This window comes from Manihot esculenta, chromosome 1 (assembly GCF_001659605.2).
Source record: "Manihot esculenta cultivar AM560-2 chromosome 1, M.esculenta_v8, whole genome shotgun sequence".
In the NCBI taxonomy this organism is placed as follows: domain Eukaryota; kingdom Viridiplantae; phylum Streptophyta; class Magnoliopsida; order Malpighiales; family Euphorbiaceae; genus Manihot; species Manihot esculenta.
In genome coordinates, this window is record NC_035161.2 from 12,856,703 (window position 1) to 12,928,791 (window position 72,089).

The 72,089-nt window shown below is 36.3% G+C and overlaps 4 protein-coding genes across 6 annotated transcripts; 2 read left to right on the plus strand and 2 right to left on the minus strand.

Moving 5' to 3' along the window:
• Window positions 1-10,556: 10,556 nt before the first annotated feature.
• Window positions 10,557-13,941, minus strand: LOC110608138 (uncharacterized mitochondrial protein AtMg00810-like). Its single transcript, XM_043955000.1, has 4 exons — window positions 13,867-13,941; window positions 13,691-13,783; window positions 13,004-13,575; window positions 10,557-10,656 (listed from the first exon to the last, which is right to left on the minus strand). The coding sequence occupies exons 1-4, from the start codon at window positions 13,939-13,941 to the stop codon at window positions 10,557-10,559; spliced, it is 840 nt and encodes a 279-aa protein (XP_043810935.1).
• Window positions 13,942-24,852: 10,911 nt separating this feature from the next.
• LOC122723316 (ABC transporter D family member 1-like) lies at window positions 24,853-29,341 on the plus strand. Its single transcript, XM_043955113.1, has 7 exons — window positions 24,853-25,094; window positions 25,575-25,733; window positions 25,879-26,334; window positions 27,136-27,271; window positions 27,361-27,439; window positions 28,520-28,624; window positions 29,131-29,341. Exons 3-6 carry the CDS (start codon window positions 26,237-26,239, stop codon window positions 28,573-28,575), a joined length of 369 nt encoding a protein of 122 aa, XP_043811048.1. The 5' UTR covers window positions 24,853-25,094; window positions 25,575-25,733; window positions 25,879-26,236; the 3' UTR covers window positions 28,576-28,624; window positions 29,131-29,341.
• A 14,863-nt stretch (window positions 29,342-44,204) lies between these two features.
• On the plus strand, window positions 44,205-47,406 carry LOC110626099 (mitogen-activated protein kinase kinase kinase 7). Of its 3 annotated transcripts, XM_021771844.2 has the most exons (4): window positions 44,205-44,556; window positions 44,652-44,760; window positions 44,832-46,951; window positions 47,057-47,406. In XM_021771844.2, exons 3-4 carry the CDS (start codon window positions 44,956-44,958, stop codon window positions 47,209-47,211), a joined length of 2,151 nt encoding a protein of 716 aa, XP_021627536.1. In that variant the 5' UTR covers window positions 44,205-44,556; window positions 44,652-44,760; window positions 44,832-44,955; the 3' UTR covers window positions 47,212-47,406. The 3 variants fall into 3 exon arrangements, with proteins under 3 accessions (XP_021627536.1, XP_043810962.1, XP_043810956.1); XM_043955027.1 differs by having other exon boundaries at window positions 44,652-46,951; XM_043955021.1 differs by having other exon boundaries at window positions 44,205-46,951.
• Window positions 47,407-47,475: 69 nt separating this feature from the next.
• LOC110626089 (protein SPA1-RELATED 2) lies at window positions 47,476-59,311 on the minus strand. The gene is made up of 9 exons (XM_043955019.1): window positions 59,289-59,311; window positions 58,986-59,085; window positions 56,761-58,282; window positions 51,271-51,428; window positions 50,348-51,101; window positions 49,092-49,238; window positions 48,486-48,803; window positions 48,264-48,323; window positions 47,476-48,120 (listed from the first exon to the last, which is right to left on the minus strand). The coding sequence occupies exons 3-9, from the start codon at window positions 58,246-58,248 to the stop codon at window positions 47,929-47,931; spliced, it is 3,117 nt and encodes a 1,038-aa protein (XP_043810954.1). The 5' UTR covers window positions 58,249-58,282; window positions 58,986-59,085; window positions 59,289-59,311; the 3' UTR covers window positions 47,476-47,928.
• Between the last annotated feature and the right edge of the window lie 12,778 nt (window positions 59,312-72,089).

Here is a 72,089-nt window from a genome sequence, read left to right on the forward strand (position 1 = left end):
CATCCGAGATTCCACCGGACGGTAGGAATTTCGATACTGGAGTCTAGCCGGGTATTACAATGACAAACTGAGAAAAACTGCTGGGTAAATAATGTAGGATCAGATCCGTAGAGAGTTCTAAACTTAGAGGATAGCCAAGCCTAGCAAGGTGATCAATGTAGCCTTTCATCTTCAAAACATGAGCACTAACTGATTCACCTTCAGCCATTTTACAATCATGTAATGTAATGGTGGTTTCATACCTATCCTACCTAGCTTGCTGTTGGAAAGCCTGTTTGAGATGGACACTCATCTCATAAGTCTCAAGGTGCTCCAGATCCTTCTAAAGTTCTGGGCACATAGTTGCCAACATAAGACATCTAATGTCATTAGAATCATCCATATGATTCTTATGCTTGTTCTTAACAACATTAGTAGCATCAGCAGGAGGTGGTTCTGGGATAGTTTCATCAAGCACATAGGACTTTTTCTCTTGCTTGAGAAAAATTCTCAAGTTTCTAAACCAGTCAACAAAATTAGTCTCATTTTCTTTCAGTTTATCCTTCTCAAGGATGGATCGCAGTGATAAGGTGGAATTGTTATTAGCAGCCATAATTATCTACAAAATATGCAAATATAATTAATTTAGTAAATTAATATTGAGGTGATAATAATCTCCCACTAAAATATAACCCTCAAAAATAATAATATTTTAGTGGCCTAAGATCCATATTTCACCTAATTCTAAGTCAGCTTTGGCATGACGCTTAGAATTAAGTTATTTAGGTAGGTAACTCCTTATCAATTACATCTAATGTAACTCTTAAAATTATGAGATGTTGACATCATATGTCAAATGCATGTTATACCCCATCTAATGCCTTAGGCCCAAAACCATTTTGATAGCCTAATTAAACTCAACCAAAATTAAATAAATGAGTAACTATTACTCATCCTATCTTACTAAGATAATCTAAGCACTTTGCTTTGGAAAAACCTGCATTTTAGTGATCTTAGTCTTGATAGGTATTTAATATATGGGTGGCATTAAAACTTAAAATTTTAGAGTGAGGGTTCAACTTTTAATTTTAATTATTTTTTCTTGCATATATATATTATAGCATCCTATATGCATACATATATATATAGACTATCATGTATAGTATCTCATACTAATATATGACAAAATAATAAAATTATTTTACATAGTCATTTAAATCTTATTTAAAGACTAAAAGAAAATAATTTAAAATTTATTTTCTTATTAATATATTTTTTATTTTATTTCCAGGGGCAGAATTGTAATTCGGGCATTATCTTCTTCCTCAAGAAGCCCTATCCGCCGCCATCTGCTGCTTCACCATCTACCATCGCACGCTCATGTGCACAAGGTAGTTGTGTTGTGGCCATCACGTGTGATGGTTGGCAGTAGCTGGTCCTTTCCAAATTTTGGGTTCACGATGACCGTTCATCGTGAATCTATTTTTATTTTTTATTATTTTTTTATTATTTTTTTTATTAATTTAATTTTTCTAATAAAAATTAAAATTATCTAAATGATCTAATCATTCATCCATAATTATCATGCCATTTTAATAAACATATATTGCATATATAATATCAATCATGGCATAATTAATTTAAACGAAAAGCACAGGTTGACTCTGATACCACTGTTGGGAAATCCATAGATTATTGCAACTCAAAGGCGCAGCGAAAAAATAAAATTTCTCTGATTTTCTTTTCTCAGAATCCGAGTGCTTCGTTTATTTCATAAGAAGGATATGAGACTAACCTGTTAATTTCGTCAAGAAAATACAATGCCGGACTGATGGTGCTACTTTTTCAAACGAACACCCTTTATGGTATTCACATGAACGTCTTCTATCCTTCTAGAGTGCTAGCTCACTCAAAGATGGATAGATTATGTGCTCCACAATCTGCAATAGTTAGACTGAATTTTTCTCAAAAATTAACATCCCCACTTCCACAATTCATAGAAGGAGTATTTATATGTTTCAGTCTTTTATTTTTCCCACAACTCCTTTTTCCTAAAATGAGTTGTGTTTATAACCCACTATCACAATCTCACAGATACTCAAATATCTTATGTGATAGAGTCCTTTATCTGTAACAGTTACTGATAGACTGCAAATCTTTTAAATATTATTATCTCATAATAATAAATAATTAATAATAATAACACTTTATTATTATTAATTAATAGTAATGATTAATAATAATAACATTTTATTATTATTAATTATATTAATGATTAATAATAATAACACTTTATTATTATTAATTATATTAATGGGCTTTGGGCTTTTAGCCCATTAATATGTCATAGCATATCAACAACGTTCTTTTGTGATCCAATAGGCTCACATTAATTGGCAATAGGTTCAGTCCCACAAGGCCCATAAGTCATAAGTGGCCTCTAGCAAAACATTATGACTACCCAACTAATATGAGGATCAATAATCCGATAAAGCCTAATAAATAGAATATGTATTAATCCCTTTGTCATACGATATCTAGTTTGAACATAAGTCATGGTCAATGTCAAATTTATAATGTTCAAACTTATGATTTCTCAATCTCTAAGTAGACTGATAAAAATTAAATGATATTGATCACACCATCAATTCATTTGAGCACGGCCATGCATTTCTCAGTCTCACTTATCGAGGGGCCCAGAAGATATATCTCTCGGAGAGAGGGAAAAATCCTATCTTGATTGTTCATTATCCTCTACATAATTTCTATTATGCTCAATCATAACCTTTATGATTGTCCGATTAAAGACAATATTTGGTTATGTCAAAATATAATAGTCCTCATGTTGGAAACTATGTCAATCTCAAGTCAAAGGATTAAGACATAACTATTTTGAGATTCACTTATGACAATAACCCATGTAGTGATCTCAGTGCGAGTCCATCCAATACTTTGTTCTCTAACAAGTATCTATGATTATTGAATTATATCAACATATACATAATCATCTCATAATTATCAATCAATAATCATACTAGCTATATTTTATTATTATCAAGATAATAATAAGTAATCAGGGATGATAATCATTATTATGTAACATGAAAACAAATAATAATGATAAAAACCTCTTTTATTAATAACCAAAACGACATACAAAAAGGTCCAAGATAATGGCCTAGGGCATATACACTAACACTCCGGACAATTGCCTCCGCACTCTCCCTAGCATCCACAATCTTATTTTCATAGTCCTTACACCGAGCAGAAAAATTATGGACGTCGCTTTCAAGTTGTCTCCTCACGGCTTCAGAAGCACTTAAGTCCCCTCAAACCTTGCTCAGCTCCAATTTGTCTTCCCCCAGCTCCTTGGACAACTTCACCATCTCCTCCTCCAGCTGAAAGTCCTTTTTTTCCTTTAGTCTGCAGAAGCTTTCTCTTGAGCAAGCTTAGCCTCTTCAACAGACCTCTCCTCAATAATCTATGCCTCTAGAAGAGCAATTTTCTCACCTTAGGCTTGATTTTCTTGGAGGAGCTCTTCTAACCGGCTCATCTCCTTCTTGTACTAAGTCCTCAGTACAGCAATTACACGAGCAGCCTCCTCCTCTTTGGCCTTTTCAATGTTAGGGAGGACGGTCTCCCGAGCATCGACTGATACGAGTAAGGAAATGACACGATGCTTCAAAAATTTAAAATGAAAAACTCCAAATCATGACAAATTAAGCTACCATCGTTTAATTCAAGACTTAAAGATGAGAACTATATTTGAAAAGCATGAAAGAATAAGGAAATAAGCAACACACTCTTCAACATATGTGGACCTGCAACACAATTTCAGATTGTGTAATGCATGTATGGCCAAATTGCATTTAGGCCGATTTGTTATTTTATTATTTTAGTATTTTTTGGGATTTATTTTAAATTAATTTGGTCAATATTAGAAACTAAATTCGTACAGCCCATTTAGGAAGGAGATTTTTCTAAGACAATTTAGGAAAATGATCTTTAATATAATCTAAGTTTGACTATTTGACTAGATACCCTTCCTATATTGTACTTACACCTTTCTATAATAGAATTAGGATTTGGAGGCTATAAAAACACCCTTAAGGTAGTAGCCACAATTAGCTAAAGAATAAAAAATGATGTTATGAACAATATTTGGTTCTTCTCTACTATTTAGCAACTTATTAAGATTTAACCTTATGGCATCCTAATATGGATCTCCTCCATACTTAGTTAACTTATCAAGAATTTCTTGCGGCATTCTCGAAACTGGAATCACTTGATTATCTATGTTTCTAATCACATTGGTTTGGTTAGGGGTATAGTAGAGCAATCTTTGCTTGATTATCTATATTTCTAATCACATTGGTTGTTAGGGGTGTAGTAGAGCAACCTTTTGGAAGATATCTTTACTTTGTTTTATATCAAGTTGTGTGATGGGGTTTTTTATCACATGTTGATCCTGAGTTCCACATTAAAACTTGTGAATAATATCTTTAAATAATTTCTCAATTCTCTGAAATCACTATAGGGCATTTAGAGTCATGAATATATTCTGTTCAACATCACTACTCTTTTCATCTTTTTCACTCCCTTTACCATACTTAGATATAGACATGATGTAAAGCTGCAAAACACTTTAGAAAAGTACTTGACACACTCAAGTTTTTCTCTCAAAATTAGAATGTAAGCACTCATATTTCACTCAATAAGATGGGTTTTACCCTCTAATGAGTTCACAGACTCTTGCCTTTTACCATTCTAGATTCAAACATAGTTTTACTTGTCCAGATCAATCACTACCAACCAAAATAAGCAAAATAACAACTTAATTCAATAGAATAAGCAAAGAGAAACCTATAAAAATTATTATCAGACTATACTAGATGCAAATTAATGTAAAGAAAGAAAGACAAATTTATTCACATACAAGATGAAGAAAGCATATGTGATTGATTTTTGTATATATTTGAGCAATATGAATCAAGATTACTCAAATTAAATATAATAGAAGCAAATAGGATCACAAATAATAAAAAGAAAATAAAGAATGCATGAAAAGACACAACTAGGAATTTAAACTCAATTGATCCGAGACAATAATTTCCAACAATTATCACTCAATTAATGAATTTTTGGGTTGTTCAAAAAGACTTTGATGCTAATAAACAAGAATAAAATCAATGGAACCAAAATATCAACTTTGTGCACTTCTTGAGATTTGCACATATAAGGAATTTTATATATATATATATATATATATATATATATATATATATATATATAATATCAGAATTGATATTTTGTGGATTTCAAAGACACAAAAATCGCATGAAATAGATAAGAATTGAAGGAGATATGCCAATTTCAAATTTCAGCTAAAAAAGAAAATAAGAACAAGAACTTTATTTTTTGTTTTTTGGGTTGTGATTTGTGAAATAGAGTGATAATTAATGAAAATACTTAAAATCAAACAGAAAATTAAAGATAAAATTGAATTTAAACCTAGGCTATGATACTAAAAAAAATGATATGACAACGATTCAAAAATAAAGCAAAAATCGTCTTTGTTTCATCAATTTAATAAAACCCTTCACCCTCAAATTAGCAAGGAATTGGTAACAAAGAGTATGAACAAAGTAACAAGAATTGAATTAATACCACAAGTTTATACTTACTTTATAAGTTGAATCAATCTCTAAAGTAAAACAAGCAAGAATTTATATTTTTGAGTGAAGAACTCTCAATAATATTAATCAAAATAAATCTATCGTTTATAAAGATAAAAAGAAAGTATTTATACCTTGACCACATCCTAATAGGAATATTTAATCCTAACACGTAAAGAAAAACAAATAAAAACCAGCCCTTAATGTTTGGGGCAAATTGGGCTTAAATATAGGCCTACACGCTTGGCTATAAGTTAGAATAAACAAGTACATGACAAACTAATGAGAAACATGCATACCTAATATATATCAGCCTATAACAAATGTTAAAACATAATTAAAAGAGGTTTACGCACCTATCAAAGATAAATAAGCCCAAGTCCACTTGACTTAAACTTGTACTCGTGAATTTGGCTAAGTACCAACCCTCTTGACTTGAAAGGTCCAATAAACATAAACATCTTGGCGTCTTCTTAATCTCTTCCCCAAGCTTGATCAACATGTCTTCTTGAAATTTTGTGAAATCTAAACTTATACATAAATATGAAGTTATTCCTGAAGCTTATCGGAGTGTGCCCCTATAATTAGCACTATTGGCATCCTCAAGTCTCTATCTTCATGGCTGCCTTTGTGAGTTGTATCAAGATCGGTGAGGGAGCTTTATTTTAGCAATGGCTACCTCCTAAAGTTGATAATCATATTTGCATGCCTCCATGGTGACCCTGAATATGAATCTGTAAAAGGAGTTTCGAGTACCCCGTCATGTGGCTGTTAAATCTCATTATTTTTTACTCTTAGCCATTCTCAACACTTGATGACTTAAGTTGGATTTTGTTACCTTTTGTTTGACCCAACCTCTCCACCCTTGGATCTATATTCCTAAAGATAGCTCCTCTATTTCTAGGCTTCAAATAAATGATATGCAGGTTGTAGGAGAGCTTTCTGGGTGAGACTTTCATGGTTGATTTATGAAGCTTTGTTTAGTTTAAGGGAATAGATGAGTTTCGATGTTGTTGTCTTATCTTCCTATCTTGCTCTCTTGAAGTTGTTCAATAGTTTTTCTTTTCTATGTTGGATTCAGGAGATGATCTTACCTGCATAGCAAAGGCAATAAAGGACGGTGACGATGACACATTTAGCACCTTCTCCTTTAACTCTAGGGTTTGCCTATTAGGCCTTGGACTTTTGATGTTTTAGAAGCATTTTTTGGGCTTCAGAAGCCTGTATTCTCTTATGCTTGTACTTTTAGGCTGTAATTTTAAGTTTTAGGCTTTAATTTAATGAAATATTTCTTTCTTCCAAAATAAAATATTTTATATTAGTTGTAATTTTAAAATCAAAAAATTATTATTTTTTTATTATAAACAATACTATATAGAAACATTCTAAATGATCTCAATTTTGTAAATAGGCTCATATGGTAAACCATTATAGAAGTTAGAAAATAGCTATAACTAGGCCTTCTCAACTCATATCGGAGCAAGCAAACTACTGAGACTATAAGTGAAACCGAGGTGCTATAATTATAATAATAATCCAACTAACTAGAAAGTGGTTCTTGTTCTGGTTTCAGGGTATCAATCCCTAAAAAAAAAAAAAAGAAAAAAAAGAAAAAAAAGCCCAGGTCAAAGACTAGGAGTAGGTGTGTAAACAGCTAATCCAATAGAGCGTCTTACACACCTAGAATAAATAGCCTTTAGGAACTCACATAGACCCATTTCCACCAGTAGCGAAGTTGAACTCAGTACGGGTGATCCTATCTGTTGCGTGGCCTATTCATCATCCTGTTTTAGAATTCGTTTTGTGAAAAGTGAATCAAATCAGTTGTGAACCGCTCACGTACTGTCCACAGTGCCGGTCAATGTCTGATTATGTGCCCTGAATGATTCTTAGGAGTTTCAGTAAACCTCCGACCCCTACATGCATAGCATTTTCTCAGTAGCAGTGTAGGTTTACCTGCTGCTGAATTGAACTTTATTTATTGTATATTAAATTAACTAATTAAAAATGCCTTAAGCTTCGGATATTTATAAGTTAAATATATACTCTTTAAAAGAAAAGGTTTACCATATCCAACTCTTTAACTTTAATCAAAGATTATAAGACTCATGCAGTCACCCCTTATCTTACTTCATTTCTTCCTAAGTTCATGAAGAATGACCTTAGATAGCGTTTATCTTTAATAATACCTTAAGCTCGCTATATTAACCTATAAAAGACTTCAGCTTTCAAACGTTAGTTTTCGCATTCGCATGCCTTCGAAAATCCAACTAACTAGAAATCGATAGTTAGTCATTTTGAGCTCAAGGAAAGCCCTAAAAAGCACCACAAAAGAAACATATTAATAGATCATTATCCAATAGAAAGAGATCCTTGCACTCCATAGCACAGGTGCTTCACCTGAATGTCAACCCATGATGCAATTCCCATGTTAGCGAGCTCATAGGCTAACTCTATTAGCTTGTCTTTACCCATTTTGAGTGCTTATTTAATTTAAGTGTTATATATAATTGATAGTCGTTATCAATAATTGATTATAATTAATTAATTAATTATTAATAACTGATTTTATTAAATATATACCGATGAACAATTCGAACTCGGTTGATATGTAATATGGTTAATGAATATATATATATCAACTTTATCTTTTAATAAAATGTACGTAAAGTTATTAATTTATTATATAATATATAATAATTTAAAATATATATGTTTGAAATATACTTTTATGAATACAAAATCCTATGAGGGTGCATATTATAATTAGTTTAATTATTGTTTATAATGTCTTTATATTTATCCAATATGTTTTATAAGTTTAAATAATTTATTAATATAAAAAATAATTTAAAAAATAAAAATCTTTAATATTATTAAATTTTTTAAACAGTAACATAATTTAAATAAAAAATAAAACTAAATCAGTTAAAGTTATCATCTAATAAACAATAACTCTAATTATAAAACTGACAACAGTTATTGTGTCAATTGCATAGTAATTATCAACTACCCTTTTAAAAAATTTGCTATAGACTTAAATTCAAACACCACTTGAATCAAAATCTGGCAAGGGGCATAGCATAATCAGAGAGTGATGTTTTTTGTTTTACATGTTGATGTCATACATCAGCCTGACTGAGACGTGCAAGTCCAACTCCACTGTCAGCGGACGAAGGCCCACATCCCAACTTAGCTTGAGGCCTTCAGCTCAGGTATTAGTCATACAAGGTATCATTCTTCTTTTATTATTCTTTGTGGTAATGTAAGCCATAAGTTTTCACATATCTTTGTGTTGTTTTTCATACTACTCATTCCGCCTCATGATTATAGTTATTTCACTTCAGGAAATTAGTTAAAATATTATAAACTTTTTTCTTGTCAAACTTATTTAATAACTAAAATTTATTAACTTAAATCATTTAAATTTAAGTCGAATTCATTAAAAGGAGACCAAAACTTATCTTTTAAATTTTAAAAATATTTTAAAACCAATATATTAAATTCAAAATCATTAGTTAAAAGGGAAATAATTGGTGTATCACATCCTACCTTTTGAGAGTTAATTATATAACTAAAATAATAATTTTTATATAAGTGATATCTAATTATATTATTTTATTATTAAATTATTCTTAAAAATAATAATTTTTTAATTTTATTACATATTGAATAGAGGTGAATTAAGAAGTTAATAAATCAATTATCAACTTTACAAAGAAAGCAGTCTATAATTTTAGACAAAAAAAAAAAGTAAGCTTATATTTTCATGATGGTGAGAATTTTTTTTTCTCTTATTTTTTTATTAATTTTATATAATTTTGAATGGTAAATATTTATATTCAAAGATAATTGATGACCTGAATCACTGATATTTGAATTGCAGTCGAGTCTTTTCAAGAGAGTTAAATTCAAAATCTATCAAAATTTACTATACAAATTAGCTCATTAGCACGTAACCTAACCCACAATCAAGCAACTTATTCACTCATATCAAAATTCTATCATTTTTTGAATTTCAGATCATCGATTCATATCTTTTTATTTTTTTTTTTTAATTTTATTTTCTAAAACAAAACAAGGATACTATTCTATACTTGACTCTGAGAATAATTATAACTTTATACTACAAGGTAAGATTGAATCACTTACTTTTTTCCATTTATTCACTTACTTTTTTCCATTTATTATTACATATTTAATATATCATCATTTTTATTTATTTATTTATTTATACATATACTGTAATATAATACAAACTTGAGATTTATTTTCATTTTAACTATTTTAACATTACTATATATATTTCGATTTTAAGTAATAAAAAATTTAGTCTTTTAACTTTTAACATATATTTCACTTCAAGTAGTTTTTTATACATTTAAAGCTATAAACTTATTTGCTAATTTTTGAAATTGTTATCTTAAAATTCTTAATTCTCATCCGATTTTTATTGTTGGAGTGGCTTTGAGTTGTGAAAAGTCTCAGTTATATAACATATAAATAATATAAGAACCATTGTTCAAACAGGAGCGTACAGAGAGAAGAAAAACATTTAAATCTTTATTTCTGTAGAAAAATGAGAATCGTTACAATGTCTGGAAGTTTCGCTTCCTTATATATTCCGACAAGAGCATGTGACCTACACGTGATCACATCTCCCATTGTATATCAATAAAACGCTGCGTACAAGCTAAAATGCAGCAGTGCAGCAGTTCTTTAAACTCAACACCCCCTCCTCAAGTTGAAGCCGGGAGGGGCAAAAGATTCAACTTGTGTGCCAGATAGTTATGACGGCTTGCTGGGAGTCCCTTAGTGAAGATATATGCCAATTGCTCTTGAGTAGGAAGATATATAGGAGAAATAAAGCCCTGTTGAAGTTGGTTTCGCACAAGATGGCAGTCAATGTGCGCTCATGGAATACTGGATTGGCAGCAATGTACATGGCTGCTTTACTGTCACAATGTAGAGGTATGGGCAGTTTAATGAGTACCTGCAAGTCCTGCAAAATGTAACTAGTCCAAAGAAGTTCACACACAGTGTTAGCCATGGCACGGTATTCAGCTTCAGCAGAAGACTTGGAAACAGTAGTGTAACGACCCGGAAATGGACCGTCACCGGCGCTAGGATTCAGGTCGGCATAAGGCCGCCAGAACCCGTAGCAAGCCTGCTATACTCTCTGTGTACCTGTAAAAACTCATACATGATCATATATTTTCTGTGAAAATAAAAACTTTTCTTTCTCTGAATTATGGCTTAACCTGTGCATGCACAATCTCTATACTTTGTACTCTGTACCCCTGACTAGAGCTTGCTCTAGATGGGTTAAATCATACCTGTTAAGCCTGGTTTTTCACCTGTTTGTAAAACAGTTATATAACTTGATCATGTATACAAAAGACTTATAAAACAGAATAACTAAGTCAAGCACACTTTAACTATTTACACAACTAATACATCTCTTTAATATTACATATCCACTCTAACTATTACAATCTCTCTTTTTTTTTATGCACCTCTGACTTGCCCTTGTACAACCTGTATACTGAAACCTGCAAAACTGGGAATAAGGGAGAAGGATGAGCTCTATAGCCCAGTGAGTAGAACAATAAAACCTGTCATTAAAACATGCTCTTATGGAATGCATCATTTCACAGACAATTCACATCTAGGGTAAACCTGTCACCACATAGTCCCAGTATCTAATCCGTGCCAGGCCGTCGACTGGGGTCCTGGTCTTCCTGTAATGCATACATACATCCATACATACATACATACATATTTTAAATTTCCAGGCCAGTGATGAGGTCCTGGATTTTTCCTGTATAAATACTAAATCTGCCAGGCCATCGCATGGGGTCCTGGACTTCCTGTTCAAAAACAAACCTGTCAGGCCGTAGAATGGGGTCCTGAACTCTCTATACCTGCCAGGCCGTAGAATGGGGTCCTGGACTTCCTGTCTGGGACTATTGGATCATTCAGCATTCACCCACATCAACAATTAACTATGCAATGCAACATATTCGTGATTTCTAATGCAATCATCCTATGCATACTCATGATGAATGAAATATGCTAAAAGCATTACATTTCATAATTAAAAGAATTAAGTGTAGTTCCACTCACCTCTGACTGACTCTGACTGACTCTGCAGGCTCCTGAAGCGGTACTCACTGCTGAACTCTCTGGTTCCTCTGGTCTGTGCCTACACAGATAGACTTAAATGAGGGACCAAACATACTCTAATATATCTCTAAACATCTCCCCAAAAACCCCTTAAAACACCTTAGAACAACCATGGAAAACATGCAAAGGAAAGCTGGACAGGGCATTTTCGGGGGCACCTTCGGCGGCCGAATGTGCATGACAGATCCGAAAGTCCAAATGTTCGGGGGCAACCTTAGGCAGCCAAAACTGCCTTCAGAAGAGGTTCGGCGGCCGAACTCCCACATTCGGCGGCCGAACCTGAGTTCATCCAGAACTCAGCTTCGTGCACAACCATGCCATCCAAACACTAACCCTCCAAACATGCATCCCACCTCTCCAAACATGCTCTACCACTTAATCATGCATATAGGAGTCTTAAACCACATTAAAACTCCAACCAACAACGCACATCAAGCATACATATAGCATAAACGATTTATGCACCCTACTATGCACAACTTATGCATACACATGCATAACTCCCCTTCTCCTTCATCAAGCTTATGTAAAACATGATAAAAACTAAGGATTCACACTTACCTCTTGAAGAACAAAGGCTGGTGTGACTCCAAACTTGAAGAGATGGAGATTCAAGCTTCACAAGTTCTTAAACTCCACAACTTCTCAAAACTATCTTAAACTCACTTTAAACTTGTTTTTCTATGAAAGATTTGATGAGAAACTAGGTAAGTCACTAAGGGGAAGCATGAACATGTCTCTGACCCAAAGGAAAGCTTAAGCACCTCCTTTCTCGGCCAAAAACACCTTTAACAAAGAACCACCGCTTCACATTTGGTGGCTAAAGCTACATGCAACACCTCACCACCTTCGGAGGCCGAACATTAGAGTTTAGGGGGCCGAACATGGGGTACTTTCGGCGGCCGAACTTCAACTTTCGGGGGCCGAAAGTGGCAAAGACTTCCTTAGCCCTTTCTCTTCAAAACTCATTTCTTTTCTAAAACAAAAGCTTAAAACATGTAAAAACATTTTAGAAAACCTTCACTCTACCCTTCAGGGATGCTCTGACATCTTAGATTCCATCGGACGGTAGGAATTTCGATGTCTGAACATGCCGGGTATTACAAGTAGTCTGTTTCTTTGTTTTCCAGGAGATGAGACAAGGTCCCAGATATATACAATACCCAGATAGAGACTTGCAAGAGTAAGTGCAAGCTGCCCAGTCAGAATCACAATAGGCACTAAGAGACAGATCATCAGTCACAGGGAAATAAAGACCCTGGTGTAAGGATCCCTTAAGGTAGCGAAGGACATGAAGAGCAGCCTCCCAATGGGGCTTTCGAGGCTTATTCATAAATTGACTTAGATGTTGGACAGCATAGCAAATGTCTGGCCTTGTTAAGTTAATGTAAAGAAGTCTACCAAGTAACCTTCTGTACATGTCAGGCTCAGAAAGAGGCTCCCCTGAGTCAGGGGTCAGATGTAACCCTTGAGGCAAGGGGGAAGATGCAGGTTTGCATTGAAGCATGCCTACATCTTTGAGTACATCACAAATGAACTTTGTTTGGCTAATAATTGTTGCATGTGAAGATCTTGCAACTTCCAGCCCTAGGAAGTATTTCATAGGTCCCAAATCTTTAATGGTAAATTTTGAATGTAAGGCCATCTTGCATTTATTAATAGCATCTACAGAATTCCCAGTTAATATAACATCATCAACATATACCAGCAAGATCACAAACACAATGTCAGTATGCTGTATGAAAAGACAGTGGTCATGAGAAGACTGCACAAAACCCAAAGTCTTAAGGAAGGCAGTAAATTCAATGTTCATGTTTAAGGCCATATAAAGACCTTTTAAGCTGACAGACTTGACCAGGTTGGGCCTTATAATAGCCCTGAGGAGGTACCATGTATACCTCTTCATTCAAATGCCCATGTAAGAAGGCATTATTGATGTCCAGCTGAAAAATGGGCCATTTTTTAACGATTGCCAAGGCAATAAAAATTCTCACTGTGGTGAGTTTTGCCACGGGTGAGAATCTACCTTTGTAATCCAGCCCCTCAATTTGGTTATATCCTTTAGCAACCAACCGGGCTTTATATCTGTCCACTTCCCCATTAGACTTGAACTTCACTTTATATACCCATTTACAGCCTATAGCCCTTTTGTATTTAGGCAAGCTGGTAAGAGTCCAAGTATTGTTATTTTCTAAGGCTTGAAGCTCTTACTCCATGGCCTCAACCCATTGAGGATCCTTGGAAGCCTGTGAGTAGGTGCAAGGCTCATAAGCCTTGTTAACATTACAGATGTAAGACCTGTATGAAGGGCAGAAGGACAGAGATGCTGTTTGTAAAGGATCTACATAATCCTGCATCCAAATGGGTGGTTGTCTAGTCCTTTGAGTCCTTCTAGGTGAAAAACAGACTTGAAGTTCAGTGTTACTATGGCTTTGGTCATTAGCCCGGGTTCTTGGGCAATCAGGCTCTATTATAGGTAAAGGAAGCACAGGGCCCTCACTGCTATCATTATTATGTTTGAAGGGGAAAATGTCTTCATGGAAGACAACATCTCTACTGATCAAAAAGCAATTATCAACAATACTGTATAGTTTATAAGCTTTATGAGTGTTGGCATATCCTACCATAACAGCCTTAATGGCCCTTTCTTGGAATTTGTCCTTTCTATTGCCCACTGTGGTGGCATAGCATAGGCATCCAAATTTTCTGAGATGGTGATAATGGGGTAAGGTTCCATAGAGCCTTTCATAAGGTGTGGTCCAATTGAATTGCTCCATTGGCATTCTATTGATGAGGTAAGTGGCTGTCAGAATGCATTCTGACCAGAATTGCATAGGGATATGAGATTGAATTTTTAGGGCTCTAGCAACTTCTAAGATGTGTCTGTGTTTTCTTTCCACAACCCCGTTTTGTTGGGGTGTGTACGGACAGGCCCTTTGGTGTATGATACCTTTATTTGTGAGCAAATCAATGTAATCATGACTCAAAAACTCTTTTCCATTATCTGTTCTGATAATCTTGATGGTTGTGTTGAATGGAGTCTCAACCATACTAATGAAATGTTTAGTTATGCTAAGGGATTGACCCTTCAAATGCATCATGAAGGTCCAAACAGCCCTACTATAATCATCAACAATTGTAAGAAAGAATCTAGCTCCAATAATGGAGCTAGTCCTATATGGTCCCCATATGTCAATATGGATCAAATCAAAGGGTTTGGAAGCCAAAGTCTGGCTTTTGGGAAAGGGAAGTCTGGCTTGTTTGGCTAAAGGGCAAACAGGACAGCAAATCATAGTGCTATTACTAATATTTATGCCTTTGATATGTAAAATTTTATTAGCAGAGGCATGTCCTAATCTATCATGCATATCAATCATGGTCAAAGCACATTTTTCAAGGTTATTGCACTGCACATAATCACCTTTATTAGAATCAATCATAGTATTTACAAGAGTATGAAGATTGACATTCTGTTCTATGATTTGATTTAAGCAATATCTAATATCAGTATGAGAGAAACTCATCTGATCCAGCATGAAAAGACCCTTTTGCTTCTTTCCTATTGCCACCACCTTCTTATTCAGTGGGTTTTGTATGATACAGTAGTTATGGCATATCACAAAGCAGTATCCATACTTACTTATTAGTTGACTAACAAATATCAGATTGTAATGGAATTTTGGTACATACAGAACATCCTCCAAAGTTAATTGATCAAAGAGAATCAATTTTTCAGAATAAGACACTTGTGTTGTGTTGCCATCAGGAAAGCATACAGTTATGTGTTTGTGTAAAGGATATAATGAAGTGAAAGAAAGTCTATCCGAGCACATGTGATTTGTGGCTCCAGTGTCAATGATCCAAGTAACATCAGTATTTAATTGAGCACAACAATTTTCAGAAGTATTGGACTTACCAACAAAATCCATGAAATGATATTCAGATTCAATTGAGGTGCTTGGAGTTGCTACTCCTTTCCCTTTCACCAGTTGATTAACTTCTTGCTTCAATGAACTTAACATTGAAGTTAGTTCACTGATCTTAGTTGAGGTGTCAAAGTGATCTAAGGGGTTGTCCTCTACAGATTTAGCTCCCTTGACTGCAGCCACCATTCTGGTGTCTTTAGAACCCCTAACTGGGTGAGTTCCAGTTTTGTTCTTAGATTTGAACTAATCTGGGTACCCAATGAGTCTGAAACACCCCTCTCGAGTGTGTCCATCCATGTTGCAGTGGGTGCAGTGGGCCTTCTTAGTGTCTAATTTTCTAGACCTGGTTTGACCCTGTGAGTAACTTTTATTTAGAAGCACTAGAGATTCTGAGTTATTATTCATAGCCCCTAGAACCTCCCTTTGTGATTCAAATTTAACAACCATGGAGTATACCTTATTTACAGTTGGCAAAGGGTCCATTCCCAAGATTTGGTCTCTGACTGACCCAAAGTCCTCATTCAGGCCCATTAAAAATTGCATGAGCTTGTTACGATTGGTTATCTCAGCAATGGCTCTGGACGCCCCACACGTACAGGTGGGGAGAGTTTCCATTGAGCCAAGCTCGTCCCAGAGCCTCTTAAGCTTGGTAAAGTAAACTGAGACAGAAGCGTTCTCTTGAGCTATGAGGAAAATTTTTCTGTGTAACTCATAAACCATGGGTCCGTTACATTCTCCAAACCTCTCACTGATCTCTAGCCAGAGATCTCTGGCCGAGGCAGTGTAGATAAACCCATCCACCAGTTCTTTGGAGATGGAATTCAAGATCCAAGATGTGACCATAAAATCACATCTATTCCATTGTTCATAATCTTCAGATTCCTTACTAGGTGTCGAAATTTTTCCTTCGACAAACCCTAACTTCATCTTGGCACCCAGGCTATCCTAACAGCCCTAATCCAAGATCAGAAGTTAGATCCTATCAGAGGTGCAGAGACTAAAGTCATACCTGGATGATCGAACGATTGGAGACTCAGAGGATCTCCCATTCCTTTGTCCTGGCTTAGCCCCTTTTCGGACCCCGTACTCTGCTTTTGCTCTTTGCTACTATTTCCCCGTTCCGTCATCGCCGGATCTATCGAGGATACTCAGCAGAATTTTCATGCAGAACACAACGCGCCGCTGTGAGCCAACCCTAAGGCTCTGATACCATGTTCAAACAGGAGCGTACAAAGAGAAGAAAAACATTTAAATCTTTATTTCTGTAGAAAAATGAGAATCGTTACAATGTCTGGAAGTTTCGCTTCCTTATATATTCCGACAAGAGCATGTGACCTACACGTGATCACATCTCCCATTGTATATTAATAAAACGCTGCGTACAAGCTAAAACGCAGTAGTACAGCAGTTCTTTAAACTCAACAACCATAATTAATAACTATTTGATATGATCGAAAAGAAACTGAAAATGATCTATCACTCTAAAAAACAAGTGAGGTGATTGGCATCTAGTGACGATACTACGGTGGGTCAAGGGGCCATAGGTCCCTCTAAAAAATTACAAATCATTTAGAGATATTTAGATAGTTTTACATATAAACAGAAAAAATGACTATTAGCTCTCTATATATTTAAAAAATTTATTAATTAATCCTTATTTCAAAATTACTCCATTAAAATATTTTTTTACTTTATAAAATTAAATTTTTTAATCTTTATATCAAATAAATCCTTATCCACTTTCAATATTATTTAGTTTATTTAATTTTAATTATTTATTTTATTTTGTCCCTCTCATTTTCTATTTTATCAATTCAAAATTTTATTTTTTATTTTTAAAATTTTAACTCTGATGCGTAAATTTTTTGAAAAAAATTATCCATTCATCACATAATTTAATTTTATATGCTATTTGTTGTCCTTGAAACAACCCAAGAGGGATGAATTGGGTTTATAAAAAAGGTTTAAAGGTAAAATAAGAAAGGAAGAAAATAATGAACCCAATGATTTATAGAGGTTCAGTTATTTCAAACCTACATTCTCTTCTCAATACCTCCTTGAAAGTTCAACTCCACTGTCAAATCTTTTTTGGGTGGAAATTAAAAACTCTTACAATTCTAGAGCAAAACTCTTACTCTTTACAATTCTCTTCTTCTCACAATCGCAATCCTTTTCTCAAAATTACACCCACTATAATAAATTCACTCAACAATCTTCACTTAATTTTAAAATGCAAACCAATCACAACTCAAGGTAAGTTTTCAAGAAATTAATACTATGACTCAAGGTTTAGAGCGAGAACGAGTGTAAACGTTTGAATCTCAATAATTTTGTGCTTAGCTAGTTGTTGTAATCCCTTCCAAATCAAAAACACATTATATTTATAGTTCTAATATAAATATGGTCGTTGAAATATATTAAATGCAAATAAAGCCGTTTGTGTACTGAAATAGCCGTTATTTCGTGTCTAGAAAAACTCAAGTTCGGCGCCTAAAATTAAAATTCAGCGGCCGAACCTTTGGAGGTGAAGAACAACTTTTTGAAAATAGACTTTCAGTGGCCTAAAGTCTATATTCGGCAGTTGAACATTTGGAACTTTTGTCTCTATACCTTTGCCAAAAGTTTTACTTTATGGTGCATATTAAAAATAGACTTTTGGCGGCCTAAAGTCTATGTTCGGTGGCTGAACATTTGGAAGTTTTGCCTCTGCCCCTCCACTTTTGGAAGCCGAACATTTGACTTTAGGGGCACAAAAATATTTCATTATGTAATACCCGGCTAGACTCCGGCATCGAAATTCCCACTTTCCGGCGGAATCTCAGATGTCGGAACCCTCTAGAAGGGTAAAATATGATTTTCTAAAGTGTTTTTATGTGTTTTTATAGTTTTAATAAAAAAAGAAATTGAGTTTTGAAAGAAAAGATCAAGGAAGGAAAAAGTCAGGTTCGGCCACCGAACCTCATGTTTGGCTGCCGAACATTGGCCTCTTGCAGAGGCACCTTTGGCCCCCGAAGGTGGTCTGGCCAGCCACCTATAAAAGGCCCCATGTCTGAAAATGGGCGAGTTTTCTCTCTCTATTTTAGGGCATAGGTGAGATTTCGCCCGCCCTTGGTTGATTTTGTATTTTCCTTCAATCTCTTCAAGTTTTGATGAGTTTTTACTTTGTTTTGAAGATTTTTTTTTAAGCTACGATCAAGTTTTTGAAGCTTGGAGACCCCCGGAGCTCGATTTCTCCAAATCTCCAAGTTTGGATCACCCTCCTCTCGATCTTCAAGAGGTAAGTGTAGATCCTTCTCTTCTTTCATGTTTTAAGTAAGTTTTAAGAAGGGGTTAAGGGCTTTGATGCATGTTTAGGCTAGTTGTATAATGTTAGGGTTTATGTACCCTTTATGTTAAATGTATGCTAAATGTGATGTTTGTTGGGGTATAGGTTAGTTTTATGCCTCTATATGCTTGGAAATGTGTTTATGCATGTTTTAGTATAGTTTTGATACATGTTGGGTTGTTGTGGGTGGCTGGATTTGCAAGGCAGAATCGGGTTCTGCCCTTTGGGAGAGCCCAAGTTCGGCCGCCGAAGCCAGTTTCGGCCGCCGAACCTGCCTGTGGAGGCAGTTTGGCCGCCTAAACTCGCCCCCGAAAGTTTGGACTTTCGGCTCTGGAGGGGAGTTTCGGCCGTCGAATCTGCCCCCAAAAGTGGGTGACTTTCGACTCTGGAAGGACTTTCGGCCGCCGAACCCTGCCTCCGAAAGTGCCTGACTTTCAGCTCTGGAGGGACTTTCGGCCGCCGAACCTGCCGCCAAAAGTACCCTGTTCAGTCTTCCTTTGCATGTTTTCTATGAATGTTTTATGATGTTTTGGGAGGTTTTTAGGGAGTTGTTTAGAGTCTTTATAGAGTATGTTTGGTCCCTCTTTTGAGTCCACCTGTGTAGGATCGGATCCGAGGAACCGAGGAGGCCAGCAGTGTTAGCTGCTTCAAAGTTAGTTCAGAGTCAGCCAGAGGTGAGTAGAACATAACTCTTTTTATTAAAAGCAATTAAACTTTTAAGCATGTTTATGCATCATGAATGCCATGTATGTAATAGGTTGTATTGCATTAGAATTCACGAATATGACGCATTGCATAATATGCTGTTGATGTGGATGGATGTTGGATGACCCATTGGTCCTTGATATGTTATGATATGTTAAGCGAAAGTCCTGAGGAGCTCCCGTTGTGGGCCGGGCACATTGGATTATGTAGAGGACCATTGGTGACAAGTCCATCCTTGATGTGATTTGTTTGTGATGTGATGCATTTCATGGAAGCATATGTTATTTAAATTGTTTTATTGTTCTGCTCACTGGGCTTTAGTTGCTCATCCCTTTCCCTAACCCCCAAGTTTGCAAGTTCAGGATAGACCGGGAAGTCGTCAAGGGTAAAAGCTTTGTATATGTAATAGATTAGTAGTGGACATGATATGTAAAATGATGTAATGTAAGGTAAGGTAAGGTATTGTCCAGTGATGTAATGAGGATTAATATTGTGCTTGGCCCTAATGTATGGTAAATTCATTTTTGTACATGATCTTATGAAATGTTTTTATGATAAGTTATGTTGAACCAGGCTTGACATATATTGTCCAGTGATCTAGTATGGGGTTTGTATGTTTACAGTTATGGTGCATGCACATGTCAAGCTTGGTGTATAAAAAGTTTAAAGTTTTTATGAATGTTGATCATGTATGGGATTTTATCAGGTGTACAGGATGTATAGTAGGCTTGCTACGGGTCCCGGCGACCTTAAGTCGATCTGGATCCTAGCGCCGGTAGCGGTCCGGTTTCCGGGTCGTTACACATTAAATCTTTGAAAAATCATAATTTAGGCTATAAAACTCTATTTTTTAATCCATTTAAATTCTTGCAACCTATATTTAGAGATCTTTTATTTTGATAAAAATAACTTCAAAAGCACTCTTTTTAAAAAATTTCATTTTGGTCCCTCAAAGTCATAGGGCAAAAAACTTAAGTTATAAACTTCTAATTTTTATTATATTCAAATTTTTTATAACTTATAATTTGAAATCTCTTATTTGGTAGAAAAATATCTCCACAAAGGCTCCATACATCAAATTTCATTTTGATCTCCAAAAATAATTATTTAAAACTTGGCCATATTTATAAGCTTTTAGGATTAAAAGAAAACTTGAGCCAATACAACTAATTAATTGAAATTGACAATGCATAAAGTAAAAATTATATTTTGATCCCTTTCTTCTGGTATACTTTTAAATTTGGCACTTTTCATTCTTAAAAATGAAGCAATTTCATTTATTTTAAAAAGGGACCTACAAGCTCACACAAATACTTTTGAAGATAATTAATAACACACCAATTATTTATTAGTCATCAAAATAAGGATTTGAACACTTAGGTCCAATACTATTTTTATTATTAAGAAGTAATTATCTTACTTAAATAGTTTCTAATCTATTGATATAATTAAAATTATTTGTTAAACTATCTAAATTTAGAGAAATAAATTTTAAATTTTTATAAATAAAATTATTTTATGATTAATTTTTTTATTAATTAATAAGTTTCATGGACTATTTAAATTTAAAAAATAATTTAATTTTAAAATATAAATTTAATAGGTAATAAGTTAGATAATTCAAATTTAAAAATACTTAAATATAAATCAAGTATTATTTTTTTTATAGATAATAGGTTAGATTACTTAAATTTAGAAAAATAAAAATATTATTTTTATAACTAATGGGTTAGATAATTTAATTTAAAAAAATAAAATTTATAATGAATATTATATTAAATTATTGTGTTACTTTGATTGTATTATTTTTTATGGGTTTATATGTCATATCTATAGTAGAAAGATTTTTTTTACAATAAATACTATTAAAAGCTAATTTCATAATAGAATGAGAGATAAATTATTGATCGGTTCATTATTGACTTATATTGAAAAAAGATATATTTGTAAATATTAAAAATGTAGTTGTTATTAATATATTTTAATTAATAAAAAATTAGATAAATTATAATTTAATTATAATATTCTATTATTTTTTATAAAATTTTTGAATATATATTTATTTTATATATTTTATTTTTATTAATCATTTATTAAAATCAGCCCCTAAATAAATTTTCTAGATCCGTTGTGTAGAGCATCTTTCACAACCTAAACTAATTTATTCAAATAAATATAAAAATCAAAGTGTCAATGATCAATTCCAAACTGAAATTGATCCTATACTTTAACTAGAGTCTTTTTATTATTGATCTACTCAACTTTTAATTATTGCTTCTTTAGTATTAATCTTAAGTTTATCATCATCAATATCCACCCCTTTGTTATTTTACTTTTATTATTAATTTGCCCAAGTCACTGTTAGAAAAGTCCTTAGTGTCAAATCTCTGTGGATTCGACCCTATTACCACTATCTGTAGTTCTTAATTGTTGATTTCTAATAGGTTTATTTTTTACAGTTTTGATAACCGCTATCAAGTATGCTAGTGATCTTCATGAAATCGAAAAAACTTTATTTTATCCAGCATGCTCATTTTATCTAGGTTAAGCTTGGCACGCCATTTGACTTCTTTGTCATTTTTCCTAATCCACATCAAAATATGTGTGCATAAGTCATTTAAGGGAGTATAATTCCTATACTTACCTCAGTCTTCACTCTCTCGTGACACAGGATAATTCTTTTGATCTCCTTCATAGCCTCGTTTTTTTTTTACTTATTGATTCTACTTTGATCTGTCCTCTCGACTGCTGATAAGAGGCTGTTGGATTCTTGATTAATGAATCCATGAATTTTATATGGTGAATCCATTTCTTCAGTGCTTCACAGGCTATTTCATTATTAAATTCTTCAATCTTATATCACTTCAGCATTGAAACGTGAGATAAAACCCTTAAAAGACTCGCTCTCTCCCTGTTTGATTTTTCGCAAATTTTCTTGATTGATAAGAACTTGTAGACAAGATAAGTGAGTATCGATTCCACAGAGATTTTAATTCTGTTTATTCACTACAAAAAAATTGTGAAATTGCGACCAAAATTAGCGACCAAATTTTTTGGTCGCTATATAGCTACCAATCAGCGACCATTCTGCGACTGAATGAATGAAATAATATTTTTATTTAACAAAAAGCTTAACGACCAATTTTTGGTCGTTAATTGGTCGCTATTTAGCGACTAAATATAAAATGGTCGCTAATTTAGCGGGAATTAATGGCGCGAGTTATTAGCGACCATATTTGCGATGAAATTGCGACAACTTTTTGGGCTGGGATATTTAGCGACCATATTTAGCGACTAAAATAATTAGTCGCTAAATAGCGACCAATCAGCGACCAATCAGCGACCATTTTATTTTTAAAATTTTAATTTAATTTTTAATTAAATTTTATTTTATTTAAAATTTTAAATTAAGTAATTTCAATTCGGTATATAAAACGACGTCGTTTTGACAATTTAAGGATGCTCTAATCTAGGGATGTAAACGGGTAGGGTACCCGTGAAAATTAAACTATCCGAATCCGAACCCGATTTATATTAATAATATCTGAACCCGTTCTGAACCCGATTAAAAATTAATTTAAACTATCCGAATCCGTTCCAAACCCAATTATTATTATCCGAATAAAACCCGAACCCGTTTAATTTTATATATTTTAATTAATAATTTATATAAAAAATATTTTTCATTAATAATTTTCATATAAAAAATATAATATTTCTAAAGAATATTTAAATTTAAATTTTTAAATAAAAATATATAAAAAAATTTTATAAATATTATTATAAAATATATTTTTTTATATTAGATTAATTATTTATATAAACGAATTCAGATAGTGGATACGTGTACAGAAAATCCGAATCTGATCCGAACCTGCAACGGATATTATTTTTAAAATCCGAACCCGTCCCAAACCCGATTATAACTACCCAAATCCGTCCTATTAGGGTTCGGTCGGATCGGATACCCGAAAATACCCGATCCATTTACATCCATACTCTAACCTAATTCCTAATCCTAATCTCTAATCCCTAATATCTAATTAATCCCTAATCCCTAATAAAATTAAATCTAATTCCTAATTCCTAATTTGTAATCTCTAACCCTAATTCCTAATTAATTCCTAATTCATAATAAAATTAACCCTAATCTCTAATTCCTAATCCCGAATTCCTGATCCCTAATTCATAATCCCTAACCCTAATCCCTAATTTTAATCTCTAAAATAGCGATCAATCAGCGACCATTTTATTTTTAAAATTTTAATTTAATTTTTAATTAAATTTTATTTTATTTAAAATTTTAAATTAAGTAATTTCAATTCGGTATATAAAACGACGTCGTTTTGACAATTTAAGGGATGCTCTAACCTAGGGATGTAAACGGGTAGGGTACCCGTGAAAATTAAACTACCCGAACCCGAACCCGATTTATATTAGTAATATCTGAACCCGTTTCGAATCCAATTAAAAATTAATTTAAACTATCCGAATCCGTCCCAAACCCGATTATTATTATCCGAATAAAATTCGAACCCGTTTAATCTTATATATTTTAATTAATAATTTATATAAAAAATATTTTTCATTAATAATTTTCATTTAAAAAATATAATATTTCTAAAGAATATTTAAATTTAAATTTTTAAATAAAAATATATAAAAAAAATTTATAAATATTATTATAAAATATATTTTTTTATATTATATTAATTATTTATATAAATGGATTCGGGTAGTGGGTACCTGTACATAAAACCCGAATCCGATTCGAACCCGCAACGGGTATTATTTTTAAAACCCAAACCCAATTATAGCTATCCAAATCCGTCCTATTAGAGTTCGGTCGGATCAGATACCCGAAAATATCGGATCCGTTTACATAGCTACCATAACCTAATTCCTAATCCTAATCTCTAATCCCTAATAATTAATCACTAATCTTAATTGTACTATTAAAGGCAAAATTAATAAAAATATAATATAAAACATTTTAAATAATATAAACTATAAAAATAAAATCTTAATTGAAAGATAAAAAATAAACATAAATAAACAAACCTGCAATCAAAATAACCCATAAAACCCAACCCTAAATCTCTCTCAACTCTCAAAGTCTACTGCCGCCCTCCCCTCCCCCATTCGGCCTCTACATCACTCGTCTGGTGCGCCTCCCGCCGATCGTGCTCCACGCTGTCAACGTCGTTTCTGCGTTCGGTTCCTGCTCTTCTCCGCCGCTTCCTCTGCTCCAGTCTTGCTGTCCGGTGCTGCTCCTCACCGCGTCCTCGGTCACTGCAGGTTTGTGAGATCTATTTATTTCTTAAATTTGTGAAAATATTAAGATTTATGTGAAGTTTTCGTTTGTGAGATTATTGAAAATTATTTGTAATAAAGATTATTGTGAACGGACTGAGAGTTGTTTTAGTGAGATTATTGAAAATTTTTGAAATAAACACTACCATTCAGAGTTGTTTTCGTGATATTGAGATGTGTTTTAGAATATTGTTAATGTGGATTTTGTGTGAATTTTTTATTTTTTGTTTTTGTTGTGATTTTGACTTAATCGGGTTCGGTAGTGTTTGATATTAAGGGTTAATGGTAAAGAAATTTAATTTTTAAAGGAATTTTATGTTTGCTGGTCTATAATTCCTGTTTGCTGGTCTATAATTCCTGTTTTCTTTCTCTTACATCATTACATCATTACATCATTACATCATTACATCATTATTGGGGTTTCAGAACATGGCTTACTATAAGATATCTCATGTTGATGGTCAGATTACTAATCCTGAACAACGAATTGCAAGTGATGTGCCAAGATTTTGTTCAGAGTTGAGTGAACTGATACAGGAAGACCTGACAGCAGTTACTGATGGCCTTCTCTATACTTGGCGCCTGTGCTCTTATGCTAGCCCAAAATATATTTTTTGGATATTGGTAATTTTTTATCTGAATTCTTGATATTCTTTATGGTATTTTATTCTTTTGAATGGCTTCTGATGACCTTTGAGCTTAATATGATGAAATTGGTCTCTTAAAAATTTTCCACTTGATAGTTGACACATGATGTTAATGTTCTCAGGCCTATGTGTTGGGAGCAGGGACCATGATTAGAAACTTTTCTCCTGCTTTTGGGAAACTGATGTCAAAAGAACAACAGTTGGAAGGTGAATATCGGCAGCTTCATTCACGTTTAAGGACCCATGCTGAAAGTATAGCATTCTATGGTGGAGAACATAGAGAGGAATCACATATTGAGCAGAAATTTAAGGATCTTGTAAGACACATGAGAATTGTTCTTCATGACCATTGGTGGTTTGGCATGATTCAAGATTTTTTGGTGAAGTATCTTGGTGCTACAGTTGCAGTTGTATTGATTATAGAGCCCTTTTTTTGCTGGCAATCTTAGACCTGATGCCTCTACTTTGGGAAGGGCAACAATGTTAAGCAACTTAAGATATCACACCAGTGTTATTATATCACTATTTCAGTCCTTGGGAACTCTTTCTATAAGTTCAAGGCGACTCAATTGTCTCAGGTGGTTAACAATATATTCTCACCTTCTCAATATCAGCTGTTTTTTCCCTTTGCCCCCGGTCCCCTCCCTCCATAAAACTGCTCTTGCTTCCTGATGTGGAACCTTCTTCTATCAGGGATTTTAGGAAGAAATTGAGGAAATTTAATTAGGAAGTAATATTTAATTATATATTTTTTTAGAATTTCCTTGTTAATGTTGCTTGGATATACTTAGATAACATTGATTTACTATTTTGTTTATTTTGAGGTTCCTAGTATTAGTCTACAAGTACCTATGTAGTTATTAACTCTACCCAATTTCTTCTGAAAGAAGTTAGAACTAAAATATGTGGTAGAAGAAGGTTCCACATTGATTTAGGAAATTTAATTGGAAAGTAATGTTTATTTAATTAGTCAATGGTTTGATATTCCTAGTTAGCAGTGGTTTAGTATTTTCTTGCTTCGGGGTTCCTAATTCCTAGTATTAGTCTACAAATACCTATGCAATTCAGGTCTTTTGGAGTTATTGTTATAAAAAATTGAGGATTAATAGAGTTTTGTAAGTTTTGTTTCTTTCCCTTTGAATGTTCTATACTTCTATTTGTTCTACATCACATCCATGTTCCACTTTTCTCCAATGAAAATAATTTATGGAATGAAGTGAGAAAATTTTTTTTGGAGAGAAAAAGAGAGGAAGAGTGCAAAAGAACAAATAAAAGATTATTATTTTACTGATTAGTAGGGAACTTGATTGATTTGTCCTTGAGCATGCCTTACACATGATTCTGGTTATCCTCTAAGCCTAATATTTGTCTTATTGCAGTGGTTATGCTGATCGCATTCATGAGTTAATAGTAATATCAAGAGAGCTAAACTCTGAAGATAAAACATCTCTACAAAGAAGTGGAAGTAGGAACTACTTCAGTGAAGCTGATTATGTGGAGTTTTCTAAGGTCAAGGTACCCGAAAGTCAAAACTTAAGGAGTTCATTTCTTCATGTTGTTATTATTACACATTTTGTGTTGCTTATAGCAGTAATGCCTTCTAGGTTGTTACCCCAACTGGTAATGTTTTGGTGGAAGATCTGACTCTTAAAGTTGAATCAGGATCGAATCTGTTAATTACAGGTATTTGTTCAACTTAAAAATTAAACTATCTCCATTTTTCAATTGCATTCTATCAGTTATCTTTTCTTGCCATTTCAGTATGGTTCTTCACAGCTCTTTAAGTTTTTTTTTTTTCTATTAACACGAATATCTTATGTGAAATTCCCAAATTTTGTAACCTTTTTTTTTTGTAATATGCATACCTATTAATGGCCATCCCACAGGAGCTTTTTATGGTCAATCCCTTGTTGATGTCAAGTACTGGATTAGGACAAACATTTAATATTTGATCAGCTTATCTTTGCGATCCTAATAGAAAAATGCTGGCCAATATTGGATTGGGCTTAACGGGATGGTGAATTTGGATTCATGGATGTTTTGTTTGTAATTTTCCTCTGATGCACATCATTACATAGTGAGAAGTAATGGGCTTGTTTTCTTTCTCTTAATTTTATACTCTTCGAAAGGTGTATTTGCTGGTCTATAATTCCTGTTTTCTTTCTCTTAACTTTTTTTCTGTATTAAGTATCACTTCCATCTTCCTATGAATATGTTAATTCCTTATCTATTTCTTTGTGTTTTTCTTTTTCTTTTCTGTCTGTTCATCTTAACACTCTCATTCTTGCTCATGCTAAACAAAGAAAGCTCCCAGCTATGCTGAAAAAAAAAAAAGAAAATATTTTTTTTTGAGTTCGAAACTTATTTCTCATTCAACTGCTGGTAGTTTTTAATAAGAACTGTTATTAGCTGCATTAAGCACATTTGCCTTCAAATTAATTTTTTCCATTGTAATTTTTAATTGCCATATGCCCATATCATTGACTATGTAATTCTTGATATTTGCAATTGAGAATGGTTGTCATGAGCTGATTTTTCTTTTCTCTTCCGAGTTATAATTCAATTCTATCCCCCCCTTTTCATGTTTTATTTTTTTCTCACCTTTTCTTGCATCCTCTTTCCATTTTAATAAAACAAAAGCTAAGGTGTTGGGGATTATAGCCTTGCTTTCCATTTTCTTTTCTTCCAAAGTTATTATGTCTGATTTATAGCCTTGCTTTCGTCTTTTGAAATTCTAAAATGGAGTTTGCAAAACTTCTGCAGGTACTAAACCTGGAGAATATGGACAAAACCAGGCATTGGAAAATCGTGGGCTGTAGCGCATACACAGGGGAGGGGCTGCTTGAGGGATTTGATTGGTTGGTTCATGTAACGACCCCAAAAAAAAGGACCGTCACCGGCGCTAGGATTCAGGTCGGCTTAAGGCCGCCAGAACCCGTAGCAAGCCTGCTATACTCTCTGTGTACCTGTAAACCTCATACATGATCATACATTTTTAGTGAAAATAAAACTCTTTTCTGAACCAAGGCTTAACCTGTGCATGCACTATCTCTGTACTCTGTACTCAAGTACTCTGTACTCTGTATCCCTGACTAGAGCTTGCTCTAGATGGGTTCATTCATACCTGTCAAGCCTGGTTTTCACATACAAGAAAACATATATACATATACAGATCATGTACAACACAACATACATCACTAGGTCAAGCAACAACTATTACATCTCTTTAATATTACATGTCCACTCTAAGCTATTACAGATCTCTTTACTTTTTCTGTACTCTGCTGGTCTGTCCCTTCCTGTACACTGTACATTGAATACCATCAAACAACAGGAATTCCGGTGCCGGACTCTAGCCGGGTATTACAGTTCAGGACATGATGATATCTTAGGATCTAGTCAACATTAAGCAATAGAGTTAGGTTTTTTTAATTGGCCCTCTCAGAGAACTGATTAAGGTCCATTTGTACTGTTTTATTAACTATCTTATTGTTGTGGAATTTAGTCAAGCTGTGAATTCGACAAAAAAAGAAAAAAGTCAAGTTGTAAATTTTTTTGGGTCAATAGTATTATTAAAACTTTCAATGGGAAGTTTGGGTCAATATTAGTGACTAATCAGCCATAAAAGCAAATTAAATAACAAATATTTTTTTGATTTTACTATTAATTTGCAACGAAATAACGACCAAATGTTCTTTTTTGAGGCGATCAAGTAATAACAAAATAGCGATCAAAACAGTGATCATTTCGCGATTAAAATTTAGCGATCAAAAAATGATTGCTGATTGGTCATTATTAAGTAATATTTAATTTGCCATGACACCAAATTAGCGACCAAAAAATGGTCGCTGATTGGTCGTTATTTTGTAATATTTCATTTGCCCTGACACCAAATTAGCGACCAAAAAATGGTCGCTGATTGGTCGCTATTTTGTAATATTTAATTTGCCCTGACACCAAATTAGCGACCAAAAAATGGTCGCTGATTGGTCGCTGATTGGTCGCTATTTTAGCGACCAATTTTCAGATTGTCGCCAAAAATTTAGCGACTGGCCAAACACCGACCATTTCATTTTGGTCGCTAAATGGTCGCTATTTCATAATAGCGACCAAATTCTGTCTTTTAGCGACCAAAATTTTAGTCGCTAAATCACTGTTTTTTTGTAGTGATTTTAGATGACCAATTGGAATAGAAGAGTGGTTTAATACAAAAAATGAGAAGAAGAGAGTTTTTTATGAACGTGGTTTTGCATTGGGCAAGCCAATAAAAATAAACTTAAAAGAAAAATAATAAATAATGCAATTGAAATTTGAGAAATAAATAATTAATTAAAACTTTCAACTGAAAGTAATCAAATTGAGGTATTTTGTAGTTGATCATTAGTTAGAAAAATAATTCATATTATTATCTATTGTTTGGTTATAGTGGTCAAACACGCGAATCTCACAAATTCTTCTTTATGAATAAATTAATCCATTTCGATCTTAAATTAATTCCTAGTTAACTAACAATCCCAACACGCGTGTAGATTTAATTATCAATTGCATTAAGAGAGAAGAACCCAAACTTAATCAATAAAAACACGCAATTTATTTAAATCAAATCTACACATATCTTAATATAAAGTAATATGTCAATTGCTACTTGTTATTAATTCAATTAAAAAATTACGGATTTAATTAAATTAATTAGTTATATGTTGTTTTTCCAAGAGATTCATAGGTCTCTTGAATTCTCAAGAAAACAATAATGAAGGTGGTGTTTCTCGAAATCATAAATTAACAAAAAATAGAAATAAGATGAAGAGAATTGAAGTGCATAACTTCACAACTTGAATAAAATCTCAATTTAACAACCTTCAACAGAAAATAAATAATTGTTTAGACTCTAAAGGCCATAATAAAATTGCAATAACTAAGAAAAAGAAAAGAAAAAGATGGAGAAGAAGATTGTAACGACCCGGAAATCCGACCCGTTACCGGCGCTAGGATCCAGATCGGCTTAAGGCCGCCGGGACCCGTAGCAAGCCTACATACATCCTGTGTACCTGTTTAATCCCATACATGATCAACAAACATACATAAGAATAAAAACTTTTCTTTTCCTTCATACACCAAACTCAACCTGTGCATGCACTGTATTCATCATATACATAAACATTAGTCCCTCTGTGGGATTTCATCAAAGCCTCAATGGCAATATATAATCTGTGTTGAGTTGGTTCACATATACATCATAAAAAAAAGATCATGTACATACCAAGGGATTAACACATACTATGGTCAAGCACAACTCTATCCTCAATAACATAGTTACATAACATAGCTGTTCAAACTTTACATTACATTCTTATCACATGTCATGTCCACATACTCTAGCTATTACATACATATAACTTGACTTCACTCTAGCCGACTTCTTGATCTCTCCTGTACCTGCAACTTTGGGGATAAGGGGAGTGGGGTGAGCTAAAAGCCCAGTGAGCAGAAACTAAAAACATTTGTTTTAATTCCTCCATTTTTAGGTACATTATTATTCATTTTATTTATTATCAAATAACTTTTATTTTCTTTCTTTATCTTATTCATGCTTTCATGTATGCGTCATAACACAAACATTTCACAACAAGGATGAACTTGTCACCATTAAGCCCCTATCCTTCTTATTTATACATGCCGGGGGCGTAGAGCCGTAGCAGGCACACCCGGACTTCCATCATCAATCATAGTGCCAGGGGCGTAGAGCCGTAGCAGGCACACCTGGACTCACATAGGCTATCATGTCATACGAGGGCTAATGGATCATTCAATGTTCATCCACATCAACAACAAATTATGCAATGCAACATATTCGTGCATTCTAATGCAAGCAACCTAATATTGCATGGCATAATGATGCATGGGCAATGCTTTATGATTCATTCATTTATTTATTTATTCATTCACTTTAAAGCTTAAGAGGTTGTTCCACTCACCTGGTACCTGAAGCTTGACAACGAACTCTGAACAACTATCTCACAACCGGGGGTCTCGGTTCCTCGGGTCCGAACCTACACAGGTGGACTCAAATGAGGCACCAAACATACATGGACGTGACTCTGAAAAGCTCCCCAAAAACCCCCTAAAACATCCTGAAAACATCACATGAAAACATGCAAGAAATGGCTGAACAGGGCACTTTCGGCGGCAGGTTCGGCGGCCGAAAGTCCCTCTGCAGCCGAAAGTCATGCAGGTTCGGCGGCACTTTCGGCGGCCGAACCTCCCAGACAGAGACGAACCTTGAGTTTCGGGGGCAGGCTTCGGCAGCCGAAACTGCCTCCACAAGGGGGTTCGGCGGCCGAAAGTCACTTTCGGCGGCCGAACCTGAGTTTCTGCCGAAGGGCAGAAACTTGGCTCCCTTGTGTCCACAGCCTCCAAAACATCTCAAAACCTGCATAAACTTGATTCTACTCATGCATACACATCATACCAGTCCTAGGGGCCTCAAACAAACACATACCCCATCTACAACACTTCAAACACACATCAAGCAAGCCACATTGTTCAAAAAATCACATAAACCTAACATATGCTCAACTAACTCTAACATGCTTCTCTACCCCTTAAAACTTCATGAAACTCATTTAAAACATACATTGAGCTTAAGATCGGCTCTTACCTCTTGAAGATCGAGAAAGAGACGACTCAACTCGGAGATCCAAGCACGAGAGCTCCTGAGTTTCCAAAGCTCCAAAACTTGCCTTTAAAGCTTAAAACTTGCAATGTGGGTTTAAAACTCAAGAAAGATGGAGGAGATCTAGTGAAAGAACACAAGATTTGAGGAGAGGGAGATCGGAAGCTTGTTGTGGCCGAAAATGGGAGAAAACCTCGCCCATTTCGGCTAAGGGTCCCTTTTATAGTGACTGGCCAGGCCACGTTCGGGGGCCGAAGGTGCCTCCGCATGCATGCAAGGTTCGGCGGCCGAACTTGGAGTTCGGCGGCCGAACCTGCATTTCCCTCACTCAAAACTTTCGGGCGCCTAAAGTCCCTCCGAAAGCATGCATGTTCGGCGGCCGAACCTCAAAGTTCGGCGGCCGAACCTGGGTTTTCCTCCAAAGATTTTTCATGCAAAAAACTCATTTAATTCTTATTTAAAAACATGAAATACATGAAAACATTTCATAAAATCATGGTTTTACCCTTCTAGAGGTTTCCGACATCCGAGGTCCCACCGGACGGTAGGGATTCCGATACCGGAGTCTAGCCGGGTATTACATTCTCCCCCCCTTAAGAACATTCGTCCCCGAATGTTCCTCAACTAACATACAAAGCATGGCATCGATCATAACATACAACATATCATACATGCAACACATAGAACAACTAACACTCACCTCAAAACAGATGGGGGTACTGCTGGAGCATGGACTCCCGTGTCTCCCAGGTGCATTCCTCTAAGTTGTGGTGGTTCCAAAGGACCTTTACCATCGGGATTTCCTTGTTCCTCAACTTTCTGATCTGAGTGTCTAGGATCCGCACTGGCTGTTCTACATAGGTGAGATCCTCATGGATCTCCATATCAGGCTCACTAAGAACCTTTCCAGGATCCGACACGTACTTCCGTATCAGAGAAACATGGAAAACCGGATGGATTCTCCCCATCGAAGCAGGCAAGTCCAGCTTGTACGACACATTACCGACCCTCTGAAGCACCTCGAAAGGACCGATGTACCGTGGAGCTAACTTACCCTTCTTCCCGAACCGAACCACTCCTTTCATAGGAGACACCTTGAGCAGAACCAAATCCCCCTCCTGAAACTCTAGCTGTTTCCTGCGGATGTCTGCATAACTCTTCTGCCTGCTGGTGGCAGTCTTTATCCTTTCTCTGATCATGGGCACCACCCTGCTGGTAATCTCTACAAGTTCAGGCCCTGCTAAGGACCTCTCTCCTACCTCTTCCCAGCAAACGGGTGACCTGCACTTCCTCCCATATAAAGCTTCATATGGAGCCATCCCTATGCTAGCATGATAGCTGTTATTGTAGGCAAACTCCACCAAAGGTAGATGTTGCTTCCAAGAACCGCCAAAATCTAGCACGCACATTCTGAGCATATCCTCTACGGTCTGGATGGTCCTCTCTGACTGTCCATCAGTCTGGGGGTGGAAGGCAGTACTGAAATCTAACCTGGTACCCATAGCACTCTGCAGACTCCGCCAAAACCTGGAGGTGAACTGGGGCCCTCTATCTGACACTATAGATACCGGGACCCCATGCAGTCTGACGACTTCATCCACATAAACCTGCGCTAACTTATCCACAGAGTAGTTGCTCCTAACTGGAATGAAGTGAGCAGATTTGGTGAGTCTGTCCACAATCACCCATATGGAGTCTAGTCTGTTGGATGTTGCCGGTAACCCCACTACGAAATCCATAGCTATGTTCTCCCATTTCCATTCTGGAATAGGTAGCGGGTTAAGCATTCCAGCCGGCTTCTGATGCTCTAGTTTCACCCTCTGACACACATCGCAGGCTGACACGAACAGTGCCACGTCCTTCTTCATAGCTGGCCACCAATACACTCTCTTCAGATCCTGATACATCTTGGTGGCTCCAGGGTGAACACTATACCTGGTATTATGGGCTTCCCCCATAATATCTCCCTTCAGACCAATGTTATCTGGCACACATAATCTGTTCCTGTAGCGGAGGATCCCCTTATCATCAAATCTGAACTCACTATTTTTGCCTGACTGAACAGTCCTGGCAATCTTCACTAACTCTGGGTCCTCATGTTGTTTCTGAGCCACCTGCTCCAGAAACACTGGTGTTACCTTCATCTGTGCAATCAAAGCACCTGTGCCAGACAACTCCAACTGTAATCCCTCACTCATAAGTCTGTGGAACTCCTTCACCACCGGCCTCCTCTCTGCTGAAATGTGGGATAGACTGCCGAGTGATTTCCGGCTTAGGGCGTCTGCCACAACATTCGCCTTACCCGGATGGTACTGAATCTTGCAATCATAGTCACTCAACAGCTCTACCCATCTCCTCTGCCTCAAGTTCAGTTCTCTCTGACTCAGGATGTACTGCAGGCTCTTATGATCTGTGAAGATCTCACACTTTACCCCGTAAAGGTAATGCCTCCACATCTTGAGTGCAAAGATCACTGCCGCCATCTCCAGGTCATGTGTGGGGTAATTCAGCTCATGCTTCTTCAGCTGCCTAGAAGCATAAGCGATCACCCTCTCATTTTGCATTAGCACACAACCCAGTCCCACACGGGACGCATCACAATATACTGAGAAGTCATCATCACCTTTTGGCAGAGCTAACACCGGTGCTGAAGTCAACCTCCTCTTAAGCTCCTCAAAGCTTTCCTCACACTTATCGGTCCATATAAACTTCTGATTCTTCTTTGTCAATTTGGTCATAGGAGCAGCAATCTTTGAGAAGTCCTGAACGAACCTCCTGTAGTAACCTGCTAAACCCAGAAAACTCTTGATCTCGGTCACTGTGGTGGGTCTAGGCCAGTTAGCTACAGCCTCTACTTTCTTGGGGTCTACTTCAATACCCTGTTCTGACACAATGTGCCCCAAGAATGAAATGCTCCTAAGCCAAAACTCACACTTGGAGAACTTGGCATACAAGCCATGCTCTCTCAAGGTCTGCAAAACTATCCTCAGGTGATGGGCATGCTCCTCTGCATTTCTGGAATACACTAAGATATCATCTATGAAGACAATAACGAAGTGATCCAGATACTGACTGAATACTCTGTTCATGAGGTCCATGAATGCTGCAGGGGCGTTGGTCAACCCAAACGGCATCACAAGGAACTCATAGTGCCCATACCTGGTCCTGAAAGCTGTCTTCGGTACATCTTCATTCCTTATCCTCAACTGATGGTACCCTGATCTCAGATCTATTTTGGAGAAACAACCTGCTCCTGCTAGCTGGTCGAATAGATCGTCGATCCTCGGCAAAGGGTACTTGTTCTTGATGGTGGCTTTGTTCAACTGTCTGTAGTCGATACAAAGCCTAAGGGATCCATCCTTTTTCTTTACAAAGAGCACTGGAGCACCCCAAGGTGAGGTACTCGGTCGGATGAAACCCTTGTCCACCAGTTCTTGCAACTGTTCCTTTAGCTCTTTCAACTCTGCTGGCGCCATCCTGTAGGGAGGGATAGAGATAGGCCTAGTTCCAGGCATCAGCTCTATTTCAAACTCTATCTCCCTTGCAGGTGGTAGTCCTGGAAGCTCGTCTGGGAAAACATCTAAGAACTCACTCACCACAGGCACTGAGGCGGGCTCTCTGACATGACTATCTAACTCCCTCACATGAGCTAGAAACCCCTGACATCCCCTCCTAAGCAACCTACGAGCCTGAAGAGCTGAGATCAGACCTCTAGGTGTACCCCTCTTGTCTCCTCTGAAGACGACCTCTGACCCATCCTGATCTCTGAATCTGACTACCTTGTCTCTACAGTCCAAGGTAGCACCATGGGTCGATAACCAATCCATCCCTAGAATGACGTCAAAATCTGTCAAATCTAGAACCACAAGGTCGGCGGAAAGGCATCTTCCCTCTATGAAAACTGGACTACATTGGCAGACTGCCTCTGCCACTGACGGGTCACACTTGGGTCCACTGACCCATAGGGGACACTCTAACCCAGAGACCATCAATCCTACCCTCTCCACGACTCTCGGAGCAACAAAAGAATGAGATGCACCCGGGTCCATTAAGGCATACACATCAGAACACCCAATGATGAGATTACCTGCCACCACGGTGTTGGATGTGTTGGCCTCCTGCTGAGTCATAGTGAAGATCCGTGCCGGAGCTGATGGACCTTCACCTCTGTATCCTGCTGATGAAGAGGCTGACCCTCTCCCTCTGCCTCTGCCACTGGCCTGTGTTGCGGCTGGAGCTACTGGCTGCACCACACTGCCGGAGGTTGTCTGCTGAGACGGTGCTGTAAAGGCTCCTCTAGGACAGTCTCGAGCCAAATGACCCGCCTGTCCGCATCTGAAACATGTGTTTGTCCCTGCCAGACATACTCCCTTGTGTGGTCTCCCACATCTCATACATGCTGTAATCTCTGCGCCAGAGCTTGAGCCACTGCCTAAACCCAGACCTGACTTGATCTTGCTCCAGAACTTATTCTTCTTAGATTTTCTGTGGCCTCTGTCCCACTTCTTACTGCCTGCAACTGCTGCACTTAGAGAAGAAGAGTCTACCCTTTCCCCACCTGGGGTCTTGGAACCAGAAGACTGTGCCACTGACTGTTTTACCTTCCCCTCAACGATAGCACTAGCCTCCATTCTCCTAGCCATATCCACTATGGCATGGAAACTCTCTCTCTCTGCTGACTGTACCAAAGAGGAATACCTGGAGTGCAGCCTCATAATATATCTCCTTGACTTCTTTTGATCTGTATCCAAATTCAGCCCAGCATATGGCAACAACTCCAGGAACCTGTCTGTGTACTCGTCTACACTCATGTCATCAGTTTGCCTCAACTGCTCGAATTCTATCATCTTCAATTCCCTTGAACTATCAGGGAAAGCCCATCCTGCAAACTCGTTTGCAAACTCTTCCCAATTCATGTTGTCCACTCTCGGGTTCACATAGTTCTTGAACCACTCCCGTGCCTTCTTGCACTTAAACGTGAACCCGGCCATCTGAATGGCTCTACTGTCATCAGCCCCTATCTCATCTGTAATTGCCTTGACCCGCTCCAAATACACGAACGGATCATCACCAGTCTCAAACTGGGGAGCACCCAGCTTCATATAATCGGTCATCTTGACCTTGCTCCCTCCAGATGAGGTAGGTTTGGGTACTTGTGTTTCCGGGACAGTAGATACTGGTGGTGGTGGAGGTACAACATCCCCTGGGGTAGGGTTTGCTGTACTGGTAAAGGGAGGTGGAGGTGGGTACATGGGGTACTGAGAGTATGGTGGGTAGTAAGGTGGGTATGGCATATGTGGAGGATAAGGGCTAAAACTGGGGTAATCCGATGTACCTCCCATCGAATACCCTGGATGGTGTGAATAGGGTGGGTAGTGATGTGGCTGGACATAACTCGAGGCCTGAGTGCCTCCTTCTGATTCTCCCATGCCCTCTTCCGGCATGCTCACACCAAGACTGCCATCCCTCCTCTGATCTACCTCCATATCCTCAGACATTCCTCCCTGCACTGTTCCCCTTACTGATCTGCTTCTACCCAGATCCAAAGACCTTCTAGGGTCTCTAGCTACTCTGTCTCTGTTGGACCTACTGGACATTGCCCTAGGCAAAGCTGAAGGACGGGCATCAGTGCCCTCGTCCTGAGGTGGTATTCCAGTCAATCGTGCAGATCGACGGGTTCCTCTCATCCTGTTTTCTGAGAAACAGTAAACATCACATAAACATCAGCATTAACTGGTTCATGTCGGCAAGCATGAACCTCACAGCTACATTACACACATAGCATATCATCATGGCATATCATACAATCATAGCAAGATAGGACTCTACATCCTATCCTAGTGGACATGATTTTTGCCTATTGTGCTTGACCTTCTATAACATCTATGAGCCCGACACTCTAGGTCCGACCATATGAACCTAGGGCTCTGATACCACTCTGTAACGACCCGGAAATCCGACCCGTTACCGGCGCTAGGATCCAGATCGGCTTAAGGCCGCCGGGACCCGTAGCAAGCCTACATACATCCTGTGTACCTGTTTAATCCCATACATGATCAACAAACATACATAAGAATAAAAACTTTTCTTTTCCTTCATACACCAAACTCAACCTGTGCATGCACTGTATTCATCATATACATAAACATTAGTCCCTCTGTGGGATTTCATCAAAGCCTCAATGGCAATATATAATCTGTGTTGAGTTGGTTCACATATACATCATAAAAAAAAGATCATGTACATACCAAGGGATTAACACATACTATGGTCAAGCACAACTCTATCCTCAATAACATAGTTACATAACATAGCTGTTCAAACTTTACATTACATTCTTATCACATGTCATGTCCACATACTCTAGCTATTACATACATATAACTTGACTTCACTCTAGCCGACTTCTTGATCTCTCCTGTACCTGCAACTTTGGGGATAAGGGGAGTGGGGTGAGCTAAAAGCCCAGTGAGCAGAAACTAAAAACATTTGTTTTAATTCCTCCATTTTTAGGTACATTATTATTCATTTTATTTATTATCAAATAACTTTTATTTTCTTTCTTTATCTTATTCATGCTTTCATGTATGCGTCATAACACAAACATTTCACAACAAGGATGAACTTGTCACCATTAAGCCCCTATCCTTCTTATTTATACATGCCGGGGGCGTAGAGCCGTAGCAGGCACACCCGGACTTCCATCATCAATCATAGTGCCAGGGGCGTAGAGCCGTAGCAGGCACACCTGGACTCACATAGGCTATCATGTCATACGAGGGCTAATGGATCATTCAATGTTCATCCACATCAACAACAAATTATGCAATGCAACATATTCGTGCATTCTAATGCAAGCAACCTAATATTGCATGGCATAATGATGCATGGGCAATGCTTTATGATTCATTCATTTATTTATTTATTCATTCACTTTAAAGCTTAAGAGGTTGTTCCACTCACCTGGTACCTGAAGCTTGACAACGAACTCTGAACAACTATCTCACAACCGGGGGTCTCGGTTCCTCGGGTCCGAACCTACACAGGTGGACTCAAATGAGGCACCAAACATACATGGACGTGACTCTGAAAAGCTCCCCAAAAACCCCCTAAAACATCCTGAAAACATCACATGAAAACATGCAAGAAATGGCTGAACAGGGCACTTTCGGCGGCAGGTTCGGCGGCCGAAAGTCCCTCTGCAGCCGAAAGTCATGCAGGTTCGGCGGCACTTTCGGCGGCCGAACCTCCCAGACAGAGACGAACCTTGAGTTTCGGGGGCAGGCTTCGGCAGCCGAAACTGCCTCCACAAGGGGGTTCGGCGGCCGAAAGTCACTTTCGGCGGCCGAACCTGAGTTTCTGCCGAAGGGCAGAAACTTGGCTCCCTTGTGTCCACAGCCTCCAAAACATCTCAAAACCTGCATAAACTTGATTCTACTCATGCATACACATCATACCAGTCCTAGGGGCCTCAAACAAACACATACCCCATCTACAACACTTCAAACACACATCAAGCAAGCCACATTGTTCAAAAAATCACATAAACCTAACATATGCTCAACTAACTCTAACATGCTTCTCTACCCCTTAAAACTTCATGAAACTCATTTAAAACATACATTGAGCTTAAGATCGGCTCTTACCTCTTGAAGATCGAGAAAGAGACGACTCAACTCGGAGATCCAAGCACGAGAGCTCCTGAGTTTCCAAAGCTCCAAAACTTGCCTTTAAAGCTTAAAACTTGCAATGTGGGTTTAAAACTCAAGAAAGATGGAGGAGATCTAGTGAAAGAACACAAGATTTGAGGAGAGGGAGATCGGAAGCTTGTTGTGGCCGAAAATGGGAGAAAACCTCGCCCATTTCGGCTAAGGGTCCCTTTTATAGTGACTGGCCAGGCCACGTTCGGGGGCCGAAGGTGCCTCCGCATGCATGCAAGGTTCGGCGGCCGAACTTGGAGTTCGGCGGCCGAACCTGCATTTCCCTCACTCAAAACTTTCGGGCGCCTAAAGTCCCTCCGAAAGCATGCATGTTCGGCGGCCGAACCTCAAAGTTCGGCGGCCGAACCTGGGTTTTCCTCCAAAGATTTTTCATGCAAAAAACTCATTTAATTCTTATTTAAAAACATGAAATACATGAAAACATTTCATAAAATCATGGTTTTACCCTTCTAGAGGTTTCCGACATCCGAGGTCCCACCGGACGGTAGGGATTCCGATACCGGAGTCTAGCCGGGTATTACAAAGATGGAGTACAAGAGAGGAAAGGAAGGAGAGAGGAAAAAAAAATGATGATCTAGTTTTAATTCTACGAACCTTTATATAGACATAAAAAGATAAAACTTAATAGTTTAAAATAAAATCTATTACTCTTATCTTATCTCTATCCTAATCTGATTGAGTTTGATTCAACTTGATCCAACTTGAAACTGATCTTATTCTTGATTAGGTGGCAAAATTTGCTGCGGTGGCACTTTCTGAAGCTCTCTGTTACCATGGGTTACATGTTTGGTCAAGGTTGTAACCTCTCATTCCAAAAATCATTTAATTCCGCCCCTTTTCATTTCTTTTCTCAACTTTTGCTCAAAAACCTATCCAAAATTAAATTCCAAGTAAAATTAAATATGTATATCAAAATTATAGCAAAATCATAGAATTAAATGAGGAAAAAATTGTGAGTTTTGCAACTCATCAAAGTATGAGGAGAACTTTTTAGGAGGTTTACAAGTAACAAATTTAGACTTAAATAGCATAGAAAATTGTGTAAAATTATTGATAGAATCTAGACTCAAATGTTGATACTATTTATAGGCTAAACCTGTAAGGGTAGACAGGAAGACTCAGCACAACGCAAAATCATTGACATTCTGGAACTACATCATAGTCCAAAAGATAGCCAGATGGTTTCTGGGGTCTGCCGTCCCATCGTACTTGTCCAAACTAGGCAGATTGAACTTCATAGGAAATGTCTCTATAAGAATTTCCTCTGTTAGGGGTGGGGCATCATTCAAGCCATAATCTTCCTCTTGCTCCTTCTAGTACCTTTGTACAACACGAATTAACTTCCAGTCAATGTCTTTTGAGGTCTCGTTTGATGATTCTGCATCCTCCATTTCGGCCTTTTCCTTTGGACTATGTGTGAATTAACTCTTTTCGAGTCTTTGGGGTCTCGAAGAAAGTTTTCTCCCTCACTTTAGGAGCCATAAATGAGGCCTCCTCCCGAGCTTTATATTGCTCGAGAGTTGCTTGCAGCTTTTTTATCTATTGCACCATCTGCTCATTGTTCAGATTATTGAGATTTGTTTCATAGACCATGGAAGGAGTGTCTTGTCCACTGCCAAGGGTGGAGGAGATAATGGCTGCCCTATTGATAGCAAACTTAGCAATAGCTCATGAGTTTTCAATCATTTTGAGAGTAAAGTGTGAGAAATGAAAAAGGATTCTAAGTGGAAAGGTAAATGGAAATGCTAGGCCAGATTTATCCTAAATGAACAGGAGGAATCAATTGGATTCCGGCAATGGAACCAAATTATGTGACAAAAAAGGAGCTGAAATGACTATCACTCTACAAAAGAAAGAAAGTGAGGTGATTGGCGCCTATGGGCAACCACTCTGACGCTCAAGTCAGTAATTTATCAGAGAGGGTGAGTGTAAGTAGATTGCTTGAGTTTAAGAAGAGAGTATAAGAATACATACTTTGAACTCTGTGTATGCTTTGTTTTTATACTATTAGAAGATAAGGTTAGTTGGTGATTTTCCTAGAAATCTAATGTATAATATCCTTTAATGGTAACTTAGATGTCATGAAATGCTTGACCGATTATAAGAGGACTAATCTTCTATCATTTCGAGTACTAACCATTATGCTGACCGGATCTTTTTTTTCTTATGCGTGAGACTTGAATGACTGAAGATCACGGTTCATTAGGTTCTCGCACGTGACTCTATCGTATGTTGACAACGCATAATATACTTTGGCCAAATATTGTGTCATATCACTATTATAAAAAAATTAATTTTTTACCTGCTCATCAATTTGTCTTTTTTTATGTTAGAAAAAAATTTATAAATGAAAAATATTTTCTAATAAAAATAATTTATTTTTATTATTTATTTACTGTATTAAATAAAATTTTAATAGAAATATTATATGATTTTTCTCTTTTACTGATTTAATTGTATCAAAATAATACCTTATAATATCCTATCAATTAGTAAGTCGATATAATTTTTAGATATTGTTAGAAAATATTGATATAATAATTAAAATATAATTATTAATTAATATTTTTCAAAAAAATAAAAAATATTATTTGATTTCAATTATTTTTACTTTAAAATTTGTAATTTAATTTATATTAAAATAATATTTTATAATATAATTTACATATCAGCATTTTTCTTTAATATTTTATAATATAATTTACATATCAGCATGTTTCTAACCATGTAAGGAAATTCTCTATTTGACGGTTAAATACCATAATATATTATTTTGATATAAATTAAATTACATATTTTAATATAAAATAAATAAAATTATATAGTATTTTTTATATTTTTCTTAAAATTTATATAATTTTATGATAATAGTGTTAATAAAATTTTTAAATTATTATTAACACTATTACCATAAAATTATATAAATTATTATTTTTAAATTTTTATTAATTAATTTTTTAAAATATTTTAAGAAAAAATTATTATTTAATTTTTTAATATAAAAAAATAGTAATATTTATCAATTTTAACAATATATTAGAATGGTCTTAATATTTTAAAAAATATATTAATTTAGTTCCTACATTAATTTTAATCAATTAAGTGTTGATAGAAAGTTTAAATAATCTGATTAATAAATTTTTTTAAAAAAATTATAAATATTTTAATATATTTTTTAAAACTAAATTAACAATTATTAATGAGTTTTTTTTATGAGATGAACTAATACACATTTAAAATTAATAAAAAATTAATTAATAAAATTTTTAAAATTTTAAAATTAATAATTTTTCAAAATAAAAAATTAATTAATAAAAATTTTTTAAATCATAAAAATTAAAAAATATTTTCTGTCGTATAATATATACTAGAAAAATAAACAAATAATAGAGGAAGGCTGAATTAGAGTGCTAAAATGACATTAAAAATTACAGAATTACTAAATGATCGTCCCGAAATCTGGGGAAAATATGAATTCCTTCATCATCAATGCACACCTCTTTACCCAACAACATAATTAACGCATTCTAATTCTTCAAACCTACTTTTCATTTACAATATCAAATTTAATTATTACTTGTGGATTTAAAAGAAAATAAGAATTTTAAGATTTAAGTTATTTAAACAATTTACGAAATATTTTAGAGAAGTTATTAAATTTTTTTCTAAAATTAAAATTATTAGTTAATTTTATTGATTTGTTGAATAAACTTTAATCAACCGGGTTCTGCGAGGGGGTTGTATTTTTTTAAAATCCCCATCTTAACAATAACTAATTAACATCGTGGGTGTCACGCCTAACTGCCATTTGCGTCAAAAAGCCGAGAGACGTGCTACGCACCTTATTCAATCAAAATCCGCCAAGTGGCTGCGTTGCATCTTGCGTAGGACAGTCAACTAAAGCGTCGACGTTAAACATCAACCATTATTGCATAAACGGCGTCGTCTAGCGCTTCGCCGACTCTGCAGCAGTTAGAGACCGTCAGTTGGAAAAAGTAACGGTATTTTTTTAAATTATATTCTTCCTCGAAGGAGAAAATGGAACGAAACTCGCGGGAAGCTATTTATAAGAGAGAAACTGGTGTGACTCGTTCAACGTACAGGCGTCTCTTCCATTTTGTTTTTTCAATTTTTTTCCTTTTTCGTTTTCTTTCTATATGGAAGGAAAGGAAAATGCAGAAAGTTGACAAAAGGAAATTAAAAAAGAAAAAAATAAAATAAAATAGAAGAGTTTGCTTATATGGGTTTCAGATATTCTATTGCAAGCTGTTAGGGAATGTGACAAAAAATATCAAAACCATAGCCTTGCAGTTGCCGTTTCTCTCTGTTTTTGTCATTTAATTTTTGGGTTTACGGCAGTTTTTGAATTCAGCTGTTGCTTGACGCAGTTTATTATTCCTTAGTTGGTTAGTTTGTTTTGTATTTTCCTTTTCTTTTCTTTTTTTCTTGTTTGTTCCTTTTTATGATATCATATGAAGATGGGTTCTTCATCCATGATCAGATTGGAGGAGGTCTCCCTTGAATTCTTTTTGGGTCTCGGAGAATTCTTTTCGATTCAGCAGTTCCTATAAGGCGGTTTGGACTCAGTCAAAGGACTTGTTTCTGTTCAGGTATAGATATCAAATTCATTTTCCAGTATCTTCAATTTCGATTTTTGCCTCATACTTGATCTTTCTTCCAGGTCCTTGATTCTTTCTACTTGCTGTTGGATTTTGGGACTTCACAGCGACTTGCTTGCTTTTCTGAGGGTAGCGTTATTGGGGAATTTTCCCTTTTTACTTTTCCTTTCTTCATTAGGAGCCTTAATGGAGCAATTCCGGCAGATGGGGGAGGTATTAGGAAGTTTAAAGGCTTTGATGGTATTGCAAGATGATATTCAGATCAATCAGAAACAGTGCTGTTTGCTGCATAATATCTTCACCTTAGCTTTTAACACAATTGCAGAGGAGATCAAGCAGAATCTGAAACTGGAAGAAAAGAACACCAAGTGGAAACCCCTTGAAGAGCCTCTAAGAGAGCTCCATAGGGTCTTCAAGGAGGGAGAATTCTATGTTAGGCGCTGTTTGGATAGCAAAGATTGGTGGGGCAAAGTTGTTAGTCTCCATCAAAACAAGGATTCCGTAGAGTTTCACATCTACAACTTGTTTAGCATCTTCCCTGCTGTTATAGAGGCAATTGAGACTGCTGGAGAAATCTCAGGACTTGACCAGGAGGAGATGCAAAAGAAGAGAGTAATGCTTGTGAAGAAGTATGATCGAAGTTGGAAGGATCCCAAACTTTTCCAATGGAGATTTGGGAAGCAGTATTTGGTGTCTCGAGAGATTTGCAGTCAAATTGAGAGTGCAATGAGAGAAGATGGATGGCAACTTGTTGAAGCAATAAAGCAAAAGATAAAGGCAGGATCGCTCACGAAGAACGAGCAAGGACTTGGGGATGTACTGCTCAAGAAGTTAAATGGACAACTGCTAGTTAATAGAAAACTTCCTCCAAGTTCAATTTTGTTAGGATCACAAGATTACCAAGTGAGGCGGCGGTTAGGAGGAAATAGCCAGTTCAAGGAAATTCAGTGGCTTGGGGAGAGCTATGCTTTGAGACATTTCTTTGAGGATATTGTACCATTGAGTTCTGAGATCACTAATTTGCTATCACTTTCTCATCCCAACATAGTGCAGTACCTCTGTGGATTCTATGATGAGGAAAAGAAAGAATGTTTTCTAGTAATGGAGTTGATGAGCAAAGATCTCCATGCACTCATGAAGGAGAACAGCAGTTCAAGGAGGCAGGTGTTGTTCCCTCTTCCTATTGTTGTTGATATAATGCTTCAGATTGCAAGAGCCATGGAATTTCTTCACTCTCAAAAGCTTTATGTTGGAGATTTAAATCCTACTAATATCTTCCTCAAACCAAGAAAATGCATAGAAGGTTATTTTCATGTGAAGGTCTCAGGGTTTGGTTTAACTTCCATAGAAAATAGTCCTTCTCGACACGCATCATCGAACAACCAAAATGCATTCGACCCGTGTATTTGGTATGCACCGGAAGTGCTGGCAGAGAATGAACAGAAAGGAACTAGCTCTATGCACAAGTACTCGGAGAAAGCCAATGTTTACAGCTTTGGGATGCTTTGTTTCGAGCTTTTGACAGGTAAACTTCCATTTGAGGATGGGCATCTTCAAGGAGACCAAATGTCCAAAAACATAAGAGCAGGGGAGAGGCCATTATTCCCATCCCTTTCACCAAAATTTCTTGTGAACTTGACCAAAAAATGCTGGCATAATGACCCAAGTTTTAGACCAAGTTTCTCATCTATTTGTAGAGTTCTGAGATACATCAAGAAGTTCCTTGTGATGAAGCCAAGCGATGGTCAGCTGGTTATGCAGTCGCCTCCTGTAGATTACTCTGAATTAGAGACAGGGTTTTTAAAGAAGCATTCAGAGGAGGTGAACTGTGGTGTAGCCTCTGTGTCACAAATTCCATTCCAAATGTTTGTGTACAGGCTTATAGAGAGAGAAAAGACTTGTTTGAGTGTTAAGCATTCAGAAGAAACAAGTGATGGTACCTCAAATGGTGGGGATGAGAATACTTCTGTAGTGGAGGATCCAATTGCACAAGCACCAGCAATGGATGCAAGATCAGTTGGCTCTGACATGAAAACAGTTTGTTTTGATATGAAGTCTATTTGCACAGAGGATCCAGACAGGAAAATACCATTTGATTTGAGATCAATTCGTTCTGAGCCTTCTGAGAAGAAAATTGTGCTCCGAAAGTTGGCTACCAATGTCAAGGTCAAAAGAACTTCAGGTAGATTTACCCCTAAATTCATGCATTTGCTTGGAATTTCATTTTCTTGATCATTTTGCTTTTGCAAATTTAGCTGCTAAAGATGTTGCGTAATTTGTGATACAGGCAAACCAAAGACACCAGTATCTGCAAAATCATCTCCATGGAGTCGGCCAGGTCATACTTTGCAGGGTAGCCGAGAGAAACCATTGTCAATGAGCTCTCCGAGTCGAAGCAAGCACAGATCAAATGGACAAGCCGTCGCTTTTGAGAAATCTTAGCTTCTGTTAAATGTGGAATCAATGCGGTTTGCTTCTTTTAAGTAGAATTTGTGTACATCTCATTTCTCTCCTTAGGTTTTGCTTGTGTTAGAACTGTTTTACATTGTTAAAATTTGTTTAGGACTATCGTCCAGTGGTCTATGAAACATTGATGCTTAATATGGGAATACACAGGTTTCAGTATTTTACTTCCAAGTCTCGGTTTTTAAACAGCAGATGAATGGGAATTTTGCCGATGCAACAGCTAGACCACAATGTGCATGATTTTCCAAAACAAAATTATCATATACATTTTTTCTTTCTCAAAAAATTTACAATAGCTGGATTCCTACTTACAATATGCAATACTTGCTGAGCATACAATATGGAATTGCTTCAAAGCTCTCTCCTGAATAAATTGAATTGCACATCCTTTGCTCAAAACCTTTAAAGGACTGCATACCAGTTCTACAAATGGTACGAGGAGCAAAGTGCTGGTTGACTAATTAGCATTACGATGATTGACGCTGCTCTTTCAAGAGTTTTACGTATATCCAGGATTGCTTTTGCTGCAACGCCAATACTAATATTGATCTTGTTCTGATTTGTTTTATATTCACAAGCAGCGTCGCTAGTATTCTGGAGTTCTTGCCTGCAAATCTCATTAGTCATTTTCTGCACCTCCAACTGGACAGAGGAATCTGATTTCCTACTTGATTTAGGAGGATTCCCTCTCCTTCAAACCATTTGCAGAACTTTGATACATCCAGTTGAATTGGCAGCAACAACCATGTCTGATTTCCCTCTCCAGCAGACACTAGACACAAACTGCCCATTGTCATCATCCGTCTCTTTCCCAGTAATTGGATCAATTGAGCCAAACTTGTGGGCGGTGATTGGCATAGGTAGAGATCTGTAGTACGCATAAACCTGAAAAGAGAAAATCACTTAAACATGTCAGCAATGTAAGCTCCCCTTTCTCTGCAGTAAATTTCCTTGTAACTTTCAAATATAAAATAATCCTATTGTTCCTAATCTAACAAAATCACCAACATTAGGAAATTAGCTCATACCTCATTTGTTTCTGAACCACATGCTATATAACCATCAGCAACAGATAAACCCACAAAATTCTGAAGAACCAAGAAATACAATGTTAAAACCAAACTATAGAAGTGAAAATCAGGAAAATGAAAAGAAAAAGAAATGACAAAAAGAAACCAACAACGATAACAGTTAGCAACAGTCTGTTTATTTCTAATATGAGGGCTAAAATCTAGCAAGCAAACACCAACCTTCTCGTTAGTGTGTCCACTAAGGGTTAAACTGCAAGCATTGTTTGACAGGCCATTAGAACTGGCTTTATAAAGATCCCAAAGCTTCAAGGAGTTATCAGTGGAAGCAGTGACCAGAGTTTCAGGATCCAAGAATTTCACATAGCTCACTGCTTTCTCATGGCCAGCCAATACACACCAAGGTGTTCTTAAATTTCGAAGATCATAGCAATAGGTTCTGTAATCCGCTGACCCAAACGCCAACAAATGAGTAGAATGAGAAGAGAATTGAACACAGCAGACATTTGCAATGTTCCTGATTGTGCCTAAACTATTTTTCTGCAGAAAAGCGCCAATACATAACCTTTTAAACAAGTTACAGAAGAATTTAGAAGCTTCATGCAGTACTTAAAGCAAGAAGAGCCAAAACATATATGAGAAATTTGGCATGCTAGTCATGACAATTTGTGGCTGTCAATTCGTTTCTGCACATGATGTGCTGGAATCAGATTAAGAAGATGATGGAAATACTGGAACCGAAAAAAAATTGAATTGATATTCTTTTTTTTTTTTTATGAACGATGAATTATTTCTTATAAAATGCTAAGAAAGAAAGAAAGAACATGCCTCATTAATGCTCCAAAGCTTCACAGAACAATCATCACTTCCACTGGCTAATTTTGTTGGATATACTTGAGAAAAGTCAACAGACCAAGCCCTCCTCTCATGCTCATTACATTGAAAAATCCCTTGACCAGTACTTGCATCCCATAACTGGAATCCATCCAAGTAAATAATGTCAAGCAATGAAGCAAGTTGATAATATGAAAACATATCCCCTCCACAGAGCATCTGAAATATATAAGCGAAAACAGAACGCAGCAGCCTGTAACACATTCATGTGTGGACATTTAAAGAGAAAGGGTGATTAACAGGCAGAGGTGATATTTGAGAGAACATGAACCACAGTACATGCTTCAATAAGTTAACAAACTTCCAGTAGACGTGAAAGAAACCCCCTAGAGTATTCTTGGAGCTAATCCAAATAACCGTTTCAAGATGGTACTTGAAAATAAGTGCAATAAAATTATGGGACAAAAAAGTTACTGCATATGCATAAAGTGTGTATTTATGATGCTATTTCAACAAAATTGCAAGCGAGACAGACAATCAACATGATTAGAGAACTCAACCTACTTTAGGCTATATTTTGTAAGATGCAATGTAATGCAAAGAAACAACGCTTGTCATGTGATTGCCTTTTTATCCCATATTTGGTTGCAGAAGTAAAAATGCAACATAATATGATAATTTTTGTCTCAGTATTTATTCTATTTGTGGTGGTAATAACTATGGAGTGGTGGTGATGGTGGTGGCAGCAGCACTGGAGGTGGCTGGTGGTTGTGATGGCAGCTGGTGGCAGTGGTTTTGGCAATTGCCAGGTGGTGGTGACTACCACTTGCGGATAGTCATTATGATAAAAAATTATAGCAGTGAAAGAAATAAAACAAAACAATATGGTCACATGCATTTTTAATAACTAAAGAGCAAATCATTAGCCAAAGTGTAATTGATTGCATATGGCCAATATATCACATCAAAATTCATAACTTCATTTGTAAAACGAAGCAACAGAATATGCAATAAAATAACAATTCCGCTACAGCTATAATGATGTTCTATCAAATATAGTCTTAGTTCATCTTGTATATAACTTATCAACTGATAGATCAGAATTTTTGCAGCAAGAAAAGAAATAATTATAAGTTTATAACATTAGATCCATCATTTATTTGTAATCTAATGCATGAAACTCCACATCCATGCCATTAATAAGACAAATTTGGACACAGTAAAGACTCTAACATGCAAGCTACACACACCTTCACAATGCCATCATAGTCAGTTGAAGCCAGATAATTCTTGATGTAGTTGTTCCAGCAAACACAACTAAGCTTTGATTTGTTCAACATTTCAATAGCTGGATAGTGAATATCAACAGAATCATTTAAGAGTGCATTAAACTCAAATATCTTTATTTTCTTCGATACTCCAGCAGTGGCAAAGTAGTCAACGTCTCGGTCAAAGCTCAAAGAGCATATTACATTTGCAGAATTGTTAAAATCCCCAGTTCTTAGTTGCCCCCGTACTTCAAACTTACTGTAACGAGCATACCTGCACAAACCATCAAAAAAGGCTCCAAGACGATCAGTTGGATTCTGTTTTTCTTCACCCTCTGCCAAATAATAGTTTTCACGATTCCTTAGCAAATTCTTATCCTGGTGTGTGGTAGCATCACTTTCAAGGAGCTGGATTTTGGTTCTCATGGAAAAGTAGGCACTTTCAAGTTGACTCATGTTGTTTGTCAGCCTCATTTCATTTGTATTAGCAATATTTGATAGCCGAGTCCCCAAGATATTCTTTGAAAAGTTTCTCCTCTCAACCTCTTCAATGTCTGCTTCAACACACTTAATGCCATCTGCTAACTTAGAGGCATGCTTCTGCTTATGTTCTTTTAATGAAACAAGGAAATGCAATAACAGTTCTGATTCAGCATCATCTTGGTCAATGGAAGATGATAATTCTTTTGCAGATACCTCCTGCAATCCATTAAGCACTTCGGATTGTAGGATTTCCCTGTCATACAAAAATTAATCGCTTCAGATTGTAGTATTCCCCTTGCTTCAGATTGTAGTATTCCCCTGTTACTCTAAACTTAAACTAACTATACACATCATAATCTCTCTAATAAATAATTTAACATTATTGCTAAGTTAAAACAGATGATTCTAAGGGTAAGTACTACCTTGTTGCTGGTCGTGATGAAGGTTCAGGATGAAGTAACCAGAGGCAGAATCCAGCTTCCTTTGGATTTTCTGATAAAAAATGAGGAGGAAGAATTCTGTGACGCAGGTCTGACATTGATGTAGCATGTCCTCTTTCCGAATCAAAACGACCAAGCAACTGAAAGAATCAACACAAATTAATCAAATAGAACAGAATGATTACAGTTAATTCCTTCGGCAAATTATTCTAATGATCATTCAATTTAACAGACTTCTGTTGCATCCACAAAACTTTAATTTTGGTCATTGATCTCCCATTTTGTTGTGATTGTGATACTTTTACCTAATTCAGTGAAGAACCATCAGAAATTTGATGTGGCAGTTAATTGGCTGATTTTTTCAAGGATAAAGAAAAGAGAAATTATAGTTTCAGCAAATTAGTATTTGAGCTAAACCTCAATTTTGGTGTTATAATAGAATGACTCGTATTTCATGTTAGATTTCCAATGAAATTCTTGGTGGCATATCACTAGCATCAGGTAAGAGTACCCTAATTGCAACAAGATTAGAGTTCACTTACCAAATTAAACTTGTATGGTCGCAATTGAAATTTAGACCACAGTTCTATGACCACTAGAAAAATTTACCCCTAAATTCATTTTTAACCCAAAACAAAAGTGTAGATTATGACAACCAACAATTAGCAAAGAGCAATGCTGTTAGGTATATAAAGGATGCTACCAATAATAAACTCAGATGAAGTAGTAATTTCATCAATTACTAGTGCTACCATGTGCACACTTGACTACTCTGAACATTTAACTTCTCGTGATTCACAAAAGCTAAGCAAATTAGACAGATGAGTAGCATTGCAAGAAGTGAGAGACCAAAAAGCAAATGGAAATAAATAAGTACACCAGAAATTTATCAAAGATGGATGGTCACCATCAATGAGGCACAGTTTAACAAAAGTGTTTAAAGAATAAGTGCAGGACTCGAAGTTTGTGAGTGAAGATGGCTCTTGCACTGAGCAAATAAGAAAATAGGATTATTTTAGGTCAACTTATTTGGATTAAATGTAAAAGAGTTTGAACTGAATCATATGATTATAACACTTTTAGAGGAAACACAAACTAGAATTGGAGAATCTCATGATTTCTTCATCTAAGTGGGAAAAAAAATTTTCTGCTGAAAATAGTTTCAAGGGTTTGGCAAAATATCAAATCATGTAATAATAATAATAATGTATCAGATGCCCCACGTATTGAAATGCCAAGCATTTCTAAGATAAGCTATGGAACGATAATGTCAGGAATAAATTATTAATTCAATCAACACCCAGATAAGGTTTTTCTTCAAATTCAGGAATCTTACATGGATCAGTATATCTAATCAATCAATGAAAACCTATGTATTACAAAAACTCAAATATCCCATTTTTAAATCCCCCTATCCAAATGCACTGCAGTGTTAGTAAAGTTCAAGGGACAACTTAACAAATTCATGGTCTTTGGCAAAAACAAAAAAGAAGAAACAAAAATCCTGATAAGGCTATCTATATAGCATAGAATGTTTCACAACAGAGAAGCATGTTAACAAACAAGCATCCTATATTCAGAATTTTAAAAAGTATTGCAAACAAGAAAAACACAATCTAACAAATGCATTTCAAAAAATTGAACATAAAACACCAATTAAGAAAGCGTTGGAGAAATGTCAACGTAACATTTAACCTTGTCAAAACATTTAAACGTGTGAAAACCTTTGGACATGTAAATTCAAACAAACAATTTTATGCTAATGCAAATCCCAGAGATGACATGATTTTAATTGAAGACATATTTTGAAAACCTTACAAAGAATATGGCTTCAAATGGAGTTGACTAGAGGGAAAGTATCTGTGTGGTTTAACATGAGAGAGTACAATAAACACTTGGTTAAGAGATTTCACATTCCATAATGGGGAAGCTCAAAGCATCTGATAATATTTGCCCGGATTCTCAACATATGCCTGAAATATTCAGAAATCTTTACACCGGAGATAGTCTGGAAACTTCATATTTCAGAATGTATTTCTTACTTATAACTAAAACCATATTCTACAACATATAACATAATGGCTTACCGAAGTAAGATAAGACTCTTTACTTGTTGAGCAGATAAGGTCTCAACCCTTGCCCCAAAGTATTAAAATTCAGCACAAACTTCCAATGATATCAATTGTTATGGTCCCGGGTTGTGGATCTAGTTATGGGTCGGTGGGTTAAGGGTATGGCAGGAGTTTGAGTGTTTGGGTTAAGAGTCTTTTTACGACTTCTGGTCATTAACAATTCAAGCTCTAAAAGAGGGAGCCTGGAACCTCTGAGACTTAAAGCGCTCAAGATTTAATTGATTTTGGAAGCTTGTACTCTTCATTAATGTTATTGCTTAAATACATAAAGGAAGTATAACTGCTTCCTACATTAAAGCAGCACTACTTCAACATGGAGGAACACTCTCCTCAACTAACAACATGAAATAGAAAGTGCTTCCTACATGAAAGGAGCACTATTTCAACATGGAGAAACACCCTCCTCAACTAACAACATGAAATAGAAAGTGGAGGAATACCCTCCTACAAACAGGGAACAATTTAACTAAAAGATATAAAAAATAACTGAATTATTTGACTAATTTAGAGGCTCAATATGTGGCTACTTTGACTTGGGTCCATGATCCATGACTGAATTGGGTATAGACTTGCAGTGGTTTGGTAACATTACTTCCCGCCCCCAAAGGAAGCTTGTCCTCAAGCTGAAAATCTGGATATTTGGCGGAGAATGCCTGCACCTTCTCCCATGAAGCATCGGCAGGAGAAGAATGACTCCAGTGGATGAGAACCTCATGACTTCCTCCTTTAATAGGGTGGCCTAGAATGGCCCAAGACAGGAATTCAAAGTGGTCGTAATGCGTCCGAAAAGTTGTTTTCTCGACATCAGAAGGATGCATACCCACTTGAAAATAACCAGAAAGTAGATCCAATTTTGTGAAGTATCTAGCACCACCTAGTTCTTCTAATAACTCATTTATCACAGGAATTGGAAATTTGTCTTTAGTGGTTTTGGCGTTTAATTCTCTGTAATGGACACAGAAATGCCAAGAACTGTCTGCCTTTGGTACTAGGATCACCGGAGAAGAGAATGGTGATCGGCTTGGGCGGATTATGCCTTGTTGCAACATGGCCGCACACTGCTTTTCGATTTCATCCTTCTGTCCTTGTGGACAGCGGTATAGTCGAACAACCACCGGTTTTGCTCCTGGTTCCAAAGGAATACGGTGGTCATATGCCCTGCTAGGAGGTAAGCCGGTTGGTGCACTGAATAAAGAGGCAAATTCTGCCAACAATTTCTGTAGTTGAATTTCGGAATCTGGGGAAAGCAGCACACTGTGGAGATCAGACGGCTTTTTATAGGAAATTGAAGTCACGCCCTGCAATTCGATTAAGGTTCCCTGTTGAAAGAAAAACATTCTCATGACAGCAAAATCCCGTAGAATGGGTCCCAAAGTCCGAAGCTTAACTGGGCTGTCAAGCTGCTACCCATTGGTGACATTAACTTTCAAGCCATACTGCCCGTTTACTTCAGCACCAAGTTCCTCGACTTTTGCTGCAGACACAAAACTGTGAGTGCTGCCAGAATCAATTAGAATTAAGACTTGTCCCCCCCTTCCAATATTCCTGTAGTCGCATGGATTGAGGATTTCGAATTCCAGTGATGGCGTTCAATGAAAACTCTAGTTGTTCCAGCTCCGGATCAGAATTTGTGTCCTCTATTTTTTCGGTCTCCAAGTCTATCCAGAAAAGCTTTTTACATTGGTGGCCGCGAACAAACTGTTCATCACAGTTAAAACACAGTCCCTTTTTCCGTCTTTCTTCCATCTCCTCACGGTTCAGTCGCTTCACCAATCTGTTGGTACGAGGTGCAGATGTGAAGGCAGCGCAACGAGTGTCTCTCACAGCCGAAGAACTTGGGAAAAGTTTCCGTTCATACAGCCGGGAGATGCTCATTGCATTCACCAAATCTTTTGGATGATGCAGCTCGACCTCAACAGCAATGGAGTCCTGCAATCCACTGAGGTACAACTGGACCTTTTGATCCTGCGTGAGGGTGCCAGCGCGTGACACCAAGGCTTCGAAATGGTTCTGATATTCTGCAACAGAACCTGTTTGCTTTAGCTTCGCCAATTCACTTAATTTGTTGCTGCGGATTGGAGGTCCAAAACGAAGATTACACTGATGTGTGAACTCATCCCAATTGGGATCTGGAATGTCATCCAACAGCTGCATATACCATAGCTGAGCAATTCCCTCCAAATGGTACGAAGCTAAACTCACCTTCTCCTCTTCGGGTGTTTGTTGGTGCCTAAAAAAGTGTTGGCATCGGGCAAGCCACCCCAAAGGGTCTTCCAGCCCATCATAACGAGGAAAATCAAGCTTTGTGAATTTCGGTACTATCGAACTTCCTCTAGAACTTTCGGAAACCGAAGCACCCGAAATTCCCTTATCTCTCCTTGATTTTGCTTGACTGCCAGTGCTGTTAGATTGCAACCCTTTCTTAGTCGATTCCAATTCCTGAGACATTGCATCCAATTTGGCGTGCAATTGCTCAACTTTTTCATTTCGGTCTTTGTTTGCTTGTTGCTCAGCCAACAACAATTCAAAGAGCTTGGCAAGTTGATCTTGAACAGAGTCCCCCATAACTGCTGGCTCTGATACCAAACTGTTATGGTCCCGGGTTGTGGATCTAGTTATGGGTCGATGGGTTAAGGGTATGGCAGGAGTTTGAGTGTTTGGGTTAAGAGTCTTTTTACGACTTCTGGTCATTAACAATTCAAGCTCTAAAAGAGGGAGCCTGGAACCTCTGAGACTTAAAGCGCTCAAGATTTAATTGATTTTGGAAGCTTGTACTCTTCATTAATGTTATTGCTTAAATACATAAAGGAAGTATAACTGCTTCCTACATTAAAGGAGCACTACTTCAACATGGAGGAACACTCTCCTCAACTAACAACATGAAATAGAAAGTGCTTCCTACATGAAAGGAGCACTATTTCAACATGGAGAAACACCCTCCTCAACTAACAACATGAAATAGAAAGTGGAGGAATACCCTCCTACAAACAGGGAACAATTTAACTAAAAGATATAAAAAATAACTGAATTATTTGACTAATTTAGAGGCTCAATATGTGGCTACTTTGACTTGGGTCCATGATCCATGACTGAATTGGGTATAGACTTGCAGTGGTTTGGTAACATCGATACATTTAAGATAGTTATATTTCTCAAGTATTAGGCTTGTCAAACACATTGATACATTAGAATAACACTGCACTAGAAATTAAGGTGCAAGTTTGCACCATGGTTTATAATGGTTATTGATTTTCCTTTTGGTGGCAATACATACAACATCTCATAGTCAAGTTAACCTACCAGAATTTAACAAAAGCAAAATCTTAGGAGCCACTTGTACCTCAAATAGTAGAACACCCAGACTATATATATTTGATGATATTGAGCAGATTCCCTCACTCAGCTCCTCGGGACTTGCATACCACTTATCTTCTGACCCATCACCAATGGATGCCAACTGCTGTTGAGCTGCATTAGACAGAGGACGGCTGTTTTTGCCCTGAATTCCATGTTCTACATTTGAATTGTCTTCAGTAAGTTCATTAAGTGAATATTGTGCACTGGCTACATTGAGGTTACCATCACTAGCAGTTTCAGTTTTGATGCCATATTTTGCAGTAAACTGAGGCCACTGCCTAATATGGTTTCTGCTCTCACTGAACTTTTGCTTCTTTGCAAATATGCCAACAAAGGGCAAAATTGCCTGCTCTGCTGGCCTTCTCCTAACCACTTGATTCTCTGAAGAAGGTATATCTCGATCCATAGCACTCTCTAGCACATCTCTTTGAACAGTAAAACCAACATATATTACCTGATTTGATTGCAACAGCTTGAAGCTTGAAGGTCGTAAGTCAGGCAAGGTAACTCCTTGAGAGTGATAGTGATCTACTAGATCAACAATCTGTCTAAATACATGCAAGCGCTCAACTTTATTCACTTTATGCTGCCGTGCATTCAACCAATGTCGCAGACCAACTCCATCATGACAAGCAGGCCTTGGCCCAGCCATAGCAGAGGAAGAAGGCATTGCTGTTTTTGCACCTAAAGTCAGTGAAGAATTAGAAGCAGCCACAGCACCAATAGCAGCCTTTCCATTATTCTCATCTTTTGGCACAAATCTTGGACTTTCATGGTGTGGACCTCTAAAAATGATCCCCTTACCCTTCAATGTATTTTTTACAAAAAATTCTGAAAATCCGGATTTTGATAGAATCTTTGTCCGAATACCACCATGAGAAATTATGTTGGGTGAAACTTCTTTATGTTCAGCATTTGGTTGCTCCATGATTTCATTGCACTCAGTGCTTGATGTTTTCTGTCCCAGCAACACAGGGGAAGATGAATATCTCACTTCTTCCCAGCCACTTCCCTGACCATTGTCCCTGTACAAAGTATTAGTACGTGAGCTCCCAATTCCTGATGCACCTCCAAGTTGATAAAGATGCTGCCACTGACTCTGCCACGTCTGTATTCTTTCCCTGCTGTTCGATGTTCCAACAATAGAAAAGTTTGTATTATCATAGTTTCTGACTGTTAATTCTTCAACCATGTTCCCAACATCATCCATATAGCAAGGGCTAGCACATGGCTGTGCACATGCATCCACAAGGTTTGCACCCCTATTTACATTCGTGGCATCCAAAATATCTGCAAGTGCTTGGAACGAGCCCTCAGGATAATCACTCTCACGAGTTATAACCATCTCACGGGATTCCAACTTGGTGGGGCTTTCAGATGGTTTCAGGGAATATTCATTCTCTTTGCTGTGAAGGTGTGCCCCCTCTGCCACATCAACTGGGGCCACTTCATCACCCAATCCTTCGTCCATACCATCCAAATAGAATTCCTTAACAAGTATCCATCTATAGACATGCAAACATAGGACTTGTTTTAGTAAAAAATTTCAGGCACTTTATGTATCATCAATAGTTTTACTAAGTTGAGAAATAAAAGTAATAACCTTAGTCAAAATTCAAAAATGGACAGATTGAGATCAAAAGATTACTAATTCACTACACTTAAAGTTCACAGCAATATCACTTTCTTGCAAAAAGAGGAAAAATGGAGATTATCAAAATAAAACAGTAAAAAAAATGGAGATCATCAATTCTATTAACAACCATTAATAAAAGCAGCCTCACAACTTCAACAAATTGAAACCCGGAAATTTTACATATGTGTGTGTGTAGAAAACAACTAACAACAAACTCGTAAAGGTCTGACTGGCAGGTTAAAATCTGCTAATGCAAGAAATGAACCAAAATTAGCCAAATAATTTTTTTTCCCAAACAACAGCATAAAAAGCAAATTAACCTATAAAAATACAAAATTAAGAAAAAAAGGGCAATACCTCAAAATTTTCATCTAACTTTTCTATATCTTTCTCTAAATAATCTTAGAAACCAAACACTAACCAAATTAAAGCAGCAGGAAACGCTTAAAAATAATTAAACTAGCAATCCAAATAAAAACATATAGAGACCAAATTTAAAAATATATATATATATAAAGGAGGAGAAACGAGAAATCCAATACACGGAAGGGAAAGAGTAAGATTCTACGCACCGCACAAAATGAGTAGGGCATAACAGCAATTCGGAGGATCTGTAAACCCTAGAAAACCCTGAAACAGGAAAGTTGGAGAGGGCGAGAGAATAGGACTTGCCTGAAATGGAAAACAAATATATATATATCGCTTCTGTGTCTGTGTTGCAGTGCGTGAAGTCTCAAAATCTAAACTTCATGTAGTTTTAGATAAACCGTGAAATTTAAAGAAAAAAAAAAAAGAAAACTATATATTATAATTTTTAGAGTATGCTTTTAATTTAATCTATTAAATTATATTAAAATAATAGTAAAATGAAATGCCTTTTGGCCTGTCGTTGCCTCGCCCTCGGCCTCGCTCGCTGGATCTGTAACTCTAATATTGAAAAACCTAATGTTGGAATTGTAAATAAGGATAATGGGCTGCCAGTTATTTTTCTTTATTTTTTTTTCTCTTTTTCGGTTTCTATGTAAAATTAGGAATTTACTGAAATGCCATTCCTTCTTTGCCTTTCTTTTTATAGTATTTTCCAGGAAAAAACTTTTTATTTACCATGCACTTAGCATTTGGATTCAATTTTTAAAATTCATACTGAATAAGTTAAATATACATTAGTTAACCATAATCATTTCGAAAAATTTTCCAACTTTTAAGATTTTTTTTAATAAGTTAATATGATACGAGTAAAAAAATAATATGATAATTTAATTTTAAAATTGAAAATTTTAAATCATGACAAATTAAGTTATTATTGCTCAATTCAAGACTTACGATATGAGAACTATATTTGGAAAGTATGAGAGAATAAGAAAACAAGGCGCACTCTCTTCAATACATGTGAATGCGCAGCATAATTTTAGATTGTATAATATATGTATTACCAAATTGTATTTAGCCCAATTTTATTATTTTTATATTTTAATATTTTGTGAGATTTTTTAAAAATTAATTTGGCCTATATTAGAAGCTAAATTCGTGCAGTTTATTTAGAAAGGATATTTCTCCAAGATAATTTAGGAAAATGATCTCTAATGTAATCCAGGTTTGACTATTTGATTAGATACCGTTACTATATTGTAATTACACCTTCTTACAATAGAATTAGGGTTTGAAGGCTATAAAAACACTCTTAAGGTGGCAGCCATAAGAAGCCAATAAATAAAAATGATGTTATGAACAATATTTGATTCTTATCCATTATTTAGTAACTTATCAAGGTTCAACCTTGTGGCGTTCTAATATGGATATCCTCCATACTTAATTAATTTATCAAGAGCTTCTTGTGGCATTCTCGAAACTGGAATCGCTTAATTATCTATGCTTTTAATCACATTGGTTGATTAGCACTGTGGTAGAGTAATTTTCGCTCCATTATCTATATTTCTAATCACATTGGTTGGTTAAGGGTGTAGTAGAGCAATGTTCGCTCCACCCCTAACCAACGAATGTGATTAGAAACATAGATAATGGAGCGAATGTTGCTCTACTACACCCTTAACCAACCAGTGTAATTAGAAATATAGATAATGGAGCGAAGGTTGCTCTACCACACTCCTAACCAACCAATGTGATTAAAAGTATAGATAATCAAGCGATTCCAGTTTCGAGAACGCCACAAGAACTTCTTGATAAGTTAACTAAGTATAGAGGAGATCCATATTAGAACGCCACAAGATTAAATTTTGATAAGTTGCTAAATAATGGAGAATAACTAAATATTATTCATAATATCATTTTTATTCATTAGCTTCTTGTGGCTGTCACTTTAAGAGTGTTTTTATAGTTTTCAAACCATAATTCTATTATAGGAATGTGTAATTACAATATAGGAAAGGTATCTAGTCAAATCTATATTACATTAAAGATCATTTTCCTAAATTATCTTGGAGAAATCTCCTTCCTAAATGAGCTGCACGAATTTGGCTTTTAATATAGGCCAAATTATTTTTTAAAAAATCTCACAAAATACTAAAATACCAAAATAATAAAATTGGCCTAAATATAATTTGCTCATACATTACACGATCTGAAATTATGCTACGCGTTCACGTGTATTGAAGAGAGTGTGCGTTGTTTTCTTATTCTCACATACTTTCTAAATATAATTCTCATCTCGTAAATCTTGAATTGAGCGATAGTAACTTGATTTGTCATGATTTAGAATTTTCCATTTTAAATCTTTGAAGTATCTTTTTTTTTACTCGTATTATAATCGAAATTTTTTATACATATTTATCCATTAATAGAATTTTACTAAATATTAAAATTATCATAATTTTATTTCATTTATTATTTATTTTTATTAGCTGTATTGAATGTATACAATAATTTTTTTAAATTAATAATTTTTATTTTTACATATTTATTTTTAGTGACAATTTATTTGGGATTAAAGTTTTTTCAAAATGTAGAAGTTAGATTTATTCTATTTGACAAAATTGGCAAGTAGTATCTATACATAGTAGAATTTTAGTGTCTTGAATTCAACTCTCCTCTTTGGTGTCCTTATAACTAAAGAGAAAGGTTTTTCTAATTTAGAATAATCAATTATTATTATTATTATTATTATTATTGTAATTTTTTAAGATATGTGTAGATAGTTGAGGAAGACATAATTATATGATTCAATTTTTTTTTTGAATCAATATATAATTCAAATTATTAATCCTTACAATTTAAGCATATAAATTTATATTAATAATTTAGTGAATATATAAAAATAATTTAAATAATGGAAAGACTTGTGAATATTCCGTATTAATGGCCAGTGCCGATTTACAGTAATTTGATTTTTCCACGATTAGATGAAGTAATTAAAATTTAATTTAATCTAATTAAAATATTCACTTATTTAGCCCAACGCCAAATTTATTGAAGTTAAATTTTTAAAGGTTCAGTTCAACGCTTAGATTTCCTATTTCCTTATAAAAAAATTTAATTGCGAATATATAAAATATACACAAAATAAATTAATTATATAAGGCACTAAATAACTATTTGAAAACAAAATAAATATTATCCATAATTAAGTGGGGTGGCTAGGTGAGAAGTCAAGTTAATTTGGAATTCTATTTTTGAAATTTATAACAATATGCTATTTAGTTAAATTAAAAATTTCAGACAATTTTAAATGTAAAAATGAATGTTAAATAATTAATTTGTGATTAATTAAAATTTTTATTGAAATTTCGGAAATAAAAAATATAAAATTAAGCATATTTTGTCATTTTGAATTAATTAAAAATTGAAAAGGAAAAAAAAACTAAATAGATTTCAGCTTGGTTGAAAAAAAATATAATATAATATAATATAATATAATTCATTTATTTAGACCACTAAATTTAATTAGTTAAGAGATGTAGCGATTAATTTTGAGAATTCGAATTCAAGTCTACTCTTCTCTTCGTATACTGTCTTATTAAAAGTTTTAAATGCTAAAAAAATATATAATTAAAAATCTAAAGACATAAAAGAAAAGTAATGAATTCATATATTAAAAAATAAAATTTCGTATATCCATGGCTCGATTTAAAGTTTTATTTAGTTGAAAATATTTAAATTATGTAAAAAAGTTTAAATTTTCTATAGATTTCTATTTTTAATTTAAATTTAATGTAAATTATTATTAAAAAATTAAATAAATTTAAATAATATTAAATAGATCGAGAAAATATCACTCACATTCTTAAATCTTAATAAATCGTGGTTTTAATTTTTTAAAAATAAATTTAAATAAAATGATGAAATTTAATGTATTTTATTCATATTATATAATTAAAGAATAAATTTAACATTTTAACAATTTAACTCTTTCCATTTTTCGATATTTTTAACTTTCGATACAAGTTTCCTTCTGTGATCTTTTTGTAATTCGATATTCTAAATATTCTCGCATTTTCCTCTTCCTTAAACCTAATTTCTTCTTTCCTCTTCTCCATGGAAGACAATCTGCGTAAATTGACTATCGATGAAGAAGAATATGTTGTTGTCCCTATTAAGAGTTCCAGAAATATTCCGATCGTCACTTATGATTTCTGTATGGTGGAGATGTTTCTCACATACAATCTAATCAATTTTCAGAATATACAGACCTCTTTGGCAGATTTATGACGGTAATTTTCAAACAGTTATTGCATTGAAAGATTTTGTTTCTAGTTACAAGTCGGACATTTTATTTTTTATGGAAACAAAAACTCTTAATTCTCATATGAAATTTTTTCATAGTTTTTTTTACATTTTAATGGTTGCTTCTCAGTCAATAGACAAAAATTAGGAGGAGGCTTTTCGTTAATGTGAAAGAGTTATGGATCTGTTTCTATGGTTGGCTTGTCTTCAAATTTTATTGATTCGGTTGTTTCGGAAGGTAATATTCAATGGAGGTTTACTAGTTATTATGGGTTTCCAGAATCGCAACGACGACGTCAGTCTTGGAACCTTATTCGAGCTTTATCTTGTAGAAGCTCTCTTCCATGACTTTGTTCGGGAGATTTTAATGATTTATACTCGAGAGATGAGAAAGAAAGAATAGTATTTTTGCCAAATTATCTTATGCAGGGATTTAGACAGGCACTTGAGGAGCATTTTTGCCAAATTATCTTATGTAGGGGTTTGATTTTGAATGATTGTAAATCTTTGTTACACTGTAGAACTGATATTTCTGTTAGATGGGTTCGCTGTAATACTACTCTACCTACTCATACTTTGGCTAGAGAATCTATCAAGTATAATCGTCTCTCTATTTGGGATAATATCAATGATATCCCTCTTTATTTGATGGAATTTTATTAATACAATTAGTAGTTTTGTTTTAAAAAAAAAATAATTAACTCTTTACAAAATAAAATTTCGAAAAAATACTATGATAAAATTGTGAGAACTTTGATTTCTCAATAAATAAAAAATAACTAATTAAATAAACAAAAACTTAAATTTTTTTAAAAACAATTTAAAATTTGTGAATTGAATTAACAATTAAATAAAAGCTAAATAAGAAATTTTCATGTACAAAGCACAGATGAAAATACTGTAACAAATATTGCATACACATGAAGTAGGGAAGTAGCCAGATATATTAAGTGGAAAGAGAGAGGCCACATATCTTATTAAAAAGCTAAAAAACGAGGCCACGTAGGAGCCTGATACGGATCCAATAGGACAAATTTCTAACAATGTTGTGGAACAAACTTATGTCATTCAAATGGATCTAAAAGGAGTTCAAAATCATATTTATATGATCCATATATATTTGGGGTGTGCTTCAACTCATATGGGGCAGATTTGGTGCAACACTTGCAATCATAGGCTTAAAGAGCCTAATCAAATCTATGGGTTAAAACTACAAAAAGGAAAGCCTAAAGTGAAAATCAAGAAATGCTTTTATGAATATCTAGCTTTGTTGTGATGGACTTACTATGTTTTATTATTTAAACACTTGTTTTATTTTAGCACTTTATTATTATTAATTATATTAATGGTTAATAATAATAACACTTTATTATTATTAATTATATTAATGGGTTTTGGGCTTTTAGCCCATTAATATGTCATAGCACATCAACAACGTTCTTTTGTGTGTGACCCAATAGGCTCACATTAATTGGCAATAGGCTCAGTCCCACAAGGCCCATAAGTCATAAGTGGCCTCTAACAAGACATTATAACTACCCAACTAATATAAGGATCAATAGTCCGATAAAGCCTAATAAATAGAACATGTATTAATCCCTTTGTCACACGATATCTAGTTTGAACATAAGTCATGGTCAATGTCAAACTTATAATATTCAAACTTATGATTTCTCGATCTCTAAGTATACTGATAAATTCAAATGTTATTGATCACACTATCAATTCATTTGAGCACGGCCATGCATTTCTCAGTCTCACTTATCGAGGGGTCCAGAAGATATCTCTCTCAGAGAGAAGGACAAATCCTATCTTGATTGTTCATTATCCTCTACATAATTTCTATTATGCTCAATCATAACCTTTATGATTGTCCGATTAAAGACAATGTTTGGTTATGTCAAAACATAATAGTCCTTATGTTGGAAACTATGACAATCTCAAGTCAAAGGATTAAGACATAACTACTTTGAGATTCACTTATGACAATAACCCATATAGTGATCTCAATACGGGTCCATCCAATACTTTGTTCTCTAACAAGTATCTATGATTATTGAATTATATCAACATATACATAATCATCTCATGATTATCAATAATAATCATACCAGTTATATTTTATTATTATCAACATAATAATAAGTAACTAGGGATGATAATCATTATTATGTAACATGCAAACAAATAATAATGATAAAAACCTCTTTTATTAATAACAAAAACGACATATAAAAATGCCCAAGATAATGGCCTAGGGCAAATACACTAACAAATGGGACATGGCTAGTGATTATAAACTCTTCAAAAAGTCAATTAGTGGTGAGTTTAGAAGGTTTTATAAGACTCTTGAGAGGTTGACTGAAATTATGGAGAGTTTGAATGTCTCACAAGTTTCCACTTTTACAAGAATACCTCAAAGAACTCTTAATTGCAATAATGACTGTGAAGATTTGGATGTGTTTGTTGATAATATATTGCTTGCTGAACATGGTGAGATGCTTGTTGCTAGGCATGCTCTGAATATGCAGGTTAAAGAAGAAAGTCTAGAACAACGGGAAAACATATTTCACATTAGGAAGCGCATCAACACTTTCAAGTATTCCCATGGTGGAACTGCCCTTAATCCCTTATTCCTCCTAGTGGATTTCAATTGATCCCACTAGAAAGAGGCATAACCCGTGAACTCAACAGCGGTGATATGAGACTTCTTCTCCTCAGTGTAGTTATGACACTAATATATTTGCTCAGTTTTTCTCTTCCATTCAATGTATTCTTCAGAATTGTTATTCCATTTAAATTCAAGAACTTTCATCTTTATGGAGCTCAGGCCACCTCAATTGTGTTGGCTTGGTCTGTCTCGGTGTCATCATCATTTCTACCAAGTCTAGCATCTCCAGCTCTATTCCACCCAATGCCAGTTCTATTACCTCTATGAACTTCTCATCTTCCCCTTCCTTATCCGATATTATCTTCTATTTACGGATCTAATAGGGCAAATTTCTAACAATGGTGTGGAGCAAACTTCTGTCATTCAAATGAATCTAAAAGGAGTTCAAAATCATATTCATATGATCCATATATATTTGGGGCGTGCTTCAACTCATATGGGCCGGATTTGGTGCAACACTTGCAATCATAGGCTTAAGGAGCCTAATCAAACTTATGGGCTAAAACTACACAAAGGGAAGCCTAAAGTGAAGATCAAGAAAGATTTTTGTGAAGATTCAGCTTTGTTATGATGGGCTTGCTCTGGTTTATTATTTAAACACTTGTTTTATTTTAGTTTTGTTTGGGCTTGTATTATGGCTATATTTTATCTTTTAAGTTTTAGAGTGTTGGACCATGTATTGGGCTTATGTTTTAATACTTATGTGTTTGATGTGTCATTTTAGTGTGTAATTGGGCTTAGATCTTGTGTGTAGCTCGGTCAGCCCGAAAAAGAGTGTCTTAGGGTTTTATTTTATCTCCTTACTATATAAAGATAAGAAACACTTATAAGAGGGAGCTTTTGAATCTAAATTTTCAGAATTCTTTCATGCCTTTGGCGTGTATTACTTTGAGTGAGAGTGAGAATTTGCTTTCATCAATTGCACCAAGAATCTTGGCTGACTTATCAACTATTCATTGTGGTATTTGTCAGATTCTCATCTAAATTCTTCGATCATTGGTGTTTCAGCTTCTCTAAGTATGGGGTGTCATAGGAGGTGGGTTTATCAAATCTTTGGATTTCATGTCTACTTGTGCGTGTGGGTTTGAGGCTTGTGCCATAGGGTTTTGCGTCAGTTGCTATCAGAGCCAAAGTGAGGTAAATTCTTATTTATCTTAGGATCTAGAGTTTTTTGAGTTTTTCTTTTCTTCCTTGTTGATTTCGGTGAAAGCTTGTATATCAATGACTATACCTTCTTGATTATTAATCATCTCATATTCTCTTTTAGAAGAAAAATTCAAAATCCCAAAAAAAAAATTGCCTTTGCATTATTTATCTTGATATGGCCGAAATTGTGATATGTTTCCTATTTCATCGATATTGCTTTAACTATCTCAATTGATTGCTGTAATTTATGAGAATCAATTTTGAATTTTGAATTGGGTTGAATCTAGATTAGGAGATAAAAGAAAATTCTGCCTATTTCCTAAAGTGCACATTTAAGGCAATTGCATCTAAATTGATTTGATGTCAAATCCTTCTTTTAACATCAGAATTTTCGTCCATGATGCTGAACTGAGTTAAATTAAAATTTTTTTTTTGTCTGATTCTATTTGTGGGGTTTTGATACTTGCCTTTTTGGGTAGATTTAAATAGATCCATATTTAATTTGCTTTGAAGTGAATTAAATTCAAATTTTTGTCCAGGTTTGTTTTTATTTTAATTCTAAGTTTCCTTTTTTGGATTAAGCTTGCTTTTGCTTCCTTAACATTGCTGGAGTATTGTTTGCTTGTATCTATATTCTAGGTGATATTTTTCAAGTAGCACAAAACTTAGTTCGTGTGTTACTTTTCAAATTGTTTCTTCCTTCTAGTTTTTGCACGCTTCCTTCTTTCTTTAGGTTTTCTTCTTTATTTCATTAAACACACCTTGTGGTTGGTTGGTTGTAACGACCCGAAAATCGGACCGCTACCGGCGCTAGGATCCGGGTCGACTTAAGGCCGCCGGGACCCGTAGCAAGCCAAACATACCTCCTGTAAACCTGTATAATCCCATACATGATCAACAACATGCACAATAATTAAAACTTTTCTTTCCATGAACAACAACCAAACTCAACCTGTGCATAAACATAAACATAACTTTGATCCCTCTGTGGGATCTCATCTGTGCCCTCAATGGGTAACATACATCTGTTGAGTTGGTTTACATAAACATCATACATAAAATCTCTAAGATCATGTATTAAAAGGGATACAACAAACTATGGTCAAGCACACACTAACATCCATAAACCTCATTACATAACTATACTGTACTTTTACATCACAATTTGATCATGTCCATTGCTAACTATTACATAAGCATGACTTCTTTACTCTATCCGGACTCCCGCACTATACTGTACCTGCAAGCCTGGGGGTAAAGGGAGAGGGGTGAGCTAAAAGCCCAGTGAGCAGGACTATAAAACATTTTAATACTATGCTCCAATGAAATGCATCATAACACAAACAATTCACATAAGGGTTGGGTGAACTTGTCACCAAATAGTCCAAGTTAACTCTGTGCCAGGCCGTAGCATGGGGTCCTGGTCTTCCTGTCATACATACATTACTTACCATTTTCCAGGGCCTCCTCTGGGCTCCTGGTCTTCGAGTCCCATAACTGTGCTTTACTCTGTGCCAGGCCTGTAGACTGGGGCCTGGTCTTTCTTACTCTGTGCCAGGCCGTAGCATGGGGTCCTGGTCTTCCTGTCATACATACATTACTTACCATTTTCCAGGGCCTCCTCTGGGCTCCTGGTCTTCGAGTCCCATAACTGTGCTTTACTCTGTGCCAGGCCTGTAGACTGGGGCCTGGTCTTTCTTACTCTGTGCCAGGCCGTAGCATGGGGTCCTGGTCTTCCTGTCTTGGACTAATTGGGTCATCCAACATTCACCCACATCAACAACAATAGATGCAATGCGACATATTCGTGAAACTAATGCAATCATCCTATTGCATAATCATGATGCATGAAACATGATAAAACATTTAATTTAAAAGATTAAGTTTAGTTCCACTCACCTCTGGCTGACTCTGACAACACCAAAGCAGCTGAACTCACTGCTGGGGTCCTCGGTTCCTCGGGTCCGAACCTACACAGGTGGACTCAAATGAGGGACCAAACATACCTGAACATAACTCTAGAATATTCCCCAAAAACCCCCTAAAACATCATGAAAATATCACATAGAGATATGCATGAAATGGCTGAACAGGACACTTTCGGCGGCACCTTCGGCGGCCGAAAGTCCTGGACAGAGACGAAACTCAGGTAGGTTCGGCGGCACCTTCGGCGGCCGAAAGTGCCAGACAGAGACGAAAGTCTCTTTTCGGGGGCAACTTCGGCAGCCGAAAGGCCTGCCTCCCCAGCCATGTTCGGCGGCCGAAAGTACCTTCGGCTGCCGAACCTGGTTTCTGCCAAAGGGCAGAAACTTGGCTCCCTTAGCACATTTCGCCTCCAAACCTTCCAAACATGCATATTTTTCAACCAAAGCATGCATACAAGTTCCTAGGGGCCTCAAACATGCATATACCCCAACTACAACACTTCAAACATACTCAAGCAAGCCACATTGTTCAAAAAAATCATCAAAAACCCATAAGTTCAACATATACCCTAACATGCATTCTACCCCTTAAAACTTCATAAAACTTGTTTAAATCTTACATTGAGCTTAAGATCGGCTCTTACCTCTTGAAGATCGAGGGTTGAGGAGATCTAAACTTGGAGATGGGAGAAGTTCCAACTTTTGGTCTCCAAGCTCCAAAACTCGTTCTAAGCTCAAAGATCTTCAAAAACAAAGTTATAAACTTGTAAAGATCATGGAAAAAGGAAGGAAAAACTCAAGATTGGGGAAGGATGGCGGAATGCTCACCTTGGCCGAAATGGGGAGAAAAAGCTCGCCCATTTTCGGCTAAGGGACCCTTTTATAGTGGCTGGCCAGACCACGTTCGGGGGCCGAATGTGCCTCCGCATCCATGCAAATGTTCGGCGGCCGAACATGAGGTTCGGCGGCCGAACCTTGACTTCCCTCACTCATGCTTTCGGGGGCCTAACGTGCCTCCAAAACGCATGCATGTTCGGCGGCCGAACTTGACTTTCGGCGGCCGAACCTGGGTTTTCCTCCAAGGACTTTTCATGCAAAAACTCATTTAATTTCATACTTAAAACCATGAAAAACCTCAAAACATTTTATGAAAACATGTTTCTACCCTACTAGAGGCTTCCGACATCCGAGATTCCACCGGACGGTAGGAATTCCGATACCGGAGTCTAGCCGGGTATTACATTCTCCCCCCCTTAAGAACATTCGTCCCCGAATGTTCCTCAACTAGTACACATAGTAAACAACATAACATACACATAAAGACTAACCTTAAAAGAGATGAGGATATTGCCGGAGCATGGACTCCCGTGTCTCCCAAGTGCATTCTTCCAAGTTGTGGTGGTTCCACAGGACTTTCACCATCGGGATTTCCTTGTTTCTTAACTTTCTGATCTGGGTGTCTATGATCCGCACTGGCTGTTCAACATAGGTGACATCCTCTTGGACCTCTACATCAGGCTCACTAAGAACCTTGCTCGGATCTGACACAAACTTCCTCAACATCGAAACATGGAAAACCGGATGGATTCTCTCCATCGAAGCAGGTAAGTCCAGCTTGTACGATACATTCCCAATCTTTTGTAAGACTTCGAAGGGTCCGATGTACCGTGGAGCCAGCTTACCCTTCTTCCCGAACCGAACCACTCCTTTCATTGGAGACACCTTAAGCAATACCAGATCCCCCTCCTGAAACTCTACTAGTCTTCTGCGGATGTCTGCATAACTCTTCTGTCTGCTTGCAGCTGTTTTGATTCTTTCTCTGATCATGGGCACCACCCTGCTGGTGATCTCTACTAGCTCGGGTCCTGCTAAGGACCTCTCTCCTACCTCTTCCCAGCAAACAGGTGATCTGCACTTCCTTCCATATAAAGCTTCATATGGGGCCATCCCGATGCTAGCATGATGACTGTTATTGTAGGCAAACTCCACCAAAGGTAGATGCTGCCTCCAAGAACCGCCAAAGTCCAGCACACACATTCTCAGCATATCTTCTATGGTCTGGATGGTCCTCTCTGACTGTCCGTCTGTCTGTGGATGGAAAGCAGTGCTAAAATCCAATCTAGTACCCATGGCATCCTGCAGACTCCGCCAAAACCTGGAGGTGAACTGGGGCCCTCTATCTGACACTATAGAAACAGGAACCCCATGCAGTCTGACTATCTCATCAACGTACACCTGCGCCAACTTGTCCACAGAATAGCCACTCCTGACAGGGATAAAGTGAGCAGATTTGGTGAGTCTGTCCACAATCACCCATATGGAGTCCAATCTGTTGGACGTCGCCGGTAACCCCACTACGAAGTCCATAGCTATATTCTCCCATTTCCACTCTGGAATAGGTAGCGGGTTAAGCATTCCAGCCGGCTTCTGATGTTCCAGCTTCACCCTCTGACATACTTCGCAGGCTGACACAAACTGTGCCACTTCTCTCTTCATAGCTGGCCACCAATAAACTTTCTTCAGATCCTGATACATTTTGGTGGCTCCGGGGTGAATGCTGTATCTTGCATTATGAGTCTCTCTCATAATGTCTCCTTTTAGCCCTATGTCATCTGGTACACACAATCGACTCCCATAGCGGAGGATCCCCTTATTGTCGAATCTGAACTCATTGTCCTTGCCTGACTGAATAGTCCTGGCAATCTTCACTAGCTCTGGGTCCTCATGCTGTTTCTGGGCCACCTGCTCCAGAAACACGGGTGTCACTTTCATCTGAGCAACCAAGGCACCTGTACCAGATAACTCCAACTGTAGACCTTCCTCAATGAGCTTGTAGAACTCCTTCACCACTGGTCTCCTCTCTGCCGCGATGTGGGATAGACTGCCTAGTGACTTCCGGCTTAGGGCGTCTGCCACGACATTCGCCTTACCCGGATGATACTGAATCTTGCAATCATAGTCACTCAGCAGCTCCACCCACCTCCTCTGCCTCAGATTCAGATCCCTCTGACTCAAGATGTACTGCAGGCTCTTATGATCTGTAAAGATCTCACATTTTACCCCATAGAGGTAATGCCTCCACATCTTGAGTGCAAAGATTACTGCTGCCATCTCAAGGTCATGTGTGGGGTAATTCAACTCATGCTTCTTTAGCTGCCTAGAAGCATAAGCAATCACCTTCTCATTCTGCATAAGCACACAACCCAGTCCCACACGGGACGCATCACAAAAGACTATAAAGTCCTCGTCACTAGATG

Bases quoted from the DNA above. Each gene is read 5' to 3' on its own strand.
- LOC110608138 (XM_043955000.1), bottom strand. From the start codon at position 13,941: ATGGGGAAGTGGACAGATATAAAGCCCGGTTGGTTGCTAAAGGATATA. The intron at 13,784-13,866 runs GTAGATTCTCAC...CCCATTTTTCAG, and splicing joins TGAGGGGCTGGATTACAAAG to CTGGACATCAATAATGCCTT. The intron at 10,657-13,003 runs GTATTGTATATA...TACATTTTGCAG, and splicing joins TCTTGCAAGTCTCTATCTGG to GACTTGCAGGTACTCATTAA.
- LOC122723316 (XM_043955113.1), top strand. From the start codon at position 26,237: ATGTTAAGCAACTTAAGATATCACACCAGTGTTATTATATCACTATTT. The intron at 27,272-27,360 runs GTACCCGAAAGT...AATGCCTTCTAG, and splicing joins TGGAGTTTTCTAAGGTCAAG to GTTGTTACCCCAACTGGTAA. The intron at 27,440-28,519 runs GTATTTGTTCAA...AAACTTCTGCAG, and splicing joins ATCGAATCTGTTAATTACAG to GTACTAAACCTGGAGAATAT.
- LOC110626099 (XM_043955021.1), top strand. From the start codon at position 44,956: ATGGAGCAATTCCGGCAGATGGGGGAGGTATTAGGAAGTTTAAAGGCT. The intron at 46,952-47,056 runs GTAGATTTACCC...TTTGTGATACAG, and splicing joins CAAGGTCAAAAGAACTTCAG to GCAAACCAAAGACACCAGTA.
- LOC110626089 (XM_043955019.1), bottom strand. From the start codon at position 58,248: ATGGACGAAGGATTGGGTGATGAAGTGGCCCCAGTTGATGTGGCAGAG. The intron at 48,804-49,091 runs GCATGTTCTTTC...GCTTTTCTGCAG, and splicing joins AGCTTTGGAGCATTAATGAG to AAAAATAGTTTAGGCACAAT. The intron at 48,324-48,485 runs GTTGGTGTTTGC...TTGGTTCTTCAG, and splicing joins GTGGACACACTAACGAGAAG to AATTTTGTGGGTTTATCTGT.